Below are 72089 nucleotides of genomic sequence, written 5' to 3' on the forward strand. Positions count from 1 at the left end.
ATTGTGAGATATAAACTTGCAATTACGAGTTATAAAGTTTCAAATTGCGAAATGTAAACTTGCAATTCTGAGAAAGTAGGCTACATTTTCGCAAATCTGACTGTTTTTTTCCCCCTCAGAATTGCAAGATATAAACTCGCAATTGCGAGAAAATGTCAAAATTGTGAGGTGACTTCTTTCTCTAATAAAAGTATGAATTTTGAGATATAAATTCACAATCCTGACTTTTTTCTCGCAATTGCGAGTTTATATTGTGAAATTGTGTTTATTTTTTTACTTGCAATTCTCAGAATTGCAGGATGTAAACTCGTAATTGTGAAAAGGTCAGAATTGTGAGATTAAAAGACACAATTACCTTTCGTATTTTTAATTCCGTGGCGGAAACAAGCTTCCACATATAGCCGAGGCTTCTCGAACAAGAAAAAAATATAGCCTAAGGTGGGACTTGATTTTGTCAATGCTGCTTGATATTGCAAACTGGTAGGCCTATTTGATATCATATTATTTGAATTTATTATCGTAAAATCATAGTCACGCTAGTTTGTAGAGCAAATAGTTTTACTGTTTACTGCACTTTGTTATTCTTCTAGTCATTTACCGATAGCAGCTAAATAATCGGAAGTCTTGCGCATTCACAGAAAATAGGGTAGACAGATAATCCAGAGATTTACAAATGCTTTGCCAAGGACTTCAATCGATTCATTAAAAATGATCGCTTCACTAAAACGATTTGTTAGAGAATCATGACTTTGATCTTCTGACCGGCAGTCAAACTTGCTTTTGAAAGTCGATTTTCTCTCCTCTGTCTAATCTATAGTTGCTCTGAACTTCCATAGCATGTCTCTATATTTGAATATCTTTGAATAAAAGGAAAACTGCTCTAGAATTATACCCAAGACAGAAAGAGGGCGGGATGGAGAAAGAGTTGAACACTCTGGTTTTAATCTCTTTATAACACCCACCAACTAACTCTCACAGACCACCCACCTCTGCTCCATGACTCACTGTGAACACGCCAGCCAGCCAGAGACTCATAAAACACACACACTTACACAGGCTCTCTTTGTTTACACGAATCATAACAGTGCATGATTAAAATTCATTGTTTTTAGTTTCCTGAAGGTGTATTTGAAAAAGAAGAGAATCACATTGTGGGATAAAAGAACAGAAGAGCCATCTTTAGAAAAGATTTATAAAGATTAAGTAGTACAAAAGAGATAGTATTCACATATCAAACAAGCAAATCTCTTCAAAATATCTGAACTAAAAAACAGTTTTACTGTTCTTAAGTGGTGCAAATTGTTCAACTGGAAGGCAAATGTATCTTAAATTATCTATACATGCAGCATAGAGTCACAAACAGAAGAGACATTCTCTCTGGGGACAACACTATATGATATCAACAGTCTGTCACATGACATTAACATTAACATAACACTATGTGTTGAATCACTCATGAGATCTTTTTTTTTTCTAAATCAACAATCCATGAAGCTCCTGCTACAGTCATAGGAGGCATTAGAGGCACCAAATCAAACTCTCTCCTTGTTCATTTTTCCTATATTTATTTTTTGCTAACAATGTTGCGTGAGATGAGTTCTTTCATGATCTCATTGGTTCCTCCATAGATGGGTTGAACTCTGGAGTCTGCAAAAGCCCTGAAAGAGAGAACATGAGACAGTCATTAAAACGTTTTTGCTGCCTTTTATGTATGGGTCAAGAAACATAGTCTGGCTGGGTGAATCTCAAGAATTTCCAGGTCAAATTTCACCTCAAGAACAAAGGAAAAAATAAATACATGATTTTAATTGAAGCTTATTTTTAAGACCATAAAGATATTTCACATTGTGACATTTTCATGGCAAGCACATTTCCTCCTCAAATTTTCATTATTATAATGGGGGAATTCTCATTCCCGTAATTCATCAAGACATTTTTTTTATTTTGCAATTATTAATAATGATTCTAATGTATGGTGAATACAGGTTGATTGGGAAACTTTAAAGTCATCCCAATAGCAAAAAGTGTCCCAATAACCCTGAATAATACAATGCTTTCTAAAATGTAAATCAACATAAGGAATACTGCAAATTTCTACAAATACTTATATACAATATAAATAATATATAATTTATCTTACATTAAACTAACAAACACCAGAAATGTACTCCAACAAAAAATAAGAAAATGTGCCTAATTGTCATGAAGTCAAAACTCTTAATGATCCACTGAATTTTTATTTATTTTTTCATCTTAGGGAGAGATATGTAATTTAATATCTAAAATATATTGAAATCAAAATTGTATTCAAAATTGAGCCTTTACTAAATACTAGCAGGTTTTTAAATATATATATGAATATCCCGGGAGATTCTGAAAGAGGCATTTCACACCTACACAGGGTACAACTGCAGCCAGCAAAATATACAAATATCCACTAGGCTGATTTCTGATTAGTCACTCTTGATAACTACATAGTCAAACTGTAGCTTCCATGGAAAGGCTATTTAAAAGCGTTTTCACAATGCAGAAAAGCAGTTTTGTATTAATGACAGTTCAAATGAACCCATTTAAAGAGTGTGACATGGTGTGACAGAGCAGAGCTGAGAGAAACACGCCCTCTGCTGGATATTAGAAAAAAAGAAAAAAAAAATCACTCTTCCTCATTAACTTTGAAACAGGAAGAATCATCGAGAAGACGTAACCCTCACATCTAGTTCTTTTTCATTTACTTCTTATATTTCTCTTTTTTATGACAGACCACAGACCTACCCTTTCGCCTAAAAACCCTTTCAATCGGAAACTTACATACAACAAATGAGGTTTCCGGGGTGGAACGGGGATGGGGAGTCGCAAGCTGGCGTATTTGGACATGTAAATAAGTAAAACTCACGTCCCTGCAGCTTGGACATTCAAATTTTTTTCTTTTGTGTTTAATAGAAGGAATTAATTTGGGTTAGGAACGACAAGAGGATGCATGATGACAGAATTTTCATTTGTGGGTAAACTATCCCTTCAACCAGTGTTTGCAATCACTGTCATCGAACAAACATTGCATTCTGGTTACAAGGGCAAAGTAGTGAAGTAGTGCTGATGTTACTCAGTGACTGTTACTCACTTGGCTATTGGATACTCCCACATGTAGCCCCATCCTCCGTGAAGCTGCAGGCATTGAGTGGCAACTCTATTCTGCAAATCTGTAGCCCTGAGGAGGGAAAAAGACACATTCACAATTAGTGTTTAACATAAAACAAATCCAAATTAGGGCTGCACGATATATCGTTTCAGCATCGGCATCGCGATTGCACATCCTGCAATGTGACTATCGTGGATGTGCAATGTCAAGTAACATTGACATTGACATAACACGGGATTGTAGTTGATAAGTTATCAATACGGACAAGGTCCCACGGTTCAGAATACATGTGATTTGCATATTATTATCATATTATGCCTTTTTATGAAGTCCTGATTTTGTTTTTGGGCTGTACTAGAATTTGTTTTCATGCTTGATTGTGATATTATTACAGCTCCTCTTTCCCCAGACTGTCTCGAACACGTCGTTTTCGATGAAGCCCCTTCTTCCGAAATGTATTGTGATTGGTTAGCTGGCCCAGTGTGTTGTGATTGGCACCACTTTCATAACCGCGAGTTCTTCTCTAGTGTAAATATTAAGGATGGCGTCTATTTCAAACATATTCGAGCCTGATTCAGACCCCGAAAATGTTAGCGAACAAGAGTGGTATGTTTTTTTTTTTTTTTTTTTCTTATAGATACATTGTTGTACACCATTTAATCATATTTGTCGGAAAACGATTACAAAATCATGGATAATTTTCCTAAGGGGCAGTGAACAGTCTTAAAAAAGCAAGAGCTTACAAAAGCTAAAGTAAACACTACATCAATAATGTAATGCTAGTTATCAAGCTAGCTGAGGCAAAGCTTTGCCCTTCGTTTACATCATAGCTATCATAGCAGTTACAAATAGCTTACAATTGGAACTGTTAATAGAAACCACCACTACAAATAATAAGACATACAAGTTGTGATCCATAAACAACAGATTCTCCCGGAAAAAATGGGAACAGCTACGTCTTTCTGAATAAGCTTTTGAGCGTAGCCTGCATACTACTCTGTCTGTCTGCTGTTCTACGTAAAATGTGCAGCACACAGACAAATGATGGGGTTATAATGTTCAGGAACAGTGTTAAAAATAAATTAACCATTAAGTTCGTCAGCCATTTTGTAGACCAAACGAGACGTTTTGTAGTAGTTCTTAAAAAGTGGATTCTGTTAAATAAAATATCTCCCTTTGGAGTGGACTTTGAGCTTTGTAACCTTGCAGATCTGTTTTATCCTCAAACAGCAACATTACACACTAAATAAAGTTGAAAAAGTGAAAAAACATAATAGGGCACCTTTAAGAAAAAGCGAGAGTGGAAGTTTATCATTTTCACATTTTTAAGTCCAGTTAGTTTAAACATTCAAGCGAGTTTAGTGTAAGAACACACGAAAGAGAACACACACACTGTTTACTGCGCACTAGGGCTGCAACAACTAATCGATAAAATCGATAATAATCGATTATGAAAATCGTTGTCAACGAATGTCATTATCGATTAGTTGGTCTGCTTACGTCACGGGGAGCGTTTGCTGGTGATTGGTTGAAACAGGCCAATCACGATGCTCTCTGTCTTACACGCGCTTCATGAGGCACACACGCAAGGTCTCTCTCCCTCCGTTGCTCTGCCGCGCGCTCGCGCTACAGGTTTGGAGCACAGTCTCTTCTGTCTCGCATGCGCGCTCTTGCTTGCGCGCTCAAATCCCGGGAGTTTGAAATGCGAGCCGCTATCAATATGCGGGTGACTTCCAGAACTTCCGGGAGACTTGGGATGGGATGTCTGTATTTTGCGTCTCGAGCATCAGGTTGCGCAATCAGTTCGCTCGCAACATAAGTGATGGATTAAAATAGTGCTACCGCAGAAATATTAAATTAAAACGGTCTTTACAAAGCGAAGCACTAAATATAAAGGCAGTTAATAACAGCAGCAGTAAATTACTGTTTTTTAGTCACTGTACTCAGTGGTTTTCAGCCAATGTTTGTGCACTAATGCATCATTTTTCCTCTTTTTAATCAAGCCTGTTAGCTTGCTGCGTACCTCCATTACGTTCTCTTTATATAGCATTTGTCTACTATTAAGTTTTAATTGTTTTTCAAACGTGATCTACTGCGGCTCTATGTTCACACGCTTGTTTTCAGTCTTTCTATATTTATTTTTACAAATTACCCTTATAATTCAATTAATTTTAAATAAAAATTAAATGAATTATATATTTGAGATGTTTTTACTTTATATCTTCACATCTGAACAACATTTTTTTTGAACAAAAATTGTGTTAAAACAATATGTTGGATATAATTCTTTTTTTTTTTTTACATTAATCATGGTTGTCAACTTGCCATCAGCAATTATCATTAAAAACAATGCAAATATTGATATTTGTAAAACTCAATGTGTGGCTTTTGCACTTTTTAAAGTACACTTTTACACATAAATATCCTAATTTAGGGTTTTAGGTAACACTTTATTTTACGGTGTCCTTGTTACATATGTTACATGTACTTAATGTAGTAATAACAGTAAATTATGCATAATTACATGCAACTAACCCTCAACCTAATCCTACCCTATTCCTATAGTAAGTACATGTAGTTACTTAATATTACTCTGTACTTAAATAATTACACTGTAACAAGGACACCTTAAAATAAAGTGTAACCGGGTTTTATTTAGTCATAATAAACAAAAAATCGAATTAAATTTTTTATCCGATTAATCGATTAATCGAAAAAAATAATCGTCCGATTAATCGATTAACAAAATAATCGTTAGTTGCAGCCCTACTGCGCACACACCAAATTCAGTTCTTTTTCCTGTCTTTTTGTGCTTGAAAGGACACACACGCAAAATTGTCAAAATCGCCATCTCAGCGAGTATCCTCGTAATTACATCCTAGAATGATTCATTCTTTCCAAATAGAGCCAGGGCTCCAGACTAAATTTTGCCTTGGTTGCACTGGTGCTACTAACTTTTTTATTTAGGTGCACCCAAATTTGTCACCTTTTTTAACGCCATAATTTCAAGGTCACCTTTTTATCACACTCCATATACATTCATATATATTATGTAAATGATTTTAAAAAAGAATAAGATGTAGGTGAATACTTTTTTAAGCACAATTATACTGTATATAAAAAATTAAAAAATTAAAATGTTTAAAGTGCTTCACTGAGCTGCCAAACTAAAAAAATTTAAGCAAAATAAAACATTTCAAAATAGAAATAAAGTAGAAAAAAAGTGCTTCCCTGAACTGATGGCTGAAGTAGCTCCATGTCTGGGCTGTTGTCGGAGCATTGACCGGGGAGAGTGTTGGGGGGAACAGGCCTACTTTTCTTAAAGAAAAAACTCCCCAAATCTGATTTGTTGCCTATATCCGATTTTTTTGATCGTCCATTTACAGGTTCTTTAAATTGTGACCCATATCCGATTCATGTGTTTACACTTGCAATACTATCTGAAACATTGCGCATGTTTAAAGGGGGTTCTTCTTGCACAGATGGACGAACGCGCAGAGAGAGAGATCTCAGGACTGGTGGGAACATACAACACGATCTCATGGAAGTGAGTATCTATAGCACGAGAAATTTATACGCCACAAATAGTTTTTGCGTGCATATGATACGCACTGTAAACGTGTGTATTAAAACGCCATTAAAACGCAGACGAAGCCTCATTTGCTGAAATAACGTTATTCGGGGAGTACAAAAGTTTTCGAAGCTTCGTTAAGCAGAGTTTCAAAAGTGCCAAACACAAGTGTTCAGTAGGTTTACTCAACAAGAGACTCACCAGTATTTGGCCATGGATGCTGTGCTAGAGTCCAGCTTCTTCTCACTGTGGAGCTGAAGGCAGCTGTCAACGAAAGCTCGACCTACACAGATGTCCGTCTTCAACTCAGCCAGTTTGTGCTGCACCACCTGAAAGACAGATAGACAATCACATATAGTTTTGATGATGATGATGATGATGAGCTGTTATTAGTGCAAACCTGATTTAGACCTCACTGATTCTACTCATCCATATGCACAAATGAACAACGTAATGGAGCTTATTTAATTTCTCCAAGCATCTGTCTCAAACTGCCGGCAGGATGGAGGGATACAGTTACAAAGTGAGAGTGTGGCCGTGACCTTACGTGAGGTTAAAAGCAGAGTAAACAAATGAGGAAACTAATTACAAGGATCTGGAACAGAAACTCAATACAACTGAAAGGGTTTTTTAAAGGGGTCATACCATGAAGAATCAAATTTTCCTTTATTGAGATAAGAGAGCTGATAATACTATGAAAATAGTCCAATCGTACTATACAAATAATTCCTAGAGTCTAACAGAAACATTAATTGAAACCAACTAAACTAAAAAGTCTCTCATTCTGAAATGGCTGGATTTCTATCATCAAACCCTATAACCATACACATTTACATGTCAATAAGGCCTATAAAGTGTTTGTGTTTTAATCTCTGTCTGCCCAAAGACGATGAGATAATGTATTGGAAGTAGGGCAGACACTAATCCCCAGAAGAACTAATGATAAGAGTAATGCGTGTTAAAGTTCACCAAATCTTTGCTCTTGCTGGTAATGTGTAGCACCTGCACCTTGTGACGGTGGTAATCATGAAATTAATCTATCACTCGTTACATAATTGCACACAATTACCCAACCATTTTACCATAAAATAAATGATTTATTTAAGTCTTATTGAACTCTTTTAGGTTTTTTGTTTCTCTAAAGCACTAGTACTTCAGTCAAAACAGAAATTATCCTCATACCAAAGTTTCCAAAAGTTAGAGCATGGCATTCACAAAATCATAATGAATATACATAATCATCTTGAGCAATCAACAAAGCATCTCATCAACCACTGCGATGTATGTATTAACAAAATTTCATCAGTTTTTAAACACTTCATGTAGTAAAGTCCACAAATAAAAATAATAAGCGGTTAGTTCAACTCACATAACATAAAAGAAATAACTAAATTCGTGTACCTCTTTTACTAGTTCATGAATGACCACAGAAATTTAGCATTCGTTAGTTGAGGTAAGTGTGTGTGTGTGTGTGTGTGTGTGTGATCTCCATTTGTAGCGTCTTTTTTGTAGGTTGAGGGCGAGTGAATAGTTTACTGTTCCACCAGTCGTACCTGGAGTAGGACGCACAGTATCTTGGCTTTGTGTCTCACAGTCCACAATGAAAAGAAGTAACTCACTCACAACCGCTGCCACGATCAGCTCCCGCTCAGCCAAGGCAATTCTGATAACGAGTGTCTTCCAGGAATAGCAACAATGACAATCCAGACCCTCTTTCACAGTGCAGCCAGCGAAATACTTAAAGGGGTCATATAATGGTACATGCACTTTTTCAAGTTGATTGTACTGAAATGTGTGTTGGCAGTGCCTGTACACAACCATCATATAATGATAAACATCTATCCAGTGTTTTTGTTTTAATCTCCTTATATGTTTTTCCCTGCCTCAAATCGAGCCGTTCGACCGTGTGACGTCACACGGTCGGACGCCCCTCCCTCGATTGTTGATTGACAGCAGCGTTTCTGATTGACAGTCCGCCATTGTTGATACACTGGAGCAGAATGGGGTCTAAGCCATTGTGGTGTTCTTTTCTTGGGTGTAATAACGAACACAGCAGTCATTTTGATGTTCCTAAATCCGAACCACTGAAGACACAGTGGCTGAGTTTTGTTTTCGAAGGGAATATTCCCCACGATCAACGTCCATGCTTTCATGTAGACGCGATTTGCGAATCTTTTCTCACCGGACTGCTTTATAAACGAGGATCAGTATAGGCCTATGTCATGAAAAAAATGAAGACCAGAAGTACATCTTTTAGTAGGGATACGGCTCTTCCGGTTAACTTTTTACAATGGTGGAGTCCGATAGATACCGCTGGACCAAATCCCTCCGCAACCTGCCTGAAGTCACATATGACGATGTGGTTCGGATGGTAAATGAAAACTCTCAAGTGGGAAAGCGTGAAAGCTGAGGTATGGCTGTCTACGTCGTGATGCAGAGCAACCCGGTACACTACAACAACAGCTGCGGGTAGCTCTAGCCGTTCACTAAGGTAAACGTTTCTATGGTAACAGCGAGTTGGACCAATCAGCAGACGTTGCTGCTACGCTTAGTATTGTGGGTAGTGTAGTTTTTTTTCATAAGATCGTGGATAAAACATGTTTTTCTTAAAACAAGGCTGATTTCATACGAACTTATAGCTTCAACAGGAGAAAAAACCTTCGTTTCACAACCTCATAGCTCGTGCCTTGTGGTCAGTCTACCTCGGATGGTTTAGACATTAGGGCTGATAATCTAAATCCTTATCGAGAAATACTGTTGACAGGAAGTTCTGTATCCCTACTCCGCGTTCCGGAAGCAGGAAGTGTGACATAGGCCTATAAAGCTGGTTTTGCTAAGAAGCTGCTCCTGAAAAAAGAATCGGTAACTATTCCTGTCCCTGCTGCACCTCCAGAAGAAGTGAGTGTAAAATTGTAATCACCTTTATATTAATCTTTGCAAATCGCTTGCACGCTTCACGATGAATGCGGCTAAGGTTTACACTCAGGGTACATTACGGCATGTTTTCTATGTACGACGTTCTCAACATAATTCATAATCCCACGTTTATAATGAACAACGCGTTATGGTTATTGTGTTATTACAAACTGAGTACGTATACATCAGTAAACACATAGCGTCCGTACATCTCAGTAAGTTACTCTAGTCTACCCTGCCAGTACACAAAGATAGATCAAAGTGACATTACGTTAACCAACCATTCAGAAACGTCCTGTTCGAGCCTTAATTGTAGAACTTCTTTGCGGCCGTCATCTTGTTCCGGGTCCGACTCCGGTTCAAATTGATACAGTTGCACAGATGTGTCCTCAGAGACTCCCGCTGCCATTCTTGTTACAAAATATACCCTCAACTGTTGTCAAGGCAACACTCCACGTGCGCTGTGTCAAAACGCCCGCAGAACAGAGGGGCGGAGTGAGCGAAGCTCATTATCATTTAAAGGCATATGCACTGAAACGGCGTGCTGAAAACAGAGCTGTTTTTGACCAGGTAAAATGAGTGTTTTCTTACAATACTAATGAGAATTTTTAATTAAAGTATATTACAAACTTTTTATTTAGACCCTGAAGAATCAAATTAACTTGTCTGAAAATGGCATTATATTATGACCCCTTTAAACACAGCAATCTTCAATCGAGTTCGTCCTTTTCGGCGGCATTGTAATGGAAACTCATAACCAATGTGTATTCAACTCACGCACAGCCCAAACACAGCTGATGGATGAGTGTCCTTCAGGAATCACGACAACGATAATCCCAACACTCTTCCGCAGTGCAGCCAGTGAAATGCTTAAAGACACGAGATTAACTCAGGCTTGTTAAAAACTCCAGCAGCTCGAATTCGTTCCAGTTCACATTCACTCTGTGTTTTTCAAACTTCCCCGCCTTAACCCCGTACACCTGTTGCTTAATTAATCCCGCTACATCCTTCCGTCTAACAGAACCTCTCCTAATTACCACATTGCATTTTGGTCAATGTAGTTCCTTATTTTCACCACAAACTCTGCAGATCTATCTGAAGTTTCTTTTAAGTTTATTCCCTGGTCATTTCAGTCTAATCTTAATATGTTGCTTTCTTATGCAACATATTTCATAGCAGATTGTTTTTGAATCTGTCAATGAGGCTATATAAAAGAATGGAACAAGTCAAAACTATATTAGACTCGAGAGTGCTGTATCTCAGTTCACATGTGAAGTGGGAACATAGGCCCCATTTACACCTGGTATTAAGATGCATTTTGCTTAATCGGATTACAAGTAGATGAGTGAGACACATTCCCTTTTACATCTGGTGTATTATAATGATTGTTTAAATACTAATAACATGGACATTTCTTGTCTGTTCCCCTTCCCTCAAATACAGTAATTGAAAAAAATTTAATAAAATAATAAAAAACAGTTGTATGACCCCTTTAAAAAATAAAGAAGACCCCTTTAATATTTACCTGCAGGTCAGCGATGGTCTTGCCAAATGCCTTCCGCTGCATTACATAGTTCCTTGTCTCTTCAAACATGAATTCACAGCTGGCAAGGCCCATGGATGCTATAAGAAGGCGTTCCTGCAAAATGAAAGAGAAGGTAAAAATGACTGAAATCTCTCCCTATTCCCATTACATAATGGTGTGTCAGCCTATTTATAGAACTGTTCAAATTGCAGTATCTTATTCCCTTCATATTTTGATATATTCTACTGACAATGCAATCCATGTACAAAAGATCAGATGCAATATGTGAGGGGGAATTGGTTGGGTGCTGAAGTTAAAAGAAGGGGGAGATCAACTCTAATAATACAAATAATACTCAATACTATTTAAATTCTTCTACAAAAGCACACAGTGCTTATAAACACTACTTACAGTATTACGGCATTATACAGAGGTCAGAAGAAACAAAAATATAATTTAAACTTCTGAAGGCAGTCAGTTTCCGTCAGAGCTAGAAAGTAGAAGATTTGTGCTCTCACTGTTATACCTGTGGCAGCTCATTCATCAGATAATAAAATCCTTTATTGACCTGACCCAACAAAGCTTCAGCGGGCAAACGCACATCCTCAAAAAACAGCTCAGCTGTATCCTGCACAGAAACAAAGACCCAATATATTTATAATGTTTCAATAAATTCTATTCACTCTTAAACAAGATAGCAAATCATATGCATTTAAAACAGTTGTTATTTATATAAAAAGGATTCAGGAGGCACCTGAGCTTTGAGCCCGAGCTTCTCCAGCTTGCGGCCCTTTTGGAAGCCCTTAGTGCCACCATCAACCAGGAACAGACTGATTCCATGAGCTGCTGTCTTCGCTTCACGGTTAGTCACGGCAACTACAATCACTACATCACTCATCCAGCCATTTGTGATGAACACCTGAAAAGAAAGTGACAGAAATAGAAGACAAAACCTGATGGAAAATTCAAGAATATTCATAACAGCCTACCAACTAATCTGCAAAATAGTCACTCTGCACTCTCTCAACTTAATATAAAATTTAATAAAATATAAAAAAGCAGTAATTCACCTAAAAAAAATTAATACGAGAGAACTCAAACCTTTCGCGTTAGTCTATGAACAGTTTTTATTGAAAACAGAGATGAAAACATCAGCACAAGACAGAACATCAGAGTGCATAGACAGACCAATGCCTATTTCATCATCACCCCTTTTGGCCACCCACTGGTGCATGTTAGTGTAGGAAGAGAGACCACTTGGAATAAAAATAGATTTAGATAGTTAAATATAGTTCAAATAGTTCTTAGTTGTGGAAGAACGTCTCGGTTACATATGTAACCCTCGTTCCCTGAAGAGGGAACGGAGACGTTTCATCGGAAGTGAAACAACGAATTGGAAATCTCACTAGAGAGACCAATCTACTTCGAGTGTAACCAAACAAGCCAATGCACATGCGAGATTTGCGTCTGCCATTCCACCCCGCAGCACGGGTATAAATAAGCAGCAGGTGCATCGAATATTCAGGTTTTCCCTGAGGAGCCGAGCTGGTGACCCGGCCGCCCAGGAAAGCAGGTCCTCCTCAGAGGAATGCGCCACGGAGGGGCTGCCGCGAGAAATTAGAGTTTTGGGAACCAGGTCAAAATTTGGCCAATAGGGTGCCACTAACAAGACCTAGGGGTGTGCCGGTTTCAGAATTGGTGATGACGGTTATGACGCGAGTCAAATGTGACGGTTCGTAACATAACCGTCGTCGTGGTTTTGATACATTTCCATTAAATGTATCACACAGTAAACAAATCCTTAACAAACAAAACAAACAAACAAACGTGGCAATGAACGTGCTTTGTTTTAAATAAATCACACACAGTAAACAAAACCTTAACGAAAAAACTTTGGAATGAACTTTGCAATTTGGACGCGCAAACTGCGTGCCGGTGCGGTGAGACGTGCATGCTCGGGCAGATTCGGCTTGAAGTCGGTCATCCTCGGACGCGCCGCCGCGCGCACTGTTACAAAAAAAGCCGTGCACACAGCCAAGCAAAATGGGGTCTTGCCGGTCTTGCGCACCGAACGCGTCATTTTTGCCGCGCGCACCTTCGCGATCGTGCGGACGCGTCGAGTATAAACAAGGCTTTACTCCGTGTCAGCGCGCGCTCTGATCGGTAAAGTACAGACAGACCTCTCCCGAATCATCTCCAGCAGTAGCAGCCTCCGTTTCCCTTAAGCTGATATTAGTATTTAAACATACTCTATGATAAAAAATGTTTGTAAAAAATATTTTAATAGCACGGTTTTGGCGGTTATAGAGTTCTAATGACGGTGTTCAACTATAACCGTCGGTCTCACGGTTATATAATAACCGTCACACCCCTAACAAGACCTGCTCCTCATCCTCCCTGACATTGCACAGTCTCTGTGCGAGAAGGCTCACGCATATTTGCGAAGCTGTGTACCAGTGCATCCGTGCCAAGTGTCCCCTAGGTCAGGGAGTAAAACAGCTGGCAATGAGACGTTTCTGGAGAGGCAAACTCCGAAACGTCTCCAGATCAGCTGGACCACCTTGGGATGGAGTCTCCACTCTCTCGGAAGCGCAGGCTGTCGTAAGAGCTTGTCGGCTGCACGACTGAGTAGCCTCTCGCTGCATCCTGCGGTGGACATCCAACCCAACCACATCCAAGTGTGACGTCAGAAGCCACCACGCCCATGCCCAAATTGGACGCATTCTCATTAACATTTAAAAACAGGAAGAAGCATCGAGAAGAGAAGACTAGAAGACGAAGGTAACTGCGAAACAAAATGCACAAAACACACTTGCGGTTTTAGTATTTTAGTAAACACTGTTCAACATAATACGGATGAGTTGTATGAGAATGAGATGTTACCTGTTGAAAGCAGCTCTTATCACTTTAATAATAGTTTGTAATGAGGTCAGTGCGGTGCGGCTAATCACTTGACTAGCATTGTCAAAATATCGATGTAATTCGAATCAATAAGGTTTGATGATGTTGTTTTAGAGCTATGATTTATCTTCAACTTACATATTTGGTCATTTAACTCCCCTGTAATGTCTCAACTGAGTTGTGTGTTACATTTGGCTGAGTGAATTTCGTATCAGTAACTACGTTAGATTCTCAACTGAGAATTTTGTTTTGTATACTATTACTATTATACTATACCAACTAACTGCATTATTATATCACCAATGTCATGTTGTTATTTGGATTAAGGGTAAATATGAAAAATATATTATTTCAGTGCTTATGTGTGACGTTACATCCTGTAAATCTTATTCTGCTTGTAAAGAATATGAGATTTGATTGTCACTCTGTCAGTTGTAAATACTCCATATTGAAAAAGTTTGAAGTTGTTCTGTCATTGCTTATATGCAAAGAAGTTATACATGTTTAGATAATGTAATGTGATGATAAACTGTTGTAATATGAATAAGTTTTATTATTGATTCATAGTAAATACAGTGACAGCAAGCCAGCCATCACATCAGCAGACTTTCCGAACTATATTATACTTCTTTTCAGGAGTACTACAATTGTGAAAGCAAGTGATTGTTTGCCATGTCGGTAAGTAAAAATAAACTTTGGTTTGTATCCTAATCAAGTTAGCGTACTGTTAACTGTCGGGCCAAAGGTTCGTCTGAATTGGAATTAACAACTTAACGATAGCTAGGTTAACCCTTGTGTTATGTTGCGGGTCAATTTGACCCGTTTCGATTTTCAAGTTGTTGGAAATACTGGTTAACCTTTGTTTTTTTTCTTGATATTTTGTGACTTTTTCTCATTTATCATGATGAACATGCATGCAAAGTTTCAACATGCTGATGTGTTTTGACATATACAAACAAAATTACTGTTACGTTTGTGATGTTCGCGGGTCAATTTGACCCTCATAGACAGCCATTCAAAAGCAACTGTAGGCTACAGACACAAAATAAAAACATTTATTTTCTGTATGTCAGGGCACTTCAACTCCAGTTCTAACGTGCAAGTGCATCTAAAAGTGCTCTAACCCTAACCAAACACACTTGAAAAAGATAAAATCACAGTGTTCAGAATTATTTGCAAATTACAGATGAAAATCTTTGTCAGACACAGATAGTAAAATAAGCTCTCATTTCAATATTCAAAATATCTAAAATACCTAGCTTTTAACCAAAACTTTTATGTAGGATTTTCAAAGGCAGCTTCACAGAGCCAAAAAATAAATAAATAAACATTTATTTGATGTATGTTTTTGTTATGTTTGGTTTCTCACTTCCCAGTGAGTGAATAATGAAACTAGGAAAATAGGTCTTAGGAAACTAGGGAAAGTTAACTTAGGAAAATGAAAAATTTTCATTATACAGCTATTTGTTTTTGTTCAGTTACGATGTTCAAAGCATAAAATGTAAAAAAAAAAGAAAAGAAAAAAAGGAAAAAACATTATATGCAAAAAAAAATCAGTATACTGTTTATTTTCCAATTTTGTCAAAACAAAACTGTTTTAAAAAATGTTTTAAAAACATTTTCATAAATCATATTTTCAGATATAATGTTTTTGTAATGTTTGACAAATGTTGATACTAAAAGTTTACAGTTTGTATCTAAATCTTTGTTGTTTTTCATAGTGTGATTTTTGAGGAATTGTATTGAATCCAATTAGGGTCAATTTGACCCGGTCCATAAGGGGAGTACACAGAATTCGAACAGAACACAAGGGTTAAAACGTTTTGGTCTGATCACTTATCACTTACAACCCTAACTTATCACTTCAAAGTAACTTGGTTGAGCAACCGAATCATTTCACTACATCTTACTTGATAACTCTGTGTATGTGCCAAATTATCTATCTATTCTAGATTAATGGAAAGATCACATAATTATTGTCATTGTCATGTTTTACAGCATCCTACACATTTTCAGTTCAAGCCTGATGCAGATCAATTCTGCCTGGATGGGTGGTTCGAATGTCCCTGCTGCAGTTTTATGACTAAAGAGAAATTCTCATTTTCTATTCATCCATTGCAGGTCAGAGTAGATTATTAATTATTTTTGCACAATGCCCAGTGCACCCTTTTGTTACTGATATTTCTGTTAACACAACAGTGACTGTTCTCTGAAAACTATTTCAGTGAAGTGGAACATTTTAACCGACAAATTGACAAACAATTGAGGAAAGAAGGGAGACCATTCAATTGATAGGTGTTGCTCTTACATTTACACATTTGGAGTTTGGAATTAGACGTCAGTAACATGAATATTCTATTTGACTTTCTCTCTCTACAACTCCAACATTTCTTAAGTGTTAAATCAGAAATAGACATTTGTTTAACATGTTCAACTGAAATATATATTTCTCTCTCTCTCTCTCTCTCTCTCTCTCTCTCTCTCTCTCTCTCTCTCTCTCTCTCTCTCTCTCTCTCTCTCTCTCTCTCTCTCTCTCTCTCTCTCTCTCTCTCTCTCTCTCTCTCTCTCTCTCTCTCTCTCTCTCTCTCTCTCTCTCTCTCTCTCAGAGTTGAAGCCATTCTTGCAGCAACTGGTGGAAAAGGGGATCTTTTTGGTGCTTTTGTTCTAGCACAAATAATTTTGTTCTTTCATATAATATAAATAAATACATGTGTATATATAAATAAATTCATGCTTGAATCATTCTCGAGTTTTGCCTTCTGATATCTGGCCATATCATTTAGTGACTGCATATGCTGATTCCATCGTTATTTTACCTGATAATGAGCAAATTAGTTAAACTTAAGGAGGTTTAACAATATACAGTATAATTCAAGAAACTAAGACTCACTCAACTTTTTCAGTTGTTTAAGGATTGATATACATTTTTTATTTGTTTTGTGTAAATTAAATTTTTTCAAAATGCCTCTGATACATTTTGAATAAAAAAAACACATTTTATAAAAATACTCCTGAGATTAAGTGTCTTTCGAACTATGTATGCACAAACTAAAAAACTAGGGTCCTGTAACCGGGGTCCTAAAGCTGCAGCCTTTCGATTGTGCAGGAATATACTATTGATTTTAAGTAGTATAGTGAATGTGTTGCTATGAACAACTGTGACATTGGTTATTTTAACAAAAAGTTATCACACTTGCATAGATGGGTCATTTTAGACCCATGTGATGTATTAACTTGATGTATTAACACAAAATATTAAATAAAAAATTAATTTGTGACCAAGATATTTTGAACTATGATGATATTTTGATATGTTAAACTCATAAAACCTGTACAGAAGGTGAAGCGAGAAATTAACTGTTTTTTATGTATTAGAATATTGTGCAAAAGTTCATTTATTTCAGTAATTCAACATAGCTGTAAGCCATAATCATCAAATTTATAACACATAAAGGCTTGAAATATCTCACTTTGCATGTAATGAGTCTATATTATATATTAGTATCACCTTTTAGTTGAATTACTGAAATAAATGAACTTTTGCACGATATTCAAATTTTTCAAGTTTCACCATATTGGTTCTTTAAGGTTTACATAAATTCCATTCTGCTGTTTTATTATTTGATTTCAACGTCATTTGCTATAACAGGCATTAACTAATAAGTGAATTCTTAATTTGGTTGTAAAAATGCAATATTTCTATAACCACATAGAAAGAAATGTAAAAAAAGTTTACATTTATTTTTTTTATTTAGAAGGGGTAACTATAAGTGCAGTTTGGATCCCATATAATTAAGAAAGTGACAAAAACTCGTTTTAGTTTAAGTATAGATGCTCCCTTATACGTTTATAATAGCAAAACCATGATTATTTATTACCATTTGTGTAACAGAAATACAAGAGAAATACAAAAATATCGTTTTAAGGTACATTGTTTACTTGTACTACCATGTCATTAACTTACAAAACCAGTGAGCAATGCTCACTGTTAAGGGAGTGATTGTGATTTAGACCATTCCAAGCCTGCCAAAGCGTCACAATTTAACTGCACCAATAATAGCGTCACACTTCTATACAAATAACCTCATCTTTAAATCGAGTCACGTGCCGTATTTGGACATGGGCGAGGCTTCCGACGTCACATTTGGATGGGCGTGGCTTCTGACGTCACACTTGGATGTGGGCCGGGTTGGATATCCACCGCAGGATGCAGCGAGCTGTACTTGGCACGACTGATCACGGCCAGAATGTGAATGGCACGAAGCGACCTCAGGTGCTTCTGACTATATAGGAGGAGATGGTGGGCGAGTTGCGACATTCGACGAGAGTGTATACCACCTTGGCGGTTAATGTACGCAGCGGTCGCAGTGTTGTCTGTATGGACCAATACGTGTTTGCCCTGTAGCAGCCCTTTTAGGTGGCCCAGTGCAAGACGTACTGCTAGCAACTTGAGGCAGTTGATGTGCAAATGCAGTTAGGGACCCGTCCAAATCCCTGAGACTGCATGCCCGTTGTACATGGCTCCCCAGCCAGTGGTAGAGGAATCCATGGATACAATAGCATGCCTCATATGAAGCAAACCGAGCGGTGTTACTGCAGCTGCCATATGCCCTAGGAGCTTCTGAAATAACGTCAGTGGGGCCGCTGTCCTGCCTTTGAACCAATTCAAGCAGTTCAACACTGACCGAACACGTTCCTCTGTAAGGCATGCCACCTGGTTGACAGAGTCCAGCTCCATACCGAGAAAAGAGATCCTCTGCACAGGGGAGAGTTTGCCCTTTTTCCAGTTGACCCAAAGTCCCAAATGGCTGAGGTGACTGAACACCATGTCCATGTTCCACCTTGTTGAACACCATGTCCCTGTTACAGGACACCTTAAGACTGATAAAAGTTTTACGACCCAAAGGAATGTGCAGGGAATTGTGCCTTAATACTTGCTGAGAAGGAGAAATGAACCCTTTTAATCCTATATATTCTATATATATATAACCATGTGATAAATGTATTAACATGTATCTAATATTCCATCTCATGATAAGGGTACACCTGAAGGTACACGTCAGGTAACATAAGAAATGTTATAAGAAATGTTACCTGAGCACCAACTCAGCATATTAGAATGATTTCTGAAGGATCATGTGACACTGTAGACTGTAGTAGTGACGCTGAAAATTTAGCTTTGCATCACATCACAATATATATTTAAATAGAAAACAGTTCTTTTAATTTGTAATCACATTTGCAATATTACTGTTTTTACTGTATTTTTGGTCAAATAAATGCAGCCTTGGTGAGCATAAGATTCTTCTTTTTTAAAACATAAAAAAAATATGTTTCCAAACTTTTGACAGGTACTGTATTTCTATTCTAGTTTGCTTTATAAACATTTGATTGTTGATCATTCTTTTTTTAATTCTATTCTAACATTTAAATTTTCTATTATAAACTATTTTTGTATTATTTTAATTGCTTGTGTTTTGTGTCAATCACTTGATTACACTTGTCAATGACTTGCATTGGATTAGTTTGAAAGATGCTATATAAATTATGATTGATTGATTGATTGATTGATTGATTGATTGATTGATTCAATCTTTGCATCACTTGCCATTGTTCATACCTTGCTTCCATTAAGAATCCAGTCGGTTCCATCTTTTTTTGCAAACGTCTTCACTCCTTGAAGGTCACTTCATAGAGAAAATAGAAGATGTGAACCGGGACGACTCAGTGAACAAAAGAATATATCACAATATGTCTTTGTATCTTTAAAAGTCAAGTTCATTTGTTCACACATCCAAGGAACTAAAGTGCCATTTATTCTTTAATGCCATGCCTGCACTGAATCCCACCTGCCAGCTCCAGGTTCTGTCATAGCGATGGCCCCAATGCATTTCCCAGCAGTCATCTGTGGAATATAGCGCTCGATCTGAGCCTTAGAGCCATAGTGACTGATATAAGGCATTACAATCTCAGAGTGGAGAGAGAACCCAGGACCACTGCAGTTACAGTACATTCTACAACACAAACAGAGCCAGAACACCTGCTACATTACAACACACAAAGACAAAGGAAAAACTCAATACAATCAGGGTGGTGCACCATTCAGAAGCGAATTGCATTTTAAAATTCCAGGCCTGAATTTTAATTGAGGCAGCATGAAGGACACACAATTGCAATGCAAGTTTTACTTTAAAGGAAGTAGAGTTACAATGGAATCATTAAAAACATAACATATGACTGCTGTACGTATAAATCATATAATTTCCAAAAACATATCCTGCCGATTACATGCATTTCAAGAAACATTAGATGGTATTCATATCAATAATCAATGCTTGGAAATGTCACCTGTACAAATATATTTTAATATAGATTTAAAAGAATGATATTTAATAAATAAACTTTCATTTATGTCAGCATCTAATAATCAATATTCATATTCCTATATGTCCATATTCCTAATATATCTATTACATTTTCTTTCGTTATTATTTTAAGTTTCCGGAATATAATATTTAGGACATTTTGTGGTGTTTGTTTTGTTTTGTGGGGGCAAATTTAAAATTTGTATTGATAACTGGTAATTATTTTGACTTTTCTTTATTTTAAAAAAACAAAACAAAACAAAACACTTAATATTTATTTATTTTGTGTGCTAATTTGAAGACAAAGAGACATGAATCTTAGATTTATTATCAAGCAAAAAAAATAAAATTCCCCTTCCCACGCCCAAAACAAGGCATCTGTGGATGAGAGAACGTTGTCCTGCACCACTTCACAGATGATAAGTGGAAGGAAGGAGAATTTTAGAAAGATATTTATGAATGTCTTAAAAGGTAAAGAACTATAGCCAAGTCTATTTTAAGGTGTTCATTCGATTCCCAGAATGCAGCATGCGGAGCTCCAGCATGGGAGCTCGTTCTGTGCATCAAACATCATTATACCATTTCTATGGCATTGCACATGTGTTCTGGTTTCGGATTTGGGCAGTTCATTCCGAATGACGTGGTTATATGTGACTTGTTTTATTCGGACTGGGCTACTAGTCTGATTACAAACAGATTATTAAGGTCCATATAACAACTGTTTACACATTTTAAAATTAAGAATTTTTCCCAATCTACTGTAGGGTCAGACAGGTAGGGGAAGTGTTACTGTGACAGGTGAGGGCAGGGTTACTCACTGCTCCTCCCACACGATATTAGCCGACAGGAGGTCTCCTCCGATTCCTCCATGCTCCTCAGGTGTATATATTCCCAGCAATCCGTGTTCTCCAGCCTTTTCCCAAACCTCTCTGCTGACCTCACCAGCCTTCTCCCATCTATAAGCAAGCACATGCACATACATTTAAGACTGTACCACATTTTCATCCTGTATCTATTACATCTCACAATCAGGATGAGATGGTTCGAGAAAGACAAACTGGTGACTTACTGTGTGTGATATGGAACAACTTCCTCTTGAAAGAAGCGCCGCACATTCTGACGGAACAGGTCGTGTTCCTCAGAGAAGATCCGTCTGGTGCCGATGTCCATCAGGGTCTTGGCAATGGATGTTTCAGGTCGAAAAGGTGCTGCAGTTTCCCCATGCTGGAGCTCCGCATGCTGCATTCTGGGAATCAAATTAACACCTTAAAATAGACTTGGCTATAGTTCTTTAAATATTAGAAATATATTACATATTATAAATATATTTTTTCCTCTGATTTAATATTCAACCACATTTGCATACTATTGCATTTATGTGGCACAACGGTCCATATACAGAAAAGCATGATAATACTACTTTTGGTACTTTTTTGTAAGTGTAATATTCCTCAAAACGTTCTATTAATTTGCATTCTAATTTCATTCGTAGGAAACACCAGTGCCATTTGAAAATGCACATATTAACACTGATTAACCCGTTTTGTTTGACAAAAAAGCTATTTCTAACAATTCAGGATGTGACGTTAACCAAACCACCATGAGGTGATTTACTTTTGACCCCTTTCCATAATTCTATTTAAAGCTATACTTTATGTTTCATTATGATAACATAAACTCAACATGTCTGATGAAAGTGGTGCCCCAAGTAATATTGAAAACTACTGCAAATACATAATTTAGGGGAAAATGGATCGGTACAGATTATTTTCTGAACTGTAGAAGATTAGTCATTTTAACAGGGAAGAAAAAAATACTGTTATTTGGTCAACTATGTTGACTTACCATATAAAATAAAGATTATACTATATTTTACCAGACAATATATATTGTTTTAGAGGTACAGTACTGATTTAAGCTTATTTTATTTACAGTAAAGTTATAGTACAACACCTACCTATTTTATTAATAAATGTATTACGGTTTTGATTACAAGTAAAACAATTTTTTATTTTTTTTTACTATTTGTCTGTGTGAATTTTTAATTAATGTAGCCTATCACAGAATTTCTCTGAAGATAAAACATCAAAGAAAATGAAATTTATATGGAGAAACTGTTAACTGAGACCAATAAAGAAAATGACTCACCTAGACATAGTCACGGCAAAAGCCTGTTTACTCCGCAAATAAACATTTTTAGTCGCAGGAGAAAAACTCCTTATTGTCTTAAGTGCAAACATACTGATAGTGGAGGTGATCGACTCGAATGCTGCAGCTAAATTTTTGACAGGTCGAAAACTGTCCGTGAACTTTACTCTAGTTACTGAAAATCACTTCCGTCTAAAACAATACATGAAGGCAACATGTCAAAATAAGAGTCTGATCACATGAATGGTGTTGGTAACATTAAATTTGAAGCATGACTGTAATTCACTATATGGATAATGGAAAACACGTGTATTCAATTTTCTAAAAAGTAAAATTAAATTAAATTCACATTTATTTGTATAGCACTTTTCACAATGCATCGTTTTAAAGAAGCCTCACAGAAAATGCATGTGTCTACATTAAATTTCAGAGTAATTTGTTATCAGAGCCAGAGGTAGACTATCTGTGTACTAGTAAGCTAATGTCAATATGTCAGAAGTTCTAAGATAAAAAAATAAATAAAAAAAATGCAGCTAACCTAACTAACTTCATATATTCATGTTGCAGAAACAATGATCTCATTAAGGCAGATCTTACACGTTGTGTGGTATAAGTACAGTATTTTTACAGATGTATTTTGAATGTTTTCTGACACCAAAATATTTGCCAATACAATCTAACATTTGAGGTAAATTTCCCCGTTTTTCCATCAACTTGAAGCTTGCTCACTAAACCTTGCTGGTTTGATAGATGCAAAGTGACTTGTAAATGAAAGCATTTCTTTTTAATTCAGTATGACTTGTAGGACGAACATAATCCATTTCTCTCAAATCTCTGTCCACCCTTCTAGAAAGACATCAGTGACCTCTACAGGACACTAAAAATAAACAACCAAAAATTAAACACAACCAACAATATATAGCCTGTATATATATATATATATATATATATATATATATATATATATATATATATATATATATATATATATATATATATATATATTACAAATAAGCAATTCAAATGAAAGAACTATCAAGAGATTCTTGGGTGTGTTTATTTTTAGTATATATATATATATATATATATATTGTGTGTGTAGTCTTTTCTTTAAATTATTTATATAATATATCTATTTCTAAAAATAATTGTGTAGACACAGAATCTTCGTGTCATCTTTTATCCTAAAATACTGAATGAAGAAAGAAAAGACTGTTTGTTTTATCAACGCTGCATCATTGAGTTATCATCAGCTTGAATAATGATAATGATTAGAACCTGCATTACTTCAACAAGAAAAGTCTTATCTTCCTAATGATGTGGAAACTGAAGCATGAGTGTCACAGGCTGAGAGACTGATGCAGTGCAGAACATGTGGATCAGCGCTAATGAAGAATCAGAACAAAGAGCCTGTTGTTTTCCGACTCACAGAGAAGAGTCGACTGAACTCTGTCCCACTTTCACAAATAGGCACAGTGCCATATCAAGACATAGGCCTACAAAGTGAAATCAATCTGAGGTCATGCCTTGATCAGTAAATAAATATTATAAATGTGCCAATGACAACTGAAACAGAACATGCTCTGGAACTGTGAAAATCTGCGTTAGTGTGTGAAAATAAGATATTGACATGATTAGGGTGGGTGAAAACAGAACCTCTCTTGTGAATTAGACACAGTACCCACAAACCTTGTGTAATACCCACACAGTTTCACAGAGGTGAAAGAAAAAATTATCCTATATGGTAGGTAGAAAGACATTAAGAATACACTGACAAACTTGAAACGACTGTACCATTAATTTCAAGTGCATTTTTATATTGATCTAATAAAAAATCATGGTTTCAAACTGTTTTGTTTATTTTTTCTTACAGTATTACATTGAATCGCATCGCGTTGAATCGAATCGAAATCGGATCGCATCGCAATAGTAGTGAATCGTATTGCATCGCATCGGTAGTATGCTTCTTATACTGTCTATGGTAGTATGCTTATATGTATCTTTAATGTATCGTATCGTTGGCAATGCATCGAGATGCTTTTCGCATCGGCCTCATGGAGATGCACATCCTATACAGCGGCCCCTGGTGTAAACAACGTGTGTGTGTGTGTGTGTGTGGCGCCCGCGCGGTTGACTGTAATTGGAGTGTGGCTACTTAAATTTGTTCACGAAAATGTCTTACAATTTAAGGATAATTTCTTAATATATAGCAACAAATCAATCAGTCCAATAAAAACAATCCAGTGAACGAAGGAAGTTTTAATAAAGTGTAAAGCTAGTTTGCCATCATCACTGCTCGACTGTCACGCGCCGGCTCGCAATCGCATCATTCTAAATTTCAAAAAGAAATAACGGATACTTGTAACCGTATCTGCGGCAGTTGTTCAATGCTCCCAGTCGCGATGAGTGAAAATAGCGTAAGTGGTCTGGCAAAAACACGCTTGTCGTTGTCGGAAGTTAAAGACATCGAAAAAGGACGATCAATGTGTGACGATGAAGGTGAAACCCACCGCTGGGTCATCCACCCACGGACTCATTTCAGGTAACGTTAACGTTAACACAGACTCACTACTAGCCTCCCTCATGGAAACTAACGCTCACCATGGCATATTTCATATTAACCAAGCTAAATCAGTTAATTATTCAGCATCAGCTAGTAATTAGAAGTGTGATCGTTGTAACGTAATTATATATAATATATATATTATGACGTCTTATTTGATCTCAGTTAATTAAGAGTGAACATGAATGACAGACAATAACTGATTACACTGAACAAATATTTTTTGTAATATCTTACAAAATAGACCGAAAGCTTGGCGATTAAAATTGCTTTAAAGGATTCAAGTGTGCAGACAGTTTATTTATTTTCTGAGTTGTAATATCTTAATAAAATCAAACAATTTAAATACATATTTCACATTCACATTTGTAATACATGCTATTAAATTTAAATACATATAAGTAATATCAAATGTAACGATGACATTAAAAATGTTAGACTTGCAATTGAAATGAATACATAACGTATTCTACTAATGATACTATGTGATATGTACCATGTTTTTTTGCATGGTAATTCAAGGTATAAAGTCTTCATCACTATTTATTTAATAAATACATGTTGTCATCAGGATGTAATGTCTTATGTCCAATGTGCCATTAGTGCCATCACAGTGATCTAAAAAGAAATGTTAACATTTGCCTTTTTCTGTCTTTTAGGCACTACTATCTTGTGTATATGGTGGTCTTAACATTTGTGAACCTTATAACAATTCCTCTGGACATGGCATTTTCTGATGATATGCATGGTAGTGCCCACAAATACTGGGTGGCTTTCAATGTCTACTCAGACCTCATGTTTTGTGTTGATGTCGGCCTTAATTTCCGAATGGGCATTTTCAGTGAAGACGGTCAGGTATGAACATGCCTTCATTGTCTTGTACTATAGTGTAATATTAATTATTTATTACGGCTTTACCTTTCTAAAACACAGTTAAAAATGGACACAATGCATTCCCATTTCTGTCTAGGCCATCCTTGATCCGAAATTGATAAGAAAGGATTATTTCAGGTCTTGGTTTGTTCCTGATGTGGTGGCTGCATTTCCGGTCGACATTATCATTATTATTGTGGTAATTGTATTCATCAGTTAATATCACTCACACTGATCAAATTGTTGAGACTCTTCTTACAGTACAACCATTTCACCACAGGAGCATGTTGATCACGCTGACACTGCTTCACTGGTGGCTTCGAAGTTGGTGCGGATGCTCATGTTTGTGAGGATTCTCAGTTTGATCCGTTTACTCCGTGTGCCAAAGCTTCTGAGATTCTGCTATGAATTGGAAAGTGTAAGTTTCAGCACAACTCACCGTCATGTTTATGCAAGAAATGATCAATGGCAATATGTTCACACTGTACAGCCAGAGGAGAACTTTCCTTACCACAGTCGCTTTTGGCTTGCTCACAGGGGGGAAATAATAAATGAAAGAATACACAATTTGTTATGAAACTTTAAAAGGAACTTCCAAATGATCACATATGGGATTGAAGATATTATTTATGTACAGTAGCACTTTACATTGTTTCAAAGCTTGACTTGAGAAATGCATAAAAATAAAGGCTCCAATAAAAAGGCTGGCATATTCAAAGTTATACAAAGAAGGACTTATTCTCTAGTTTTTCAGAAAACCATCTATGATCCGATCATTTAAAGGGATAGTTCACCCAAAAAAGGAAAGCTTTGTCAATTTACTCACCCTCATGTTGTTCCAAACCTGTATGAGTTTCTTTTTTCTGTTGAACTGAAAAGAAGATATTTTAAACAATGTTGTCCAGACAGTTGGCAGCTCGCCAGCTCCTATTGACTTCCTTGGTATTTTTTTTCCTACTATGGAAGTCAAAGGTTGCCGTCAACTGTCTGGTTACTAACATTCTACAAAATATAATCTTTTGTGTTATAAAAAATAATATAGCAACTCAAGAACCAAACCTAAAATAGTATTTAATAATAAGATAAAAAAAAACAATACTTTAAAAATAAGATATAAAAAATCCTTTTATCATTTTTGTAGTATTTTCTCACATTTTTCCTCCTCTGTCATTACACGATAAACCAGCAAGTAACAGGACATTTTTTGGTTGTATTTTGTACACCCATATTGTTCTATGGATACTTTATGTTTTATTATCTATCATTTTAGGTGTCAGATGTCCAGCTTGAGCAAGGCAAAAAGTTATTCAGGGTTGTCTTCGTGTTCATGATGATGATCCTGATTTGTCACTGGAACACTTGTGTTCACTACTTCATCTCTGTAATGGAAGAGTTTCCAGCTGACAGCTGGGTTGTAAAGGAAAAAATTGTGGTATGTCTCATTTTTTATTGCTTATGCAGGCATTTGTTTGACATGTGTTCAACATGTCTTCCTTTTTTCTGTAAAATTTTGCAGAATGCCTCGATGGGGGAAAAATACTCCTATGCTTCCTTCAGAGCTTTCTCTCGAATGGCCTGGAGATCAACTGACTCACCAACACGTACGCCGCACAACATTCTTTCCACATTAATCCTTTTTTGAGAAATGATAATCAATCTGATAATCAGTCTTTGGTGCAGAAAAATGTCTCCTGAAATCACTTTAATCGGTGGCGTTTGCTAAGGCCAGCATCACTTTTACGAATGTGAAAGTGATAAGACATATGATTTCCATCTGCCAGATGAAAACAAAAGGCAATGGCTTAGCCATGCCATGGCACCCTAGCATTGTGGCATAAGGTTTTGCATGAGCAAACACCACTGAAGAACTGTAAAAAAAAGAAAGAAAAAAAAAGTAGTTTACATTGAACTAAAGTGATTTCTTTTTGTTTTTTTATAGGTTTGGATGAACTGTGGATAGCTATTGTAAGTATGGTGATTGGAATTATCATGTGTTCTGCATTTTTTTCTTCCGTGATCACAGCATTTGGGAGCATGTCTGCAACTGGCAATGCATACAAGGTAAAGGTGAATTTTAAGAGTTAAAACAATTAAAGCTGTTTGTTTATTGTTTGTATTTGTTAAGTTTGTTTATGCAACAAATAAATATAAGGCGGCTCTGATGATATATAAATATTTCAGATAAACCAGCTACAATCCTCCACAATGTTCCAATCGCTGCCCAGAGTGTCTCGCCAACGTATCACTGCCCAGTACAAGTGGCAGTGGGATAAGGAGAACATCCTTGGCATCGTGTCAAAACAGCTCAGAAAGGTTTCTAATTGATTCATAAATATATACTTCAGATAACACACAATAAGTTTTTCTGCTGTTCAAACAAATCATTTGGCTCAATTCTCAAACAGTATTTTTTATAGACCAATTTCGAGTCGACGTCACAGTTACGTCACGGCGCTAGCTGGAGGCAAAACTGGAGGCGGCCAATACGAACCAGCACAGATTCGGCTACATAATAAGGAGCTTAAATTATTATTATTATTATTATTATTATTATTATTAAATGTCATTGTAGAAAACTGTTGACTTTCAATCAGTTTGGGTTTGCCAGTGGGGGACTAGTTCACCACAGATTTCCGTTTAGAGACATGAAGAAGCAGCAGAAAGTTCTCTTTATAGCTTTATTTTCTCCACAACAATTCCATAAAGCTCCAAATAAAGGTTTAGCACATAAGTGCGGATGAGTACAATCGTGATGCCATGAGTATGGGTGTGGTCTAAAACAAAACATAATATATATAACATAACAGAAACACAATTCAATAACAAGATAAATACATACAATGAGATGTAGCAAAAATGCTTCCATGAAACATAAGCAACATCATGTGAATACGTGAACACAAATCAAATCCCTACTTCTATGTGAAGTATCCTTAAACAAGGAGTAGACAAATAGTATCAAACAAACATAAATGCATTTCATCAAACAGTTAACATGAGTTGAAATACATAAACCTACTTACTTGTATAATATACGCACACCTCAATGGCAAGAAAGCACAGAGTCTGTTTGCCAGACTCACCCCATGCAGAGCTATTAACTACAAATGCTAATCAATGCCACCTGCTGGAGATGGGCGGAGCCTAGTGTCTTCACGTTGCTGCTTTGACAGCATGCTCTGACATTGACTGATTGCCAGAGCAAGTCTCACAGACTCAAATACAAATACAGTTACAATGGGCCTTTTTAACAGTCATCTTGTTGGGTGCAAAAATGGATGAAAAATGAATATGCTTTATCTGGAATTTTTATTTCTAGAAAATATTCACATCATTAAAATTGCACCATAATGTCACTCTTTACATTGTCGTCTTCTTGGTGCTGGCTAGGCAGAACTGCGGATCGTACCACACAAGTCTTGTACATGACCATTCAGCACATAGTTATAGGCATCTAAAGATTTATATCCGCTCTGTTTTCCACTCTGTTTCTCTATCAGGTAAAGTTAGGTGTAGAAGTCAGGCCACTCAACCGGAGGTGGCGTTAACATTAATCCTGTCAGATCGTCCATCCATTGACAGCGTGTACAGTACGGGTCAGCCAATCTGGTTTCGTCTGTTAAAATGCACTTTTGCAAATAACAATCGCGGTCCTGGACAGTGAGTGACCTTGCACATTAAGATAAAATCGGATTTTCTCCAGTCATTGTTAAAAAACAAGCTAACAAAACTTGCAAACTAACGTTAGTGAAGCGGCCAGAGTCATCGTTCTGCCACCACCTAAGCTCCGCCCACAAAAAAACATCACCATGTTTACCAACTGAAAATTGGTCTATAGAAATAATTTTTAATAGTGCTATGTTTTCTGTTTCAAAGGTTATTATGACAGACATATGCTCCAACCTGTTGAACAAAGGCACGTTTTTGTCGTTTAACGAAGAATTCACCGAAGCCATCTTGATGAAGTTGGACAAAGAGTTCTTCAATGCAGATGACATCATCATTCATCAGAATGCTCAACCTGACAATATGTTCTTCATTGACTATGGACGGGTGCTTGTGAAGAACGAGGCTTTCCAAATGGAGCTGTGTGGTGGAGATCACTTTGGAGGTGATGTATGAGAAACTTACTGTTGTGTGATTCAGTTGAGAAGTAGTCTCGTGTAGAGTAACGGCATAAAGTCTGGTCCACATTGAACAGGGTTTCCGCGGGGCATTAAAAAGCATTAAAAGTCCTTAAATGGATTTTGCGAAAATTAAGGCCTTAAAAGGCATTACATTTGATTCTTACAGGCATTAAATTTTTTTTATAGTTTTGAAGTTAATTTTATATACATTTATTTGAATATAGCCTTCATAATTAATAATTTGTATTTGCTGTCGCAAAGATGTACATTCGTGTGATAAATACGCGGAACCGGTTTGGTAATTGCTTCCGGCCGGAGCAAAAGTGCCGTGATGCGGAGGTGACGCGGGTCTGTTGTACAGCAGTGGACAGGTCTGAACCTTGAAAAAATGGGAAAGTGCAAATTCCAGCCTAAATGGTTAAAAAAACAAAACTTTTAAGACATGGTTGTAGAGGTCTTCTCGGGTCCTAAAAACTGTCCCCGAACCGAATCGACCCGAATCACTACTTTTGAACCCGATGTGCATAAATTTTTTTTTTTTAAAGAAAAACCCGACCCGAGACAGACCCGATAAAATTAGACCCGAGTCCGACCCGACCAAGCGTGCCGCACAAGCCCTTAAAAGTGAAGCCAAAACGTCTCGATCGCCCCCCGGTGACCGGTCCTAGTATAGGTCATAAGCCTATACTAGCCTATACTAGCCTATACCTCCCCATGTTATTCAACGGGACGTGAGACCAACTAAATAATTAAATTACACTTCACATATCTTTTTTCTAAAGATAGTTTCTGTCATTTACTGTAGTTTCTATCACGTTGATGTAATTTCAAGTGTTTGTTTTTAAAATAAGTTAGTTTTTAGTTAGTTATTTGATGCTATAAAAACGGTGCTGTGACATCATGATTGACAGCTGTGATTGACAGCTTCTCTGTGCGAAGTAGTCACTGAAGTACTAACGGACTTTTTTTCATAATGTTGACTATGTGGTTAGTAGTTGTATTTACCTTATTTTAACGAGGTACTGCAATCGGCAGACATCATTGGAGAGGAACGGAGCAGACAAGGCCACTTAAGAAAAGTCCAGGGGCGTGTGCTTACGATTGATTCAGCGAGAGTGGGGGCGGGGCCTTAATTTCGCGGCTTTACTTCCTGCTCACGACTGCGCATGACTGGTCCCGAAAACGCTACTGCGCAGACTCAAGTTCCAATATGTCAGCGCCATATCGGGACACTGGCGGCTTCAGTTCTCTCCAATGGAAAAGAGCGAAGGGGCGTCGTCCATCTTTTTTTACAGTCTATGGACCCGACCTGACGCCATTTCCTTTAGAACCCGACTGGACCTGAACGTAAACGGCATTTACATTGTGCACAGCCTGCAGCCTTGCGTTTCTCAAAAATGCACTTAACATAGACGCGCAAGTGTAAGCGTGCTGAAGTGCTAAAATGTCAATCACACATCACTGTAACCCATTACGTCCTATAAAATTTGGCACAATGTTATTTACCGGACCATACGATGATTAGAACCACCATTCGTTTTCCCTGACATATTTCTGTTATCGCCTCCATGCTTTTCTGACAGTGTCGCGTATTTTTAAAATTGATTGACAGGCCTGGCTAAACGACAATTCAAATACTTGCATTTAGTCAAACATCCATCCACATGATGGCGCACTAGTTCTTCTTGGCAAAGGGAGGGGTTGGTTTATGTGGAGTGAGCAACTGAGTAAATAAATGCGGAGGACACCGCGCTTATGCTTATAGCCCATTTGCACGTAGAAGCGCGGATTCGCTCTCTCACATAGAAAAAGTGAGAGAACGGTGTCATAAGGTTCGTACACACCGGGACGAATATCGGCGCGCGTTATTCGTCAGCGTTTTTCAACGCGTTTTTTGTGTTCACACCCAAGCGATTTTCGCTGACGATGAGCCGAGTGAACATGCAAATTCATTCCCTGACATTAGATGGCGCCCATTTGCTCTGCAATACCACTCCATAACATTCTCTTTTATCAAGATTTTGGTAGTCGCTGTCGCGTTTGTCATATATTTCTTTATGTTCCGAGACCAGCAGCTCTACATTGATCTTGCCTTGCATCTTCCTCATCTTATTTTTTCCCGGCAGTGTAGACGCTACTTGGCGTATATCTTCTTCGCCGTTACGAATGTGTGCTCGGCAAGACCGTTTTGTGTTTGAGCGCCCCCAAGTTGTGTTTTACTGTAACTTCAGAAGCTCCAGACACGTGAGCAAAAGCGCCAATATCATTGGTCGGATAGTTTTTGACGCGGCGCGTCAAACCAAAAAAACGAACCCGAGGCGTTTTTAAAAAAATGACGCTTTTACGCGTGGCGTTTTTCGTGTCGGTGTGCACACTCACATTGGCGCCCTTTGTTTAGTCACGAGGCGTTAAACGTCGGCGAATATCGCGCGTGAAATTCGTCCCGGTGTGAACAGGCCTATAGAGTTGTTTTAAATACTGCAATTTTAAATGCCCAACATAGTTTAAAAGAATTCGGGTCTTCTCGGGTCCATTTGGAAAAGGCATATTTTTTTTAAAATTACCCGAGACCCGAGGCCACTAATACCGAACCCGACCCGTGTCCGAGACACTCGTCGGAGTTTTGGACCCGAACCCGCTCGGGTCTCGGGTCGGACCTCGGGTTTTCGGATCCAAGTGGACCCGTGAAGACCTCTACATGGTTGCAGCCCGTTAGTGGTAAAAATGATGAAGGATTGTGCGGCGTTTTTAAACAAGCATTTAAGTTGGGGACAATGGGAATCAGCGCCGTAAAATCCCATATGCAGTGTGACGGCCACAAATCTGCGTTAGATTTAAATAGTACATTGTGTTTAATTTGTCGTTTAATGAGATCTAATATACTGTATGTTGCTAGTAGCGAGAATAGACCCGACTGTTACACGCATGCACTTTAATGGTCCAGTAGCAGAACTTTTGCCAAGCATGTCAGAGGTTTTGGGTTCTAATCCGCAGTAAGAAGTATATATTTTTTCCCTCATCAAAACCGATTGTTTCTTAGTGGTTGTATATCAAGCACTGACATGTTTGTGTGCATTATGTTTTGTGATTTCACCGTAACAAAAAGAGAGAAAAAGAGTAACGGATTGAAGCGCGCATCCGAGAGAAGAAGTGTTGTGCACGAGCCGCAACAGAACGCAGGCAAAGAACGTATATTGTTCTTCTATACTCTTTGACGCAGGGCTCTCAAGTGTCACGCATTGAGCGTGACTGACAGTCACTCATTTCGGTCTTTTGTCACGCACTCCCGCCACACATTGTATTTCTCACGCTAAAAAACTATTTATAATATATTGAATATGCCGCAGCGCCCCAAATGTCTCTGGGCGCGCCGCTATCACTATGGAACCGACAGGAATCAAGCGCGTCTCCGAGTCCCCCTGAGTTGTTGCTAGTCGAGCCTGCCACTTATCAGCCAATCAAAAAAAAGAAAGGGTCTACACATTAGCCAATTAGAAAATAGCACTATTGTATCTGGGTAAGATTCAAGATAAGTCATGATCTCCTGTTTTAATGTTACAAAAAATTCACAACTTGTTTGACACAAACAATAGCAACTTGATTGCTGTTAGAGAAACGTTTCCCAGATAATTAGCATCAGTTTTTTATGAGTGTCTGTAACTTAGACAACAGTTTTACAGCCTGTTCACTGACAACACCTGCTCAGAACAAGTAGTCTAGGCCTAGTCATATTTTCGTTATCACACGATGACTGACATATTGTCACATTATAAACATCTCTCAAGCCAAATAGGCTTAATAATTGTATAAGCACTAAATAAAGTGTATTGCATAGTCGATGTTATAGGTCACTTTTAAAATCATGTCATATTTTATAATTATATCCGGGCCATGGATGCATTAATCATTGCATCTGTCTTTCACAGATGTCAGGTAAAAAGCAATTAAGCATCCTCTCATTCGCCCTGAGAGGAAAGCCCCCTAAAAAGGCCAGGTTAGAGGATTCTGGCCCAGAGAGGGTGGCGAACAGGGTAGGCCCATTAGAGGAGGAGACGGTGCGGGTAGAAGAGGAAGAGAATAAATACTTTGTATTTGGTTGAATTGTCAGTGCCATGTGTCAAATCTTCTCTTTTGCAAGTGTGAGCAATTATTAATAACAGCAACAAAAACACTAATAATAGTATTACTAATGAAACACCACCATTCCTGCGACCCGTCCTATATGCCGCGAGATGTTTAAAAAATGGTGGGGACACAATCGACATGTCCCACCCGCAAATTACACCTATGTGTTCCAGAAAAAAAGAGAAAGAATTTATATATATATATATATATATATATATATATATACACACTCACCGGCCACTTTATTAGGTACACCTGTCCAACTGCTCGTTAACACTTAATTTCTAAGCAGCCAATCACATGGCGGCAACTCAGTGCATTTAGGCATGTAGACATGGTCAAGACAATCTCCTGCAGTTCAAACCGAGCATCAGTATGGGGAAGAAAGTTGATTTGAGTGACTTTGAACGTGGCATGATTGTTGGTGCCAGAAGGGCTGGTCTGAGTATTTCAGAAACTGCTAATCTACTGGGATTTTCACGCACAACCATCTCTAGGGTTTACAGAGAATGGTCCGAAAAAGAAAAAACATCCAGTGAGCGGCAGTTCTGTGGGCGGAAATGCCTTGTTGATGCCAGAGGTCAGAGGAGAATGGCCAGACTGGTTCGAGCTGATAGAAGGGCAACAGTGACTGAAATAACCACTCGTTACAACCGAGGTATGCAGCAAAGCATTTGTGAAGCCACAACACGCACAACCTTGAGGCGGATGGGCTACAACAGCAGAAGACTCCACCGGGTACCACTCATCTCCACTACAAATAGGAAAAAGAGGCTACAATTTGCAAGAGCTCACCAAAATTGAACAGTTGAAGACTGGAAAAATGTTGCCTGGTCTGATGAGTCTCGATTTCTGTTGAGACATTCAGATGTTAGAGTCAGAATTTGGCGTAAACAGAATGAGAACATGGAACCATCATGCCTTGTTACCACTGTGCAGGCTGGTGGTGGTGGTGTAATGGTGTGGGGGATGTTTTCCTGGCACACTTTAGGCCCCTTAGTGCCAATTGGGCATCGTTTAAATGCCACGGCCTACCTGAGCATTGTTTCTGACCATGTCCATCCCTTTATGGCCACCATGTACCCATCCTCTGATGGCTACTTCCACCATGTCACAAAGCTCTAATCATTTCAAATTGGTTTCTTGAACATGACAATGAGTTCACTGTACTAAAATGGCCTCCACAGTCACCAGATCTCAACCCAATAGAGCATCTTTGGGATGTGGTGGAACGGGAGATTCGCATCATGGATGTGCAGCCGACAAATCTGCGGCAACTGTGTGATGCCATCATGTCAATATGGACCAAACTCCCTGAGGAATGCTTCCAGCACCTTGTTGAATCTATGCCACGAAGAATTGAGGCAGTTCTGAAGGCAAAAGGGGGTCCAACCCGTTACTAGCATGGGGTACCTAATAAAGTGGCCGGTGAGTGTATATGTGGTTAGTCTTGGGTCGTATATGGCATTAAAACAGTTTAAAATGGCATTAAAAAGGCATTAAATTTAATTTGAAGATACCTGTAGAAACCCTGTTGAAGTGCTAGTCAAGTCAAATTTAGCGCTTTTCAAATACACATTGTTTCAAAGCAGCTTTACAGAAAATCATGTTAATGTTTATAATATCTGAATTTCTAATATATAATTTTTAATATATAATTAGTCTCAGCTGCCTGATTTTTATATATATATATACATATACAAACACACATAATATATATATATATGTTAAAAAGTATGCTATTTTTAAGAAACCCGAAAACGCTTTGTAATCACGCCATGTCGTACGAGGCTCAAGTGGAAACATAACTGGAACCATTACTTACCGTTCTTAGAACTATTCGTCTCGACGGTGGAAAAGCTGCTTTTGTTTCATATCAAGAGGAACCTCTTGTCTGTCGCCACGTTGTCAGTGTCCTCTTTACTCCGCAATGTTTATCACTGCATGAGAAAACAGAGGTGTGTTATGAGAGCGTGAGAACAGCGTCAATTACACGAGTTTCACACTCAAAAATGCTCAAAATTAGATTGCAGAGCTTGCCAGATCAAGAAAATGTTTTCCCAGTTTTGTGTGCAGTATTGATCAGATGGTCAGTCAGATAATCTTTGCTGTGAAACTCCAATGTGTTTTAAACAACCAGCCTCATACTCACCATTTTAAGAAGTTTTGTGTTTCTGCAGAGATCAGCTTCCTGTTTGGTGGAAGGCAGTTGGCCAAAGTTTCTGCTCTGACCACCTGCAGCCTTTTCACCCTGTCATTACAAGAGTTTCAGGAACTTGAGAAGGAGTTCCCACATGTTGTGAACGAACTAAGGGGAGCAGCTGAAAAGCTGAAAAATGATCTAGAAAGTAAGTCTTGCTGCTACATTATGATTTGCTTTGTTTGTACGGTCATCGGGAGGCAGGGGACATGTTCGGTTCTAAGTTTTGTCATGGCCATGACACTTTAACTTGTGGGAACGTGATAAAAAGTGGTGGCCACGAGATTTTGTCAAGGTAGCGCATCCTTATGTCGTGGCCACACAATGTAAAGTTAAATGCGCAAACAACCTGTGCGACCATTGCAACCCTTTAATTATCAGAAATGGATAGGACTATAATAATATTTATATTTTGACAAAATAAGGGCTATTATATTGAATGCAATGTTGCCTTTAGACTGCATTTGAATTAAGTTTATTATCAATAAATGATAAAATAATATGAACATAAAATAATGCAGGCCTAAAAGAAAACATTTTAATCCATCCCATCTCACAGCCTCTTAAATCCATTCAATGATCATGTCTTTATTTATTAATATTATTATTATTATTATGGTTGCACAGGTTGTTTACGCATTTAACTCGTGGCCATGTTCTCTCAAAGTAGGATAACAAATAATGATGTCGTCACCTCGAAAACATGATCTTGTGGCCACGACTTACCACGTTCCCACGAGTTAATATGACATTTCCAAAAATGAGAATTCTGTCAGTAATTACTCACCCTCATGTTATGGACAGGACATGGGCATGGCAATGGCGGGCCTGGGCCGCGGAGCGTGGGAGGACCTGGGTGGGCCGTGGAGCATGGACAGCGCCGGCAGTGCTGGGTCGGATCCGACAGTTCAGGGGGCCAGGGAGGCACTTAATCAGGTACATGTCTGTATATAGTTTTCCTCCTATAGAGCCTATTATAAAGAAAAAGATTGATGTTAATGCAGTAAGACGGTGATATTAAAAGTCAGTAGCCTATACACCTTATTGAACATGCGACGCGCTATTGCACGTTTGCGTTTTATAATGGTTTTCTATGGGTGTTGTTCATAATCTTATTTAATCTGTTTGCCTCTACAAAGTATGCTTTATTAATAAGGTAGGCCTATATTGTGTACTAAATTTGGTGCTTCAATATCATTTTCTTAATCCACATTAAGCGTAAATGGGGAAGAACGCTTTGTTACGCTGCCGTTGTCTGTTTTAGCAGACTACTGCCATCTAGTGGTAGCAGGTTTTCTCAGACAGTGTGTGTGGATCGTTCAATGCTAAACTGGCGAAATGAAAGTCTCAAAATCCAAATGAATCAAATAGGATCGACTCAGAAACGAGTCAATGAATGCACACGTGTCACAAAAGAACATCTTACTTGTTGCATGCACAAATTCTGACCTACAATAATACAAAATCGAGGTTTTGTATTAACAACTGTCTCTATTTGTTCAAAACGCTGCACATTCATGTGATTATGGATTTTGCACACACAATCGTATTGTATTAGTTCAAATGTACTGACGCACATTTGTCGATTTGTCAAATAGATGGGTAGTTGTGCACACATTAATAATCAGCACCAGGCCTATTCATTTGTAGTTGTTTGTGTGTGGGTTGTGAAATGGGTAACGCTTTCTTTTACAGTCCTGTTACCCATGTACTTACTATGTACTTATTATAGTAATTATAATTACTGGGTAATAACTAGGTACTAACCCTGAACCTACCCCTAAACCTACCCCTAACCCATGTACTTACCTTATATTAACCAGTACTTTCTAGGTAAGTACACTGTAAGTACACGTAAGTACTGTACTGTAAAAGGAAGCGTTACCGTGAAATGCTTAAAAAATCCAAATGAATCAAATGAGATTGACTCAGAAAAGACGTCAATGAATGCACGCGTCACCTGCTCATCACACATGCACATCTTCTATGTTGCATGCGCAAATTATGATACACTAATACAAAAGAAAACATTTGTATTCACAAAAAAAATTGCTACACATTCATTCAATTTTGAATTTTGCATTCACAAGTTGAAAGGCATTTGGTTGTGGATAGTAAAACTTATCTGCAACATTTATCAAGTTCATGGATAATTGTGCTTCCACGTGTTAATCATTTTGATACTATATTCATCCCATACCCTACAAGTACCAGTAACAGAAAAAAATTCCCTTCTGTTTTTAGTGGTGAGAAGTGGGCCCATTCCTGGCAGCCAAAGAATTCTCTTCAAATGAATGAAAATAAATAAAATGTATATTTTGAATTCCATTTGGGTTTCTGCTTATTTATTACATTGTTTCTGTGCAGCATTTTAAGTCAAATCTCATTTTTCTGTAGTGGTGAAAAGGTACTTGGAAAATCTCCAATAAATGCGACACATGGAGTTTATTCTCAAGTAGGCTTAAATAGAAATGTTCTTATTCCAACCCAATCTCCTTTTCAGATGTTCTTCAGAAACAAGTTTTAATATTTCATTATTATACATTGCACTATATGTTAGTTTTTTACAGTTGACATCACTTGATTTCATGTTTTGTTGTCTGTGCTTTTCAAGTTAACTCAAGTTAACCTCACAGCCCACTGTTCAGAAATACAGCCTTACGGCTTGTTTGACAATTGTGAAGCTCGAATATGAAGTTCAACAAGTAAGACTGACCATCTTCATACTCATTACATCACCTCTATTACATTCTCTCTGCCGCTCTCGCTCTCTTCCACTCCAAACTCATCAGCTGACTGTGGGCGTTTTACTACTTCAACCAATCGTATTTTCGTCTCAACCCTTGAGCCAATCGTGTCATAGTTGTTAAAGTTTAAAGCTGTTCCTTTCTCTGCTGCTGTCAGTTGTCATTTCAGGCAAATCAATGTGGCCCTCTTCCACCCCATTCACCTCCAGTCCTCATCGCATTCAGCTCCCAGGGGTCCCTCCACTGTGCTCATCAGGAGCTGAGCTCCACATTCATCCAGATCTCAGCATTGCTACTCACCCCTTCACCACCGCCAGTGTCATATCATGCATTTATTTACACCTTTAAAATAATGAAGTCTTGATGTGGTCTAATTGCCAAAGACGATATAGTTCAACTTGTTATGCATCTTGTCAATCATTTTTTTTTATCACTCTTTAAGCCTCTAGTGAATAATTAAGCAATAAATAAAAGTGGTGTATTTTCACTTGTATTTTTGTGAAAAACAGGAATTCTCTCTACACTATTGAAGAGAAAACTGTAAAAGGAAAAGTGCATCCACAGTTAGTTTAAAAACTGCTAGCTTGTTTAAAGACTTAAATTAGCTTTACACAATTCCATCCTTTAGAGACCCCAAGGTCTCTTCCTGTTTTTTTTCAGTCCAGGATCCTGGGTCAATGGAGCTTGTAATGTGGCATTCCAAAGAAAACGTCTCGGTTTACTGTTGTAACCCTTGTTCCCTGAGTAGGGAACGAGATGCTGCGTCGATACTCAACACTTTGGGGAATGCCTTCGGCATGATGCGTCTGAAGTCTGTAGTGGAACTACTCCAATCTTGATTGGTGCTATGTCTTTCGTCACTCGTGACATTGCATGTGACGGTGATCCGGAAGCTATAAAAGGACACCGGAGCATTAGTCCAGTCATTTTATGAAAAAAGGTTGAACAAATTGCAACAGAAGCAAACTCAACTGATTTTGTATCCTCAATATGTCCTGAGTAAGTGAAAAAAAGCCCCGAAGAATCCCATTAGGGGAACGTTTCGAAAAAGACCAAATATATCCCATTCATACGCCTATTCATTCTTTTTCACGTGAAAAGGGTAAAAATTTTAACCTTTAGATATCACCATGAAAATCAGTGAGTTGATTACTGTAGTTCAGTAGTTGATTGACTACTCACATCAAGACAAACAAAAAATGTATTACAAGTTTTTTGAAATTGTTTGTTAACATGGACAAACGGTGCATAATTTAATTACGTATTAGCTAATTTGCATAATTACCCAAACAGATCTAAACATTGGGTATAGCAGGTGAAAATGTTTTTTTGAATCTTGTTGACATATAACAGTAAAAGACTTAATGTTAAGGTCTGAATGGAACCCATTTATGCTACCCATGAACATTTATACAGGAATAAGTACTTTAGAAACCAGCCTTTAATTATTATTGCAGAGATGGGGTTTGGGCATTGATTGTGTACGTAATTAGATTTTTTGATCCAGACACTTTTTTTTTATGTCACCTACCTTTTGTCTTCTGCATTCTCCTTACCCATGTCTCCTGTTCTTCCCTCAGACTCATCCCCCAGAAACAGTCCAACTGACCCAGCCCCAAACCCCATCTCTGCCATAATAATTAATAAAGGCTGGTTTCTAAAGTACTTCTTCCTGCATTAAAGGCACACTATGCAGGAATTCCGTTTTTGTCAAACAGCGACCCCTAGAGTCGCTGTGTAGTACTTGTATTTAACGTTACTGTCGTAAATGCCACTCACGCAAGCGTCTGCCATAGACTGGTCTCTGCACTCACGGCCTGATACCCCTTTGAAGCTGTTATATTAAGGTACAAATCTTGCATAGTGTGCCTTTAAATAAGAGATCTAGCGCTAAAATGTGTTTTTGAACTCAACCTGAGCGCTCGTGCCCACTGCTATCAGTGTCATGGATACACATAGTGTCTCTTGTGGCGGCGCGCGCGCAGTCTTCACTCGGACGTGCTCTTCAATCTATCGCCGTTGCCGAGACTATATTCATTCCGGTGAAATCAGAAAATAAAATGCACACAAACTTAGAAAGATTTACTTACTAGTCCATCAACAAGATCGCCAGGTCAGCATCACTGTTGCATCCAGTGCTGCTTTTTAGCTCGCGCCAACGAGTGAAAGCCCGACCGAGTGGGACTCTTGTCCGGTTCCTCACGCGGTCAGATTCTCTTTTCCTTTTCCTAGTCTCTTCCGACCGCGTTTTCTTTGCTTTTTCCATCGTCGAGTATCACGTCTGAAATGCGCGCAAGTGTCTTCGTGCTTCAAATGTTGTTGTTCATGTGTGTGACATCGTTGCCGTAAATCATGTCGTCATTCTCGCGAGATTTGTCGGGGGCGCTCCTCTCAAACTTGCATTGCTGGTTTTCCCAGCGGCGTCCCCCCAAGCTTTACTATCAGGATGATTCGCCCTACTACGAGTTTGTTTACCACCGAAATGACTTTGAAGCTGTTATATTACGGTACAATTCTTGCATAGTGTGCCTTTAATGTTCATGAGTAGCCTAAATGGGTTCCATTAGTAAATTCCAACAGTAAATAGTTTACTGTTATATGTCAACAAAATTCTACAAGACATTTTCACCTGCTATATACCCAATATTTAGATCTGTTTGGGTATTTATGCAAATTAGCACATATGTAATTAGATTATGCACCATTTGTCCATGTTAACAAACAATTGCAAAAAACTTGTAATACATTTTTTGTTTGTCTTGATGTAAGTAATCAACTTTTTACCCTTTTCACGTGAGAAAAAGAATGAACAGGCGTATGAATGGGATATATTTGGGTCTTTTTCTAAACTTTCCCCTAATGGGATTCTTCGGGGCTTTTTTTTCCTCACTCCTTACTTTTACTTTTCCTTTCGGGCAGCAGTGGCTCAGTGGTTCATGTAGGTGTTCATCTACAAACCAGAAGGTTGGTGGTTCAATCCCCGGTTCCACCTGACCAAGTGTCGAGGTGTCCATGAGCTAGACACCTAACCCCAGCTGCTCCCGAGCTGGATGGCGCCTTGTATAATGGCTGACACCGCCGTCGGTGTATGAATGAATGGGTGAATGTGAGGCAAAATGTCAAGCTTTGGTGGCCATTGGGTCTGTGAAAGCGCTATATAAATGCAGTCCATTTACTCAGGACATATTGAGGATACAAAATCAGTTGAGTTTGCTTCTGTTGCAATTTGTTCAAAGTTGACCCCCATTTTGGCTTAAAATGACTGAACTACATAGCCGCGTCAGCTTTTGAAGGGTCGAAGCAAGTCGTTCTCAGGAGCGCGAAAAGTGTGGCCGAGGGACGCAGCGTTACAACAGTAACCCGAGACGTTCCCTTTCGCAAGGGAACTCCCGCTGCGTCGATACTCGACACTTTGGGGAACGAATACCCACGCCGCCACACTGAGAGACCCCGCCCTGGTGTGAAGCAATCTGGCACACGACATGAGAACTTGTGAACCTGGTGTAGAGGTTTGTGATGCCGTGATACCCTGTGATGCCACCCAGCCGGTGTCCTTTTATAGCTTCCGGATCACCGTCACATGCAACGTCACAACCCAGCAAACATTGGTCCGACGGCAACGTCGTGTCCCTGGCCAAAAATAGTTGTGGCCAGCACGTCATAAATCGGTAAAAATATGTAACACAGAACATTTCCTAAAAATGCATTCAGATACATTTGTACATGTCTACAGTTGCATGTATAATTGTTATTTTAACTTTTAGCTACGTGTAGTTATGTTTAGTGTATCGGGTGAGAGGACGTCACCTGGCGACGTCTTTTACACGTGCATTTATAGTCCATCATGACCCTCTATGAAATCCTTGTTAAATATGCAAAAGCTGCGCTTAATCCTCGCATGGTACTGCAATAATTAATGTAATTGCCCATGAAGTTTTTAAGAGGTTGTGAAGACGTCCACTGGCGTCCTTTACACGTCTAGTCAGGCTGTGAATATACGTCCACTGACGTCTTTTGCACGTCTAGTCTAGCAAGACAGAAAAAAAATATCAGGAATTATAATTCTTTATAAAATACACGATTTATATACAGATGAATATTTACTTTATCTTGTTTTTATAAATTATAATCACAAAATGCCCAGTATAGTCAAGTGATTGCAAAGCCACTGCATTTTAGTCATTATTTTAACATGTTGTACCTGATGTTTTCGTTGTTATTTTTTATGTAATGTATTTATATACAAAAACAGTAATATACCCGGTCACCATTTATGTCTGAATTGGATGTAATTGCCCAAACCAGGGAATGTCTAGCCCAAACCATAAACTGTGCTGCCAAGATGTAGGAACAAAAAATCTCGTGATACAACAAAATCCCGCGATAGGATAGATTATCTCGCGAGATGTTAACGCGTTCTCATATTTAACGGCTCTGGTTCTCCCCATAGATTCTAGAACTTTGAACAACCACGAGGAGAGAACGGAGTTGTGTCGATAATATTATTAAAAATCTACTGTTTGGTAAGTACATTTTGTATTAGATTAACATGCTTGAGGTTTACTTGTGTGACATGAATGAACAGAATGAAATGATGCCCACATTGTCAACTGAAATTTACTGAGTTTGGCTAAAATTAGCCAGTAGGCTAAAAGTAACTTTGAACGTATACAACAACGGTATACCAAGTATATTGTTTAATGATACAGTCAAAGTTATTACTGTAACTTTTTAATGTAGCCTTTTGAGAGATTCTTTCAGAAAGTAAATTATCTGAAATGGAATGAAATGTTTAGCTGGATTTTAACATGTATGTTTTCAGTAACTGCTTTAAAAATAAAAGCAGAACATATTTTATTCAATAAAATAAAATGTAATGCATGTTGATTACCTTTTTCTAATGTTTCATTCATCTTGTTCCATGTTTTTTTTTAATTTAGCTGTAGACCATAAAAATATTTTGAAAATAAGTGCATATCATTTACCTCACATTTATAATTGTATTTATTTATTAAAAAAAAAAAAAATTATATATATATATATATATATATTCTCTTCCCTTAGATGCTGTGAAGAGGTGGAGCCCAAATGCTACAGACTCTGAAATTGATGCAGCAATGGCAGAACACCTGAAACACGCTCAAGGAACAGCTGGTGGATACAAAAACTGAGCCAAACAATGTGTTTAAAGGGATAGTTTACCCAAAAATGAAAATTGTCTTCATTTACTCAACCTCATGTTTCAAACCTGTATACCTTTCTATGTTATGCTAAACACAAAGATGTTTGTAACCAAGATGTCGCTTCCCATTAATCTTTCTCCAATAATGGTAGTCAATGGTTGCTCTATTTGCTTGGTTACAAACATTCTTCAAAATATCATCTTTTGTGTTCAGCAGAAGAAAGAAACTCATACAGGTTTGGAACATGAGGGTGAGTAAATGAAAGAATTTTCATTTTTGGGTGAACTATCCCTTTATATAATAATTCAGTATTTTATCATTGGTATTTTAGTTGGGTTAACAAATGTTAAACATTGAAAAAATATTAAGAGACATTTTGGCTGTTCAAGATCAATAAAATTTGCTAAATCAGAACATGCTTCTTTTTTTCTTATGTCCACAAATAATGTGTTATTGTTTGTGATGTACACGTGATTAAAACGTTTTATTGACGGTCAGGTCTGACTGGGCCAATTTTGGACCTTTTTAGAACCTTTGTCAAGATGTGTAAACCTCAAGACTTGATTGCCTTTTACGATGTTACACAATATGTGTGTGATTTATTTTAAATGCAGGCTTATATACACTTAAATTATGCAGCAACACATTTAAACACACAAATGACGACGCATTTAGACGTCCAGGGACGCGCTGAAGAGACGTGGAATTCACGGCCAGAAAAGACGTTGAATTCACGGCCAGATGACGTCAAAGACGTCGGTTCAACTTCCATTTTGAAACTATTTTTCAACCATGACGGGAGGTGTCGGACGGACGTCTTTTCAACGGTCATTACACGTCCAAATATTTGCTGGGAAGTGACGAAAGACATAGCACCAAACACAAAATCAGTGGCGGCTCCTGCAAAATCTCTCAGGGGGGGGCAAATGTTTGGATGATTGATAAGGATAAGGTCCACCCATGCAATGGATAAATTAACAGCTTAAGCATGTAAAGGCAACTTCACTACTTTAAGATTGTGTCGCAGACCTGACAAAATAAATACATTTATTTTAGTTATAAAATAATTTATTTATTATAATATAAATATAGAGATACAAGGTTTCCATCCCGACAGCAACAATGTATCCGGCAGAATCCATATTGTATTATCTCCCATTTAAAAAAAAAAAAATTAATGCTATTGGTCACCCTTTACATCTGTCAATGTGTTTTACAAATATTTTACCAACGGAAAGCATTAAAAGATCTTGGAAATTATTTTGGGAAAAGTTATTTTATTATTTCCTGAAAAGTAACAGTTTTGGACATACACGATTGTGTGGGTGTTCGAATGGAAATTTACAAATTTCAAAGTACAATGCTAGGAGTAAAAAAGACTGCTACCATCCTTTCCTAAACTGATTGTAAAAACAAAGTGAGATTTTCCAACACTCGAGTATTAAAATGTTCAGCAATACCTCTTTAGACAGCCTCTGCTTGTCTTCTTCTCCCAAGGCCCTCCTAGATCTTGTTGTTCCTGTTGCTACTTGCTCCTGCTCAATGTATGCTGATTACTACGACGGGCTGACTGGTATTTATTTTAATGACACGATTATGACTGCGTTCGCCATGACGTTGTTCAAGTTCAGCTGGCCTCAACTCGCGAGTCGCGAGATGTCCCAACAGTCTCTCTCGCTCTCGCTCTCGCTCATTTTTATTTTTATTTTTTAATCACATTTGATAAATATATTATATAGTAGTGTTTCATTTTTTCTTGTTATTCAAATTCAAAATTGTTTTTAAATATTATTTGTCACTTAATCTTAAAGATATTTAATAGTGTAGGCTCCCACCAATCGCTGCACAAGTTAAGGGTACGTATGATGACGTAAGCACGTTAGTGCGAGCCCTCCCGGAACCCATAGAGAATGCATTGCAGTGCCTCCAGTTCGAAAAAAAAAACATCTTTGAATGGAAGTCTATGGGAACACTCGGGGCGATTCTCAGCCAGAGTGAAATCGCCCAAAAAGAGGCGGTACTCCACAGAACGCGACATGACGCTGATTGGAGTATAGCACTATAGTGACGGCTAGCGTAACTCTGTGGTTGAATGAGATTGTGAATGTGATTGAAAAAGTCACTTTCGCACTTTGGTGGTGCGTCGCCCAATCGCCCTAATGAAGAAACCGCCCCTGCACAAAATACATAATAATATGTAATTAAATTATCAGCTCGTATGCTGAGAAGGAGGCTCTTATGTGGAGGAAGAGAATCAAGAAAAAGTATCTCCCTCTTAGCTACCAACATAACCTCCAATGGGTTTTTTATGGAGCGAATTATGTGCCAAAACCTCACACACACACAAAACGTGTTTTACTCACACCCAATGATTCACAAACAAACTCAATGTGGTTTGTAAATACAAAACATCACTCACAAACTAATGCATATTGTTCTGCAAATAAAAAACGTACCTATCAAACAAATACAGCATGTTTTACATATACATAGAAACGTATTTCTTCAATGACAAAAATATCATCCAAGTACAAACTAAAATCTTTCAAGTACAAAACAAAATTCTACAAGTACGAAACAAAAACCTTCAAGTACAAAGCAAAATTCTACAAGTACAAAACAAAATTCTACAAGTACAAAACAAAATTGTACAAGTACGAAAAACTGTCATGTGACTTTTGACACTATTTTTCCGCGTCCAGGCAGATTTTCTCACAAATGCAGTTGAGCAACTTCCTCTTCTAGAACAGTAGATGGCGCTAAGATAGGGGATCAATTTCGCGCTAGTCTCTCGGGAGAAACACTGATGTGAAACGCGTGCTTGCCTTTGCCCATGGGAAAATGAGCGGTGAACAGGGGTGTTTCTGTCTTACTTTATCTATAATTTACCTTATTGAGGTTTTGGTAAATGTTTATCATATAGACAGAAATCCACATTAGCACTTAGTAGCACTCCACTCTAGGATAAGGGAATCTATAAACTGAAAGCTCTGCCATCATGTTGCTTTTTACATTTTTGTAAAAACGTTTCATTTACTGAATGAGTCTATTTCTTTCGTTCTCCATAAATTAATGAGAACATTTCATTTAATTGAAAGGGTCCCACTTATTCATTAATTTAGTTGGAATTTAGTCAGCGTAACTGTTAATGTAATAAAATAATGAATGAACAAAACAAACAATATATAATTGATTCTTAACTTCCCTGTGACGTATTGCCCAAATTATTATTTTGGACAGACAAATGAAACCCTCCTTTCAATTAAATTAAATGTTCTCATTAATTTATGGAGAACGAAAGAAATAGATTCGTTCAGTGTACATAATCACTAATTTAGTAATTTCACACGCGTCTTATGTAGATTTTTTTTTTTTTTAAAGCAACATATGATAGAGCTTTCAGCTTAGATTCCCCTATCCTAGAGAGAGTGAAGTGCTACTAGCGGTAATATGGATTTTTGCCTAGATGTAATAAACATTTTGCAAAAGAAAACCTCAATAAGGTTAATTAGATAAAGTAAGACAGAAACACACCTGTTCACCGCTCATTTTCCTCAGCTGTAGGCAGTGTTCTATTTCGTTACAGAATACATGCCCAAAAATGTAATTTGTAACGTATTCCGTTACATTACTCAATCGTAGCCTCTCTCACAGACATGTCTACTTTTAAACGAACCATTTAAAACGAAAGAAAAAAGACTACAGACTGCTCTCTGCTTATGTAATCCTGGCGCGTTCACTGCGAAGATCGCGAGTCAGCATCGTCAACTTCATGTTTTCAGCCGACACACTGACAAAGAATACACTTGTTTATTAATAAACAATTAAAATATCTCCTTGCTATATTTTACATATTCATAATCTTTTGCCGGTTCTTTGTGACAGCTTTAAGGTGCTTTATTGGCAGTGCCACCCTACATGGTACACGCTGCACCACCGCACCCACCAGAATAGGCCTGTTTAGTAAGCAGGATAAGATTGCCGCATTCTTAAATTTATAAAAGGCAATTCAATGCGGACGTAATCCCTCAGATTGAGTAATGTAACGGAATACGTTACTAATAAACATTTACCAAAACCTCAATAAGGTAAATTATAGATAAAGTAAGACAGAAACACACCTGTTCACCGCTCATTTTCCCATGGGCAAACGCAAGCACGCGTTTCACATCAGTGTTTCTCCCGAGAGACTAGCGCGAAATTGATCCCCTATCTTAGCGCCATCTACTGTTCTAGAAGAGGAAGTTGCTCAACTGCATTTGTGAGAAAATCTGCCTGGACGCGGAAAAATAGAGTCAAAAGTCACGTGACAGTTTTTCGTACTTTTAGAATTTTGCTTTGTACTTGTAGAATTTTGCTTTGTACTTGTAGAACTTTGTTTTGTACATGAAGGTTTTTGTTTTGTACATGAAGGTTTTTGTTTTGTACATGAAGGTTTTTGTTTCGTACTTGTAGAATTTTGTTTTGTACTTGAAAGATTTTAGTTTGTACTTGGATGATATTTTTGTCATTGAAGAAATACGTTTCTATGTATATGTAAAACATACTGTATTTGTTTGATAGGTACGTTTTTTATTTGCAGAACAATATGCATTAGTTTGTGAGTGATGTTTTGTATTTACAAACCACATTGAGTTTGTTTGTGAATCATTGGGTGTGAGTAAAACACGTTTTGTGTGTGTGTGAGGTTTTGGCACATAATTCGCTCCATAGTTTTTTGTCAATATCCATGAAAATAGAACGCACTAAGCCTACCTGTTGAATTTGAAAGTATTATAGCTAGAAAGACTATATAATCTGTAGAAAGATTATATATTCGCTTCATCCGGATGGCTGCTCCAAGCTGGAAATAGTATGACATCCTTGGACCTCACGTTTTCCTAATAGTATTGGAACAAAATAATATGCAATAATCATATATTTCTGTGCCTGTTCCAAATAGAGTTCTTTCTCGGTTGATGAGTATATGATGGCAAAAAAACAACTTACAGGCAAACAATGCACTGGGTCCACATTTTTGTCTTTCTAGGTGGGAACCACATAGAGGTCCATAATGTGAAAATGTTTTCCCTTATGCAAAGAACATTATGGGCCCTATCTTGCACCCAGCGCAATTGACTTTGTACACCGACGCTTGTATCATTCCTATTTTGCACCCGCGCAAAGCGCGATTTTTCCTCCTCAGAAGCACGTCGCTAAACTAGGAAATGAACTTGCGCTCCATGGGCGGTTCAGCCCAAAAAAGGAGGCGTGTTCCGGCGCAAACAATCCCTTTTGCTATTTTGCTGTTCCATAAAACAATTGCGCCACTGACCAGAAAAAAACGAGTCTAAAGTCAGTGGCGCATTGCGCGTTGTTCATTATGCTATTTTAAGGGCGCATGCTTGGCATAATCAATGTAGCGTGTGCACAACGCGCATACACTTTGATTCTCTCATCTAAGCAGCAGTTTTCATTTTTGCAAATTATACATTATTACGATAGTGTTGTGGCAAAAATTCATCTCAAACAAACATCACTGCGTAAGAGACACTCAGAGTCAAATTATATAAAATAGAAGTATTTATTCTTGCAAGAATAGGAGCAGTCAAATACACAGTTGTTACCCTGTGCAGAAGAGTGACACACCCCCAGACAGACTGAACTAGCTTTTATCTTAATTTCAAGGCCTTCTTCCCCCCAGAGCCTTCCTCCCAGTAGTTTTCCATAGACGTCACTAGTTGGCCCACTAAGCTCCCCTGCACCAAATGGCCTTCTGACATCTAGGTCAGAGGTCCTTGTTCGTCTGTTCTCTGGAGTGTCTCCCTCTTCTGCCTCCCCAGGTACATAAACAGAATCTTCTCTCACTACAAGTGAGAGACACACATGTGACATTCTTTGAATCATCTATATTTAACTAAAGATCAATCAAACTGTTTCATTACAGCCAATAACAAACTTATCTTTCGAAAGCAAAACATCAGCTTCTAGTTCTTTCATGGTCAACTTTTCAAGCTGTTTGTTTAATCAGATGCCTTTCAACACATTTTACATTTAGCAACTGTTAATTCAGTAGCCTACTGCTTCTGCTTATTTGTTCTGACATAATGGTAATTATTCTAGTTCTCAATAACGTTTCACATTTCTCAATCTCAATTACCATAGTTCTGTCAGGTCCATAAAGTCAAGAACACACAGACAAAATAATTAAGAATTATTTGAATAGATTGCAAACAGGTTGATGTTCCTGAATTGAAATTTGGCGGTATGGCTCTGTTCAGGGAGTCCTCTGACCTTTCATGAGCACCATGAAATAGCAGAGAGTCAGAGGACAGCAGCAGCAGCATTAGGGAATGCTCACACAGTTTTAGACTGTGAGAGCTAGAATATCCCCCTGTGAACAGAGCAGGCAACATGACATAGCAAATGCCACGTTTTGCATAAGGAGGAGCTGGGGAGGTGGCGGGCAGCAGAAGCGAGCAGCGAGCCAGCAGAAGCGAGCAGCGAGCCAGCAGAAGCGAGCAGCAAGCATGTATGAGCAAGGTGAATGAGCTTTAAATAGGGCGCCTTGTTTGAGCTTTGGCCATTGAACAGCGAGGGGAGTTAACCAGCTAATGCGGCTCAGCTGGAGCAGATCAGCTGACGGGAGAGTGTTGATAGCAAATAGCATAAGCAGCGGCTTGACTACCTGGCCTGCCAGAACTGACGCTGACGCTCAATTTCTGTCAGGTCCATAAAGTCAAGAACACACAGACAAAATAATTAAGAATTATTTGAATAGATTGCAAACAGGTTGATGTTCCTGAATTGAAATTTGGCGGTATGGCTCTGTTCAGGGAGTCCTCTGATTTTTCATGAGCACCATGAAATAGCAGAGAGTCAGAGGACAGCAGCAGCAGCATTAGGGAACGCTCACACAGTTTTAGACTGTGAGAGCTAGAATATCCCCCCAAACAAAACCACACCTGGCAATCCTCTGTGATACAGAGGATGATTACTTAACCACATGAGCTATTCCCCCCAAAACAAAATTGAGTGTCTCGAACGGTGTCGACTGAGCCACCCTAATTTAGCGATTTATAATAGTAAAATATTAATTAATTACTGAAATGACTAATCAAGACCGCAATAGCTAAAACATGCTGTTACCTAGATTATCTGTATTTAAACTGTTTGACAGTCTACAGTGTAAGCTCTATGGATAGATGACTAATCCACCTCTGAGAACGAGCTAGATGAATAAATTAACAGCTGATAGCGCATTCAGGGGCGTTAACTGAGCAGAGCGCGAGCAAAATAATGATCAAATGTGTTTTATTAACGAAACAAATCAGAGACTTGAGCTCATGGCTTCTGGTCGTCAAGAATATCCCGAACATCGGGACGGAGGTATCGTTCGTAAGCAGCAGAAACCACCGCCCCATAGCTTAAAGGGTTAAACCGGAGCGAGTGTCGCCGCCGTAGTTGTTGCACAATGCGTAAGAATGAGCTGTATACGGTCCGGAGGCAGTCCGCAGAAGTTAATTCCTATCACAGCAAGCTGTTTGATCTACGCTGCATAGTGGTAAAAGCCAGCGTGAGCAACGCGATCAGTTGCCAATGACAACAGATAACGCACGTAGCCAATATGATCGCATAAGCATTTTTATGAAAACGACTACTTAGATAGCCCAAATGCCACACGGATAGCATTAACAAGAAGCATGTTGCCAACACACTGATAGCATTAACAAGAAGCATGTTGCCAAAACACTGATAGCTTTTAGCAATGAAAAAAGGAACTTAGCTTCGTGAAGATTTTCAGAGATGAATGGAGAATGAATCACGTCGAGTCCTGTGTCAATATTTGCAGCAGAAGCGAGCAGCGAGCCAGCAGAAGCGAGCAGCGAGCCAGCAGAGCGAGCAGCAAGCATGTATGAGCAAGGTGAATGAGCTTTAAATAGGGCGCCTTGTTTGAGCTTTGGCCATTGAACAGCGAGGGGAGTTAACCAGCTAATGCAGCTCAGCTGGAGCAGATCAGCTGACGGGACAGTGTTGATAGCAAATAGCATAAGCAGCGGCTTGACTACCTGGCCTGCCAGAACTGACGCTGACGCTCAATTTTAATCTCTGACTTCAAAGTTTTCTCTTCTAGGATTTTATCAGTCTCCAATCAGGATTCACACTAACTTTGACAAGGCTACTCTGCATCTTTTGCAGTTATTATAAATCATCTTTGAGATCTGTCTCTCTATATTACCTTTACATATTTTGCAACTCACTTTTGTTGGAGTCACAAAAGGATTCACTTTAAGACTTCAATCTTTTGACCTTGTTTTTTTTTATCTCTTATTTCTCAGACCAAAAATTGTCACTGTCGTCATTTAAACACTAATCTATTTTCAAACCAATATTATTACCAGAAATGTGTTGTCATTTTATCACATTTTTAAACACCTTCTCGGTGGTCATTTACAGTTACCTATTAAATGGTCCTGATGACCACCATTAAAACACTCTCTGTCATCTAGTGAATTTGTTTCAGCCTCATCTTCAGCATCAGACACCTGTCCTTGACTATAGTTTGATCACTGTGAGCTTGCAAAACGGCTCCAACTAACTGCACACCCTTGAAGCAGTGTGTGTCCCATTCAGGAATGTAAACAGACCCACTGATAAGCAGTTCTCTGTATTCCTTTGACCATCCACCAATGGCGGATTCAATCACAATAGCCAAATCATACTCTTCATCATTATTATTGGCAGAACATAATTTCATGAGCAGCACAGAAAATGCTCAAAATATTCGAATTTGCTTTCTGTCTTTACCTTACTAATTTGGTATTATCATCAACAACACTAATTACAAGTACTGTTGCTGTTATCCCAGCTTATCTTTTACAAAACATCATCTGCAAATCTCTTCAAAGTGAGATCTTCAGAGCAGAGCTGTTTACAGCATTTGCTCTCTTCTGTCTCACTATTTATTTACTTATTTATTTTCCCGGACTGTTCCGTTACTCTTCATAAAGTGTAACAATTTGTACATCATTATTTTCATTACAACTGGTTTGAAGCCTTTTTTCTTCCATCACATGGTTAGTCTGCAGATTCAACTTAATATTATCATTATTGTCTCAGTCTTATCTCTACTTTTTCTCCAAAACAGATTATATTACTCAGTCCGTAAATTACACAGACAACCATTATAGCTACTTGCTTCACTACCCTTATTTTCTTAACATTAATCAAATAAAGCAGATATATCATCATTTCAATCATTATTTTATCAAAATCTAGAATTGTTCCCCATTCTGCTTAAAACATTCTTCATATCATGTTAATCCCTGTCAATCATACAATGCCTTATTTTATTCTAAAACTTTTCATATCATTTAAACAGTTAATTTGACTTCCATAAATTCTGTCAGACCATGTCTATTTTCATCACATATAGTTTTCTACTATATTTCTCCTTTCTTTTCCCTACATGCCAGTTCCTTCATTATCCTCTCCTTTCTTTTCTCAAACATGCCAGTTCCTTCATTATCTAACCAGTACATGATTGTTTGCACAATCCCCACACAAACATATCTCACACACCAACCTTTTTGTTTTTTCACTTCCCTCTTCCACCAAGTCTCACTTACAGTTCCCTCTATTTCACACAGACAGCCTTATTGCTTCTTGCTACTTCAATCCTTGTCATATAAATTTAAGTTCTATAGACATCTAATGTCATGCATCCATTTACTGGCTGAAGAAGTAAAAAAAAACATTATTTCTCCTGGCAGTTCGACATTTTATCTTCAAGCCAACAATCCATTATCTGTTCACATTTTTTACACATGTTGAACGCAGCCACAACAACCTTTTGTCCCGCTGCCCTGTTCCCCTGATTCTCGCACACTCTTAGTCTATTTGTGCTCAGTGTTCCCTCCCTGGGGAAATCATGGTATTTTCTCAGTTTTTTTCAATATCTAAAACATACATTTCCCCCCATGCTTTCCTAGTTCTACAGAAAACCGGTGTATCAATGCTTACTCTGAGATTTTCCCATACTGGCTGTTTTCTGTTCCCTGTGGATTTCTCTTCAACGCGCGTTTTCTCTAATCTGTTAGGCGTCCCCAACAGACCCGATTCTTTCTTTTAACCCAAATCGGTCGGGTTGCACTATTAGTGCCCTCCTAATTAAGGTTTACCAAAAACTGTTCTGGTTCCCCCTAATTAGCCTCAGTACCTAAAAACAATTTGCTCCGTCGTGGAACAACTAATTTTCAGGGTACCTATCTGTTTGAAATCTCTTGATCTGTTACAGTTCTCACTTAATCCCAGATTATTTATCTGCTTGAAATTTCTTGTTCTGTTACAGACCTCAATTAATCTCAGATCATTTTCCCTCGTATCTGTTTGAAATTTCTTGATCTATATAGATCTCAATTAATCTCAGATTACGTACCACAGAAACAGCCTTCAGCCAATATGGTTCAATTTCACTCTTCTCCCCAATTAAACTGAATTTAATTTACTTACCCAAAAGAAAATAAATTGAACTGTCTCTTACCAGAGATGCTTCTGTTGCCACCGGGTTCTTTCAATTGATTCCAGTGGAGTTTCTCCTGGCCCTGATAGCGGTCGGCCCCTCTCTCTGAAATTTACGAGGTAGAGCTGGAACTGCTCAGTCCAGGTGGCCAAACACCGTCCGCTCTCAGGTCCAGAAGGCACTTCCAAGGAATCCCACTATTCTGACACCAATCTGTTGTGGCAAAAATTCATCTCAAACAAACATCACTGCGTAAGAGACACTCAGAGTCAAATTATATAAAATAGAAGTATTTATTCTTGCAAGAATAGGAGCAGTCTAATACACAGTTGTTACCCTGTGCAGAAGAGTGACACACCCCCAGACAGACTGAACTAGCTTTTATCTTAATTTCAAGGCCTTCTTCCCCCCAGAGCCTTCCTCCCAGTAGTTTTCCATAGACGTCACTAGTTGGCCCACTAAGCTCCCCTGCACCAAATGGCCTTCTGACATCTAGGTCAGAGGTCCTTGTTCGTCTGTTCTCTGGAGTGTCTCCCTCTTCTGCCTCCCCAGGTACATAAACAGAATCTTCTCTCACTACAAGTGAGAGACACACATGTGACATTCTTTGAATCATCTATATTTAACTAAAGATCAATGAATATCATTAAAATTGCCACCACAATAGATAGATAGATGGATAGATAGATAGATAGATAGATAGATAGATAGATAGATAGATAGATAGATAGATAGATAGATAGACAATTTATTATAAAAGCATACATGTAGCTTACACATTTACCCAAATTATCATACGCCTGTTTAACAGAAGTTAATTTGGGTGGGTTTCTCCATCCCCAATGTCACTTCTCTGTGTTTTACGGCCCTGACGAGAACGTTGCTCTCCTCGGCTGTGAACCGCTCCTGGCGCGCGCCTGGCAAATCCGCCGTTATAATAGGAATCCGCTTTAGAACAAGCGCGCCTGCTCTTAAAGGGAATGTGAGATGACGCTCTGATTGGTTTATTTCACGTTACGCCCAAACCACACCTATGAATAATGAAGCTATTTCAGACCAACCCCTTTTAGATTTGCGCCTGGCGCAAGAGTCATTTATCCCGCCGGGAAAATAGCAACAGCGCCCAAGACCCGCCCACAAAGTTACTTGCGCTTTGCGCTTGTCACTTGCATTTTAGATCGTTAAAATAGGGCCCTATAAGTTACTAAACATGCATAAATCAAAATAAAAACTTTTTAAAAGAAGATATAATAGTATGAAGTACATGTCTTTATGCAGCTTCTTTCACAATCTTGAGGCAAGCATTTCCAATCTGAAATTAATTGCAGAACGATCACATCCCTGTGAAAGCTGCCTTGTGGAACATTATGCATTATCTGGGAATAATTTTTTTGTGCTGTAAACTAAGACACTGAACATACGCACATTAGATTCCATGCACTGGCTTAAACTTAGGCTCCAGAAGTCTTCTCGAGTGAGGCAAAATTTGCCTTGCTTTACGATCAGTTCCCTTTCAGTCGGGAACGTCAGACATAGTCGACGTCGACTGAATGGGGATCACGCTAGGGGGCCAACCGGCTTCGAGTACTATTGAACGAGCCAACGGAATTTGCGTGCAAGATTTACATCACGCACGCGGGTATAAATATAGAAGTGGATGCACGCACTAGTTGCCTTTCGCTTCAGAGCCGATCGTCTGATGTCTCTGAAGAGCGCTGTTGTTTTCAAACGAGCGAGTGTGTCGGTGTTCTTGCGGGAAGACCTCCCAGTGTTGGTGTTTCTACAGCGCGAGTGCAGCGGTGATCGCAAGCTTTGAGGTCTCAACTGCTGTTTTAACAGCATCAAATTTCTATTGTTTGTTTGTGTGTTTGATGGCTGGTTCACGAGTTCACACTTACAATTAAGTCAGATACAATAAATGGTATGCATATTTGGCGTGCTGTCCGAGGAGAGGGCTCCGGGCTCTGTATTTGGCCCGAACCCAGAGTACTCCCCCCAAAAGTTGCAATTAATGCGGGACAGCCGCCAGAAATTATGTTGATGACCTCCCAAAAACTTGCGGAGTGCAAAGCTTATGGTGCCAATCGTAGGGAGGGAATTTAGTCGCTGGATGGGGAGGGCTTCTTGCATCATCAGAAGGGAGTTGATTGTCGTGGCATCAGATGGGTGGCCTCGCAAGTGGTTGGCTGGGGATGGTCGGACGGGATGAGCTTCTGCGGAAACGGAGGAGGATAGCATAACTACTGCAGTGGAAGCAAGTTGATGGAGAACTAGCTCCTGCTGGAGGAGATGACACTGCTTTGGCAGTGGACCAAGCTTGTTTTTCAACTTGCTTTCCAACTATCCGATGGCAAATTGGATGGAGAGTTGAATACTCGTGGGAACGGAAGAGGAAACACTGCTGCGGCAGTGAAGGCGAGTTGGATGGAGAAACGGAGCTCCTGCGGGAGCGGAGTAGATGACACTGCTGCGGCAGTGGACCAAACTTGCTTTCGATTTGCTTTCCAACTATCCTTTTGGACAGAGAACTGAGGTCCTGCGGGGGCAGAAGACAACGCTGCTGCGGCAGTGGAGCAAGATTGGACAGAGAAACGGAGCTCCTGCGGGAGAGGAGTAGATGACACTGCTGCGGCAGTGGACCAAACTTATTTCCTGAACTCAACTGTCCAAAAAGTAAGTTGGACTAAGAACTGGGCTCCTGCGGGAGCAGAAAAGATAACGCTGCTGCGGCAGTGGTGCAAGTTAGGACGGAGTAACGGAGCTCCTGGAGGAGCGGAGTAGATGACACTGCTGCGACAGTGGACAACTTGCTTCCGACTTGCTTCCAAGTATCCTATGGTGAGTTGAATGGAGAATTGAGCACCTGCTGGAGCGGAAGAGATAATGGTTCTGTGGGAATGGAGCGAGTTGGAGGAAGAAACGGAACTCCTGCAGGAGTGGAGATGACGACACTGCTGCGGCAGTGGGTCAAACTTGCTTTCTGAACTCAACTGTCCAAAAGGTAAGTTGGACATAGAACTGGGCTCCTGCGGGAGCAGAAAAGATAACGCTGCTGCGGCGGAGGATCAAGTTTGGATGGAGAAATGGAGCTCTTGCGTAGTGTTGCTTTCGTCAACGAAAATTATGACTAAATATCGTCGTCAACGAACCTTTATCACGTGACGAAAACGAGACGAGACGCAACGTAAATGCTGGTCATGTGACGATGACTAAAATTAAATGTATAATGCAATATTGTTGACGAATAAAAACGAGACTAAATGTGGTTTTCAAAATAAAAACTATGCTAAAATGTCTCTTCATTTTCGTTGACCAAAACGAGACGAGACGAAATGTTATTTAATAACGTTATTTCGTCTCGTTTACTTGCATTATTATTATGCAGCATTTCTGTTTCCTGTGTCACTTCAGGGGCTGCATCAGATCGCACTGCGCAGACGCAGGCGACTTCACATCCTCAAGCCCCACTCGCGGCATTATTTAGAAGATGCAGCTGCGTGAGTTACGGCTTTTTCACACATACTCCGTGTGTAGTGCGTATGCGGTGCGTGTTGCGGTGTGTATGCAGGAGCAGCACGCGCTATTGTGCTTTCACATGTGCTGCATTTGCAGTGCGCAACTGATCTACGGCTGTACCACAATCACAACATTTATTCTCTATTTTTTATTTCAAATCAATATTTTTAGCCTACATCCATTATGTCGCGTTGTTGAGGTACTGTGTACATCTCTGCTCTGCTGTGTGGTGTGAGCGCTCTAACCATATGCTCTACATGGGTGCGGGAAAAAAATATGCACCACATACGCACTGCAAACGGAGTATGTGTGAAACAGGCGTTAGCATAAACGACAACAAACAAAGTTAAGTCTGACACAGAGAAAGGGATTCGTCTTTGGGAGAAAAAGAAGAAATGACATTTGGAAAAACTTTCATTTCATCATGTGTGTAGGCTACTTCTAACATGTTTGGTTGGTAAAATAAATATGTTGTAAATTCAAATCAGAGCGTCTTCCATGTCTGGAATGGATGTATTCTTGAGTCTATAAGGTAACAATAATAAGATAACTATAAGAAGATAAGATTGTTTGAAATGGGTTTGGCTAAAACAAAATTTTGGTTTCGTCTATACTACTAGGTACTTATACTATATTGACTGGGTTAAATAGAATTGCATTACTAAAAAGAGACTAAAATACAATTTTCATTGACTAAAACTAGACTATGTCTTTCGTCGACTAAAACTAGACTAAAATGTCATCAGTTTTTGTCGACTAAAACTAGACTAAAATGTCATCAGTTTTCGTCGACTAAAACTAGACTAGACTAAAAAGAGTATGAACATGACTAAAACTAATAAAAACTAAAATGACGGCTTGACACAAAGACTAGACTAAAACTAAAATTAAACAGGCCGCCAAAAACAACACCACTCCTGCGAGAGTGGACTAGATTGTGCTGTAGTGGAAAGACTTGGTTCTGACTTTCTTTCGAATTATCCGATTAGCCATTTGGGTGGAGAACGAGCTCCTGATGGAAAGGAAGAGATGATGCTGCTGCAGTGTTGGAACCAAACTTGCTTTCCAAGGTATCTGAAAGGCGAGTTGGACAGAGAGCTGAGCTCCTGCGGGAGCGGAAGATATGGTACTGCTATGGCAGTGGAGCAAGTTGGAATTGGGAAACGTAGCTCCTGGGGGAGCAGAGTAGATGGCATTTCAACGGAAGTGGAACCCAAACTTGCTTTCCAGCGGCCTATGGACGGATTGGAAGAAAGAAGTGAGCTCCTGCGGGAGCGGAAGAGATAGCACTGCCGTGGCAGTGAAGCGAGATAGAATGGGGGACGGGGCTCCTGCGGGAGTGGTGGGCCTGTGGTTGATACTTTTTGATACTAAAGTTGATAGAAAGTTGATACTAAAGAAATTTAGCTGATGAGGGTTCGCTGGGCTTCTTTGATATGGAAGCGATTTGAACGGATGAAACTCTTGAAAGCCTCTGAAGACCAGTGGGCAAGTTCTTGAATCTGCTGCTGGGAGAGGCCTTTTTGGGCAGCCGTGGTTGCTGCGCCTATACGAAATGAATGGCTGGTCTGCTGGGATGCTTGATTGGAGCAAAATAGATTTGAGGTGTTTTTGAAACCAGAATCGGGTGACGGGGCGATTGGAGTCGTCAGTGCAGAGTGGGTCGGAAGGGGATTTAGTCTGCGAATGGTAGGATTGGAGGGTTCTGGGTGAAACGGCTTGAAGAATGGAATTAAGAGAGGCGTCAATGAGTGGTTTCAATGGATGCTTTATAGAAATATCAGCTCTGAATAGTGAGGTACTGGGCTTGGGAAAGAGTCCACGTCTGGTGCCAGCAGCCTGAATTTCTGGAAAGCAAAACGAAAGAGAGAGTCAGCTATTTGATTTTTGGACCCAGGAACATGTTTTGCAGTTATGATGAACTGATCGCAGGCTGCGATCCAAATGAGGCGTCTTAGGAGAGGCATTAGTGCGGGGGAATTTGAGCGGCCTTTGTTGATGCAATGCACGGTTGCTTTGTTGTCGCAGTGCACTATGATGCTGTTAGTGGACCATTCTTTACCCCACAGGAAAGCTGCTACCACTAAAGGATACAACTCGAACAGAGCTGAGGATGTTAGTGACTGTGGCTTTCTAACAGCTGGGCAGGCCATGTAGACGCGAACGAACAGCCTTGGTAGAATCCCCGGAAACAGGCCGTTCCATTGTTTAAGGAAGGTTATTCATAAACTGAGCTTGTTGCAACATGAACTAGTTAGGGAGATTTGGTCCTCTAGCGCGTGGACTGAAAATGTGAGGAAGAGGAGTTGTGAGATGAAAGGGCGGCCTTGCGGAATAATGCGCATCGCAAAGTTTAAGTGGCCGAGCAGAGCAGTAGCTCGCGTTTAGAACAATTTGGATTTTCTAGGAGGGTGGATGGGACCAGAATAATCCTGTCGATTTTTTCCTTCGGCAGTGAGGCCTGGAAGTTAACTGTGTCCAATTTAATGGCCAGAAATTCGATGGACGTGGCTGGACCCATGATTTTGTCTTGGGCGATTGGAATCCCGAGCTCAGTGAAGACTTTTTGGACTGTGAGAAGATGGGAATGGAGTCGGGCGGTGCGATGATTAGGAAATCATCTAACAGGTGGACTAGGTAAGGAATTCGCCTTTGGCTAAGCCCCGCCCCCCTTAGTTACTGTTGCTACGTCCGACAAACAAACTTCATCTGGGCTTCTGGCAGGGGCGTAGCACAAGATCCCGGGCCCTATGCATAGGCAGTCCTGATGGCCCCCATGTTCCAAATAAAATATATTCCAGACTTTTCAAGGGCCCTCTCTCCCCTTGGGGCCCTGGTAATCAGTACTGGTTTTACCCCCAGTCCGACGCCCCTGGCTTCTGGTATCAATATGGCTTATGCTGTGACATCTCTTCCTGCTAAAATTTTATCAAACTTTTATAAAGCAGCAAATAAAGTGTCCGATAGAAGTAGGCAAAAGGGGCTGCAATATACGTTCGAAGGCTATATTTACGACATACAGGTGAAACGCAAGGAACAACAAGGCATCCAAATGGAGGCAAAAGCATACCGGTCACAGTCAAAAAATTAACCACCGCATATCCTGCTAATCGAGACGGAGGCTGGGACTAACAATATCAAGGAGCAACACTGTTCATGCAAAGCTGGGTAGGTCTCTATTCACTTCTATAATCGTTATTACAAAGCAAACGGACTACGCGAGTATAACGTTGTATTTATTAGCAGCGTGTGCTAGACGACACTTGTCAGGATTTTACTTCGGGTTTGGGAAGGGAAAAAAACGCACACCCCCCTCCAACCTCTCTGGGAAACGCGTATCTGTGTTACAAATGCCCCAGGAACAACGTTTAACCATATTTTTGATAAAACTACGACGGTAATAGCCTGCCGAGACCAAAAATATGAGACGCCTGTGTTAAAGTCAATGGAGCGCTGTGAAAAAGTGTCGGACCTCTGTGGGAGCTCGTTCTTGGCTGCGCTGTGATTGGTCAATCTACATTCTAGGGTGTGGCTTAGCCAGAGGCGAATTGAGAAAGAGTTATTGGAAAGTATCCAACAAATGGCTCCTGATAGCATGTCGAAGATCTTGGGGCTTTTGCAGCCAAAAGTTAAACGAATGGCAAAGTAAAATTTCTCTTGCCATTGTACGCCGAACAAATGCCATGAATCTGGATGGATGGGCATCACTTTAAATGCAGAGGTGATGTCGACTTTTGCGAGCTAAGCGCCGTGACCCGCGTCTTTAATCAAGGTTATAGCTTGGTCAATAGTGTGGTAATTATTCAAGCAAGATAAGGCTGTTTATGCTTGGAAACGGGGAATTGTGCAGGGCTGAGAGATCGATTATTAAGCGTTTTTTGCCTGAAAATTTCCTGGTAGCCACTCCAATGGGGCTGATGCGGAAACACTCGAAAGGAGGAATGTTAAAAGTACCAATCATAAAGCCTGATTCGATTTCTTTTTTAATTAGAATGTCCACTGTGTCAGGTTCAGCGAGAGCGGACTGGAGATTGTCACATATAATACTTTGAGTGGGGAGGCTTTCAACGCCGGGTTTGAAGCCGTGCTCGAGACCAGACAGTAAATAGTCAGTAAAGTTAGTGTTAGGGTGGTGAGACAATTCAGTTGACAGACAAGAAATATTCACAGGAGTCGACAGGTAATTTTTTTACTCTTTATTTACAGACCTTTTTACAGGGCATATAGTGCGGGCTTGAGCGCCGCCACAAAAGTCAAGTCAAGTCATCTTCATTTATATAGCGCTTTTAACAATGGAGATGGTTTCAAAGCAGCTTTACTGAGATAAACATACAATTTACGGTAACAGAGATTGTTTTGGCTTTATAGCAATTTTTGAATAATGTTATTTCCAGCTAAAGTTAGTTTTGATTGATTCACTTCCAGCAAAATTATCTTTTTTTTTTTTTTATTTTTTTTTTATCAAAGCTCCAGTCCGTAACTTTTTTAAGTTAAAAATAATCCAAAATAATTATATAAAAAAAAAAACGTATTCTGCCAGTGGTCAAAACTATCTGCTTGCCATAGCTAGATTCAAAACGGTTAGCTTGTAATAATGATTTTAATTCCAGTGGTACTGGTGGGTTTCCGCGGGAAATTCGAGCATGTCTTTGCGTCATGACGTCACACCCGTACACATAAAGAAGGAGTTTCGGCTATAGCCGGCTATACTGCGCGTGACGAGATGTTTAGATGTATAGGCTTTTCTCGCAGCACTTTACATAATTAAACTTATGGCATCCAGAAAGATCCAAACAACAATCATCAGTGTCAACTGGAGATTCAGCAGTTATAAAACCCAAAAGACTTCGTACTTCGGATTTAAGGTGGCTAGAGAAAGAGAAAGAAACCGTCTCATGCGAACACAAGGATTTAAACATCGGCGGGGCTTTTGAAAAGTGCTTGAACTCCGTGTTTTGAAGTGGTTCAAAACGGAAGAAGAGACGGCTTTTTTCTGCTGAACAAGTAAGACATTTCAATAGTTCAATCGTGTAACAGTACGTTTTCTTAATTCACACAGTTATGGAGTTTCCTTTGTTGTGCCTTTCTCGTTTTGCTATTATGGAGAATATGAATTCTGAACTACACAGGTAGCTGCTAACCATAAAACACATTAAATTTAACATTAGTCACGCAATGCTGATGTTGTTAACATGAACAATTTGAGAACAAAGTAGGCTATAATTTGCACGGTTGCTGTAAATCACGTTGATTTAATCTAACGAAGCTTATCATGTCGAATGCTTTTTCCCCCTTAGTTGGTCAGAATAAAAATGGATTTTACTTAATTGTTCAGAAGACATTTTCTTATGAAAATTCTTATGTTGGTCAAACTTTCAAAAAGTGAATCTGTGATTCTGTATGACATTATATCCACACAGCGCGGTGACTGACAGCAGCACTCGCCTCAAAGCACTGTGTTCATCCGCGCTGTTTCATGCCGATTTACAACCCACGTAAAGATAATAATTCCGCGCATCACTGCAGTTACAGATTTCGAACAGAGAGATGGCGACAAAGAAGAAAAGTTCCGGACTGCAGCTTTAAGGATTTTCAAATACAAACATCAAAAACAAAAATGGACAAACAATCAACAAACAAACAAACAACCCCCGGCGCTGCAAGTTGAATAAAATGTACAATATACAAACGTGTCTGTATTACAAAAAAAAAAAAAAAAACATGAGTCAAAACAAAACAAGACAAGCCAAAACCTTCTCAAAATAAAATGATTCAAAATTTCTGTAGAAAGGATTGGAGAGGTTCCCAAAGTCTCCTGAATTTGTCCTGCTCGTGGTTGAGGTCATAAGTTAATTTCTCCAAGGGAAGAAAGGCTGACAGCTGGGAAATCCACATAGAAATAGTAGGGACCTGGGGTGTAGACCATTTCAAAAGATACATTTCTTAGCCAGGAATATGAGAGTTGTAATCAAAGGTTTAAAGTCCGAGTCAAGCAGGTCAATAGGAATGTCCTTCAGCAGAAAGAGTGAGGGAGATAAAATGAAATGTTTTCCTGTTATCTCCTGTATTGCAGAATGAACCCCCTTCCAGAATGGTTGAATAAGAACACAGGACCAAAATACATGAAAAAAAGTGCCCTTACAAGTCCTGCATTTGAAACAGAGGTCGGAACAACCTGGAAACATTTTATGCAAACGAACAGGTGTAAAATAAATTATATGAAAGAATTTAAAATGTTGCTCATGTATGGAAATCGAGGTGCATTTTGGAAAAATACCATCACAGATCCTGGTCCAATTTTCGGGGTCAAACTGAACTCCCAAGTCTCGTTCCCACAACGGCTTCAGAGAATCGTAAACTGAGGAGTCAGAGTAAGCTAGTAAGGTATAAAGTCTGGAAATAAGCCCCTTGAATGAATTAACTGACATTATGGTTTCTTCCAATTCCGATAAATTGAATCGAAATTTGTTTTGCTTTATAAGAGACTCTATAAAGTGCCGAATTTGTAGATATTTAAAAAAAAGTCTTCGGAGGGTATATCAAACTCTGTTCTAATTTGTGAAAATGATTTCAGAGTTTCAGAGATAAACATTCCTGAAAAATCAGACAGACCTCTAAAACCCCAATCCAGCAGCCCAATGCTTCTAATCTGAGTGGGAAAGTCCGGGTTCAAAGCCAGGGGGGAGTGAATAGAAATATTTGGGGGAATATTCAAATGTTTTTTCACATCCCTTCAAGCTAGTAATGTATTATGGACAATCATATTGTCAGTGAGAGAGTTTAACTGAGTTATACTATTAATAAAGCACAGGGACTCTAAACTTCTTGGATGGCAAAATGAAGATTCAAAGTCAATCCATAAAGCGTCCTGCCTTTTCCTAACCCAGCTTGTTATCATTTTGATCTGGGAAGCCCAGTAGTAAAGCTGGAAATTAGGTAAGGAGAGACCCCAGAGTTCCCTTGGTTTACAAAGTTTAGTGAAACCAACTCTCTGTTGCTTACCGTTCCAAATAAAACGAGACATGTCAGAGTTCAAAGATTGAAAGAACGAGGATGCTAGGTAACATGGGAGATTCTGAAAAAGATAATTTAATCGGGGAAGTATGTTCATCCTAATAACATTAGCTCTCCCGAGAAGGGAAATTGGTAAAGGTGCCCACTTTTCTAAATCTTTTTTAACTTTTTGAGTTAAGGGAGAAAAATTTGTTTCAAACAAATTATTCAAATCGGGAGTGAGGAAAATGCCCAAATATTTAAAGCCTTTTTTAGAAACCTCGAAAGGAAATTGAGTCAGAGATTCTTGGGAGTAATTAAACGACATAGAGACAGACTTTACGATATTGACTTTATAGCCTGACACAGAGCTGAACGAAGCCAGGGACTCCAGAACTGCAGAAATGGAGGTCCGCAAATTCTCTAAATATAAAAGGACGTCATCCGCATACAGAGAGATTACGTGTTTTTTCCCTCTGATAGTAATTCCGGATATATCGGGATTGGTCCTGATAGATTCTGCCAAGGGCTCAATAAATAACGTAAACAATAAGGGTGATAAGGGGCATCCCTGTCTGCAACCTCTTCGTACTGGAAAGGCTTCAGACATCAAGCTGTTTGTGTTGACGGAGGAAATAGAGTCTGAGTAAAGAAGCTTTATAACATTAATGAAATTAGAACTTAGTCCGAATTTTTCCAAAACCATAAACAAGAAGGGCCACTCCACGCGGTCAAAAGCCTTTTCGGCATCCAAAGATAGTATCATTGAGGACTTTTTTTGAGTACGAAAGTAGTGTATAGCATTAAGAGCACGGCGAACATTATCTGAAACGTATCTGGATTTCACAAATCCTGCTTGGTCAGGGTCTATCACCTTGGGAAGAATAGGTTCCAATCTACGGGCTAAAACTTTTGCTAATATCTTATAGTCCACATTAAGCAGACTAATGGGCCTATAAGATGAGCAGTCCAGAGGATTTTTATCTTTTTTTAGAAGCAAACTAATTGAAGCTTGTCTCCACGAAGGGGGGACTTCACCCTTCCAGATACCATTAATCGCAGGCATAAGAATCGGATGAATATTAGTGTAAGGGATGACCCCAGTGGTCTTAGAGGATAATTTTTAAGAAGCTGGAAAGAGGTTCAGTGGATCCCCAAAAGGTGGTTTATTATGATGAAAAATGAAAAAAAAAAATGTACATGGTCACATACTGAAATACAAACAAACAAACAAACAAACAAACAAACAAACAAAACTGCAACAATGTGCAAAAACGGCTACACCAAATAATTTGGTCCAATTTGCAACAGGGTCTTGCCTTTGGCCTTCAACAAACCACGACTGACTTGATAAGCTCTATAGCTCCCTATTTATATGGGCTAACTCCACCCTCGGCCTGTACCAAATGAACAAGCAGGTACCAAACAATACAATACATTATACACAAAAATAAAAATAATGAAACATCAAACATTCACAAATAACACTGTGTAAACCCATGGGTAGTACTTAACAACACACAGAAGAAAACATAACAAAAAAAAGGAAATGAAAAGGAAAAATTGTTTAGCTGCTATTCCCCCTCCCCCAGACAAAACTACAAATGGATCAGTCCAATTAGGGCTATGCTAATGCTACAAAAACCTGTTTGAATCATACAGACTGTTTGATGGTGCAGCATGAGACTAGAAGGCCAACAGCCCAAACAAAGTTTTGGGGGGAATTCGTAAGAAATAAAAGGTAATTCTGACTGCAATTAACTGGGTTGTGAAGTTTTCTTCTAAAAAGGAATAATTGAATTGAACAACATGTTGGAGCAAGCAGACAACATATATACATATATCAGACTCATTTCAAATAGGGAAAACCATTACACAACACCATTCTGATTTAAAAGATGGTAAATGCCGGCATAATCAGGTAGTGATGTGTGCATGTGTGTCAAGTCCATGTAATTCATTTTCGGTCACAAAGCTTAGCTTGTGACAATTAGGCCAGAATTTTTTGAAAAATTCCAACTGAAAACCATCTGGACCGGGACATTTCCCGTTCGGCATGGACTGAATTGCTGACCAAACCTCCTCTACTGAAAACGGGGCACTTAAATTAATACGATCATCCTCGGAGCATACCGGTAAAGTGATATTACTCAAAAAGGCAGCGGTGTTAGAATCTGTCGCTTCTGATTCGGAACTGTAAAGAGATTTATAGAATTCCTTGAAAGTACTGTTTATGGTTAAAGGGTCACTCGAAGAGATACCACTTATATTTCGTATCATATTAATTGACCGGTCATTATTCAGATTTTTTAACCCCCTGGGGTCGGCTATCGCGCCGGCGCGATTGTCTCGCTTTTTTTCTTATCAGTGCAAAAGAGACTCAAATAACTCAGTCGATTTTTGTCATACAGGCAAATGTTATACATCAATCGATCCTGTTAAGTTTCTATTTTTTTTGTGGATACTCACAATAAAAACAACCCACATAGCAAAATTGGTTTGGCCCAGTGACGGGCCACACAACCCACTTTCACTTGGCCCAAATACAGCAATGAATTACGGTACATGACTGGACCAGGTCTGGTTGCCAGAACTCGGGCCACATATGGCCCATGGCATAGCCATACCTCAGCCAAATGAATGACTAATAGCTGGCCCTATTCTGGACCAGGTCTGGTTGCCAGAACTCGGGCCACATATGACCCATGGCATAGCCATATCTCAGCCAAATGTATGACTATAGCTGGTCCTTTGTAGGACCAAACAATTAATTGCTTATTTCGTGGTTTAGTTGAGGCTGACATGAATCAATTGATTCATGTCAGCCTCAACTAAACCATGATCTAGCCACTTTATATACACCCTGCTCAGCTGAACAATGTCTGAAACACAACAGTATTCTTAACAAATGTTTATTTTTTCACATTTAAACAAAACAATTTACAAAAAAACAAACAAACAAAAAACTTCTTGAATGTCAAGCTCTTGAATGTCAGCTCTTGAACAAGTCTTTTCCATACCGTGGCTTTACTCAGGTCTTTTGTTCTTGAACCTGAAACAAACACAAAAGAGAACATTATAAATTGAAAAAATATTTATATAAATTATTAATAATATAGAAAGCACACACACACACACACACCAAACAAAAACAATCATAAATGAATAAGACTACAAGGTCTGTGTACGTTTTGATAAGTTTGTTTTTCAGTTTAAAATGAAATAAGCAGAAACAAGAAAATGTTTTTTTTTTTTTTTAAATAAACAAAAATATAAGATTTTGACTATATTTTCATTTTTTGGTTCACAGCTGAAATCTTGTTTTTTTCATTTCTTCTTATTTAATTTCAAAATGAAAGACAAACTATCAAAACCCAAAAACCCACTTGCTCACTTGTTACATAATTTATCAAACAAAAATTAACAAATTGCATAAATAATGAGTGATACCACAACAAAATCCACAATGGATTAGAAATGCAAACACACACACACACAAACATAGGCTAAATTTGATGTCAAATGTTTAGGAGGTCCAAATCTAATCTCTCTTTTACTCACCATGGCTAACTTACATTTAGGCTACTTGCTAAAAAATACAGTCAAGCTGTTTTTCAAAACTTTAAACTGCCAGTGTGTAATATACATGATAATAACATGTAATCGCTGTAATGATGTAAGTTAGCATAATTGCAAGAAAATTTATAGGCTATTTCTTAAATGTTAAACTTTTTTTGTGTGTGTTACAATACTGATTTTATCTCTCTGTGTCTCTGCATATTTGAAATTTTAAGAGGGCTTTGTCGTGATATGTTGTTTATATAACACAAATTAGCATTAAAAATTATCGAACTTAAAATTTGATAATCTCTATAGAAGATATAAATATCATAAGGGCACAAAATTGTTAAAATCTTCAATCAATAGAATATAAACAAAAGTAATCAATATCCTTATGATATTTATATTTTTGTGTGATGTTTCAGGTGCCAATTGCTGCTATACATTTTAGTATGTTAATCCATCAGTGTATGTCACTTAAATTGAAATGGCTGTGATATAAAAATAAAGATGCCTGATGTCATTTAACGTTAAATGTAATCGACGAACATTTAGTCAACTTCTACATTTTAACTAACAGCTACAATTATACATTGTGGCACATCTTTAACATTTCACTTTCCGACTATACTAACTCATACTAACTCTAAAATTAAAAATGATCACTTACCAAACTTCGCTCGCTTTGAGGTGAGAAGTCCGCAACCGTTAGTGAAATGCAGTCGAGTGCATCAGTGCGCGCCCAGTGCCCACTTCTTCTTCGGCAGCGCTGGATCCGGAAGTAGGCTATAAATACTTTTTTTTTTTTTTTATTTGGGTTGAAGCGTTCTAAACCATTAATTAAACCGGCTAAATCGCAAGATTGCACAGTTTCAATTGAAGAAAAAAAAATATATGTATATATATATATATATATATATATATATATATATAAAGAAGACAAAAACACAAGATTGAGTGTAACTACAATGAGGTAAAACTGCAAACCCATGAAGCATTGCGGTTTAGACGTGATTTCTGGGCGCGTTTTTCTAGATGCAACCTGATTGGTAAAAAATTTTTTAAAAATGTTTTTTTTTTTTTTTTTTTTTTTTTTTTTGCCATATTAGGACTTTGCCAGTGCCGACTGAAGGCCGTGCCGGCTTCATGTCAAATCTGGGCCAGAATTCTTTGCTACCTGGGAGCAGCTTAAGCTACAGTCAGCAAACAAATTTGGCCAAGATTTGGCATGTGTCTGGCAAAGCTGGCATTCATCCGGCACTGGCATACAGCATGTGGGCCAAACATGGTGTATATTAATTTAAGTGTATATAAGCCTGCATTTAAAATAATCACACACATATTGTGTAACATCGTGAAAGGCAATCAAGTCTTGAAGTTTACACATCTTGACAAAGGTTCTAAAAAGGTCCAAAATTGGCCCAGTCAGACCTGACCGTCAATAAAACGTTTTAATCACGTGTACATCACAAACAAGAACACATTATTTGTGGACATAAGAAAAAAAGAAGCATGTTCTGATTTAGCACATTTTATTGATCTTGAACAGCCAAAATGTATCTTAATATTTTTTCAATGTTTAACATTTGTTAACCAAACTAAAATACCAATTACAAAATACTGAATTATTATATAAAGGGATAGTTCACCCAAAAATGAAAATTCAATGAAGAAAGGTATACAGGTTTGAAACATGAGGTTGAGTAAATTATGACAATTTTCATTTTTGGGGAAACTATCCGTTTAAAAACACATTGTTTGGCTCAGTTTTTGTATCCACCAGCTGTTCCTGGAGCGTGTTTCAGGTGTTCTGCCATTGCTGCATCAATTTCAGTGTCTGTAGCATTTGGGCTCCACCTCTTCACAGCATCTAAGGGAAGAGAATATATATATATATTTAAATAAATAAAATTATTATAAAATTAAAATTTGAGGTAAATGATATGCACTTATTTTCAAAATATTTTTATGGTCTACTGCTAAATTAAAAAAAACATGGAACAAGATGAATGAATCATGAATGACACATTAGAAAAAGGTAATCAACATGCATTACATTTTATTATATTGTATAAAATATCTTCTGCTTTTATTTTTAAAGCAGTTGCTGAAAACATACATGTTAAAATCCAGCTAAACATTTCATTCCATTTCAGATAATTTACTTTCTGAAAGAAACTCTCAAAAGGCTACATTAATAAGTTACAGTAATGACTGTATCATTAAACAATATACTTGGTATAACGTTACCGTTGTTGTATACGTTCAAAGTTACTTTTAGCCTACTGGCTAATTTTAGCCAAACTCAGTAAATTTCAGTTGACAATGTGGGCATAATTTCTTTCGGTTCATTCATGTCACACAAGTAAAACTCAAGCACGTTAATCTAATACAAAATGTACTTACCCAACAGTAGATTTTTAATAATATCGACACAACTCCCTCCTCTCCTCGTGTTTGTTCAAAGTTCCAGAATCTATGGGGAGAACGCGTTAACATCTCGCGAGATAATCCCATCGCAGGATTTTGTAATATCGCGAGATCTTTTGTTGCTACATCTTGGCAGCACAGTTTATGGTTTGGGCAGAGCAGTAGCACCTCAATGCAGTACATGAGATCCACGGGGAGGAGTCGGATCAAGATCCAAGGGGTGGAGATGGGTAGGATTAGGGTTGGGTTTAGGGATTAGGGGTGGGTTTAGGGATCAGGGGGCGGAGTTGGGTAGGTTTAGGTGTAGGCCTATGTAAGGTGGGAGGAGTCGGATCTGGATCCGACTCCTCCCCGTGGATTTCATGTTCCGCAGTGAGGACCATCTCGGGCAGAGGGTTTGGGTAATTACATCCAACTCAGACATAAATGGTGACCGGGTATATTTCTGTTTTACATGTATATAAATTCCATAAAAAAATAACAATGAATACATCAGGTACAACAGGTTAAAATAATGAAGATAAAGTAAATATATATTCATTTGTATATAAATCGTGTATTTTATAAAGAATTATAAATCCTGATAATTTTTTTCTGTCTTGCTAGACTAGACGTGCAAAAGACGCCAGTGGACGTATAGTATTCACAGCCTGACTAGACGTGTAAAGGACGCCAGTGGACGTCTTCTTCACAACCTCTTAAAAACTT

At 38.5% G+C, this 72089-nt stretch overlaps 2 protein-coding genes across 2 annotated transcripts; one reads left to right on the forward strand and one right to left on the reverse strand.

The window, feature by feature from the left end:
- Nucleotides 1–1174: 1174 nt before the first annotated feature.
- acadl (acyl-CoA dehydrogenase long chain) lies at nt 1175–22728 on the reverse strand. The gene is made up of 11 exons (XM_056256702.1): nt 22563–22728; nt 21484–21660; nt 21233–21370; nt 19899–20063; nt 19670–19736; nt 11903–12067; nt 11675–11776; nt 11149–11262; nt 6909–7036; nt 3119–3205; nt 1175–1658 (listed from the first exon to the last, which is right to left on the reverse strand). Exons 1-11 carry the CDS (start codon nt 22652–22654, stop codon nt 1565–1567), a joined length of 1329 nt encoding a protein of 442 aa, XP_056112677.1. The 5' UTR covers nt 22655–22728; the 3' UTR covers nt 1175–1564.
- Nucleotides 22729–24964: 2236 nt separating this feature from the next.
- LOC130089417 (potassium/sodium hyperpolarization-activated cyclic nucleotide-gated channel 3-like) lies at nt 24965–37382 on the forward strand. Its single transcript, XM_056256723.1, has 11 exons — nt 24965–25104; nt 25785–25980; nt 26096–26197; nt 26279–26416; nt 27269–27430; nt 27515–27599; nt 27938–28065; nt 28180–28311; nt 29875–30109; nt 36431–36598; nt 37255–37382. Exons 1-11 carry the CDS (start codon nt 24965–24967, stop codon nt 37380–37382), a joined length of 1614 nt encoding a protein of 537 aa, XP_056112698.1.
- The last annotated feature ends 34707 nt before the right edge of the window (nt 37383–72089 follow it).

The sequence above is a fragment of the Rhinichthys klamathensis genome, unplaced genomic scaffold (assembly GCF_029890125.1).
Source record: "Rhinichthys klamathensis goyatoka isolate OS25496 unplaced genomic scaffold, OSU_Roscu_1.1 h1tg000131l_1, whole genome shotgun sequence".
Classification (NCBI taxonomy): Eukaryota; Metazoa; Chordata; class Actinopteri; order Cypriniformes; family Leuciscidae; genus Rhinichthys; species Rhinichthys klamathensis.

Excerpts from the sequence above, each read along its gene's own strand:
- LOC130089417 (XM_056256723.1), top strand. The coding sequence starts at position 24,965 with ATGAGTGAAAATAGCGTAAGTGGTCTGGCAAAAACACGCTTGTCGTTG. Across the intron at positions 28,312-29,874 it reads TGTCAAAACAGCTCAGAAAG|GTTATTATGACAGACATATG; the intron begins GTTTCTAATTGA and ends TCTGTTTCAAAG. Across the intron at positions 30,110-36,430 it reads TGGTGGAGATCACTTTGGAG|AGATCAGCTTCCTGTTTGGT; the intron begins GTGATGTATGAG and ends GTGTTTCTGCAG.
- acadl (XM_056256702.1), bottom strand. The coding sequence starts at position 22,654 with ATGTTTGCACTTAAGACAATAAGGAGTTTTTCTCCTGCGACTAAAAAT. Across the intron at positions 21,371-21,483 it reads GTTGTTCCATATCACACACA|ATGGGAGAAGGCTGGTGAGG; the intron begins GTAAGTCACCAG and ends GCTTGCTTATAG. Across the intron at positions 11,777-11,902 it reads AGCTCGGGCTCAAAGCTCAG|GATACAGCTGAGCTGTTTTT; the intron begins GTGCCTCCTGAA and ends GTTTCTGTGCAG.